The 69800-nt window shown below is 40.2% G+C and overlaps 6 protein-coding genes across 11 annotated transcripts in view; 3 read left to right on the forward strand and 3 right to left on the reverse strand.

The window, feature by feature from the left end:
• Window positions 1–1336: 1336 nt before the first annotated feature.
• LOC146317317 (SH3-containing GRB2-like protein 3-interacting protein 1) lies at window positions 1337–27637 on the forward strand. The gene is made up of 23 exons (XM_084732940.1): window positions 1337–1645; window positions 9815–9878; window positions 10308–10353; window positions 10869–10925; window positions 12260–12317; window positions 14263–14438; window positions 15688–15699; window positions 16257–16268; window positions 16681–16705; window positions 18396–18459; window positions 18566–18636; window positions 18731–18805; window positions 19024–19092; window positions 19175–19921; window positions 21997–22118; window positions 22314–22464; window positions 23672–23783; window positions 23959–24114; window positions 24365–24497; window positions 24593–24795; window positions 25779–25843; window positions 26796–26960; window positions 27079–27637. The coding sequence occupies exons 1-23, from the start codon at window positions 1636–1638 to the stop codon at window positions 27099–27101; spliced, it is 2616 nt and encodes an 871-aa protein (XP_084589066.1). The 5' UTR covers window positions 1337–1635; the 3' UTR covers window positions 27102–27637.
• A 4867-nt stretch (window positions 27638–32504) lies between these two features.
• Window positions 32505–34875, forward strand: dynlt5 (dynein light chain Tctex-type family member 5). Its single transcript, XM_084732440.1, has 5 exons — window positions 32505–32570; window positions 33621–33776; window positions 34009–34100; window positions 34451–34575; window positions 34661–34875. Exons 2-5 carry the CDS (start codon window positions 33664–33666, stop codon window positions 34862–34864), a joined length of 534 nt encoding a protein of 177 aa, XP_084588566.1. The 5' UTR covers window positions 32505–32570; window positions 33621–33663; the 3' UTR covers window positions 34865–34875.
• A 90-nt stretch (window positions 34876–34965) lies between these two features.
• On the reverse strand, window positions 34966–36297 carry LOC146317319 (relaxin-like). Its single transcript, XM_084732441.1, has 2 exons — window positions 35683–36297; window positions 34966–35233 (listed from the first exon to the last, which is right to left on the reverse strand). The coding sequence occupies exons 1-2, from the start codon at window positions 35870–35872 to the stop codon at window positions 35100–35102; spliced, it is 324 nt and encodes a 107-aa protein (XP_084588567.1). The 5' UTR covers window positions 35873–36297; the 3' UTR covers window positions 34966–35099.
• Window positions 36298–37844: 1547 nt separating this feature from the next.
• On the forward strand, window positions 37845–48232 carry mier1b (mesoderm induction early response 1b, transcriptional regulator). Of its 3 annotated transcripts, none has more exons than XM_084731463.1 (13): window positions 37845–37955; window positions 38742–38766; window positions 40635–40783; window positions 41009–41194; window positions 41306–41435; window positions 41535–41602; window positions 42188–42260; window positions 42396–42547; window positions 43516–43597; window positions 44801–44895; window positions 45218–45345; window positions 47086–47213; window positions 47359–48232. In XM_084731463.1, exons 1-13 carry the CDS (start codon window positions 37947–37949, stop codon window positions 47694–47696), a joined length of 1563 nt encoding a protein of 520 aa, XP_084587589.1. In that variant the 5' UTR covers window positions 37845–37946; the 3' UTR covers window positions 47697–48232. The 3 variants fall into 3 exon arrangements, with proteins under 3 accessions (XP_084587589.1, XP_084587592.1, XP_084587591.1); XM_084731466.1 differs by having other exon boundaries at window positions 45299–45345; XM_084731465.1 differs by lacking the exon at window positions 37845–37955 and adding an exon at window positions 37985–38641.
• Window positions 48233–50388: 2156 nt separating this feature from the next.
• LOC146317321 (nucleotide sugar transporter SLC35D2-like) lies at window positions 50389–59023 on the reverse strand. 2 transcript variants are annotated; one of them, XM_084731468.1, is made up of 13 exons: window positions 58884–59023; window positions 55549–55582; window positions 55371–55457; window positions 55216–55283; window positions 55053–55124; window positions 54209–54277; window positions 54018–54120; window positions 52305–52397; window positions 52152–52219; window positions 51987–52065; window positions 51815–51897; window positions 50806–50858; window positions 50389–50692 (listed from the first exon to the last, which is right to left on the reverse strand). In XM_084731468.1, exons 3-13 carry the CDS (start codon window positions 55455–55457, stop codon window positions 50682–50684), a joined length of 786 nt encoding a protein of 261 aa, XP_084587594.1. In that variant the 5' UTR covers window positions 55549–55582; window positions 58884–59023; the 3' UTR covers window positions 50389–50681. The 2 variants fall into 2 exon arrangements, with proteins under 2 accessions (XP_084587594.1, XP_084587593.1); XM_084731467.1 differs by lacking the exon at window positions 58884–59023 and adding an exon at window positions 56465–56694.
• Window positions 59024–60806: 1783 nt separating this feature from the next.
• Window positions 60807–69800, reverse strand: part of serbp1b (SERPINE1 mRNA binding protein 1b) — a 12307-nt gene continuing 3313 nt past the window's right edge. The window contains exons 2-9 of one of the 3 annotated variants that reach the window (XM_084731363.1): window positions 69704–69800; window positions 68515–68655; window positions 66601–66672; window positions 65379–65454; window positions 64919–65104; window positions 63343–63408; window positions 62902–63087; window positions 60807–61795 (exon numbers count right to left, since the gene is read on the reverse strand). The exon at window positions 69704–69800 is cut by the window's right edge and continues 84 nt beyond it. In XM_084731363.1, coding sequence (XP_084587489.1) covers window positions 61736–61795; window positions 62902–63087; window positions 63343–63408; window positions 64919–65104; window positions 65379–65454; window positions 66601–66672; window positions 68515–68655; window positions 69704–69800 — 884 coding nt within the window. In that variant the 3' untranslated portion in view covers window positions 60807–61735. Of the gene's footprint in view, window positions 61796–62901; window positions 63091–63342; window positions 63409–64918; window positions 65105–65378; window positions 65455–66600; window positions 66673–68514; window positions 68656–69703 lie in introns of all 3 variants that reach the window. The other 2 variants (XM_084731362.1, XM_084731364.1) reach the window with 2 other exon arrangements.

Genomic DNA, 69800 nt, shown 5'->3' on the forward strand with positions numbered 1-69800 from the left:
TCACTGTTTAACACATGAAAGTTACCAAACACACATTATTTCATGTGTAATGTAATATATAAAAAAAACATTCTCCGGCCATCATGCCGGAGTCACATCTTAAGTTAGCTCATGTTAGCAAAACGCAAAACATTAGCTAACCAGCTAGCTAGTCTAGCGTTTTACTAACATTAGATAACAACGTGACTCTGTGCGTCACTTTTACTGGAAAAGGAGAAAGTTGACTGATGTAACACGCTTGTTCAGCTATTATTGGAGCATGTAGCAAAAAAAGGCGGGATGTAGGATGTCAATTAAAGGTCAATCATGGCTTTCTGCTAATTTTTAAATGTCAGACCATCACTATGAAGAATAAGTTGTTGGGACACTCTAGATGAGCAATAAAATAATTCTTAAAGTATGAAAATAATTTTTTAAATCAATGTTTTTTTGGGGGGTGGGGGGGTGGGGGGGTGAGTAATAAGCAGGATAATGTACAGTCAGCAGGTCATTATCGTGAAATAAACTGTCATGCATCACCTTGTCAAGGTTTATTTCACAATAATGACCTGCTGACTGCACTTAATTGATAACCTTCTCACTCTGTATGTTTTCTGTTTTGTTTTTTTTCTTTTTCCTTATTTTCTTGTATTTGTCATGTAATAACCAATAACAAGTGACTGGTTCGCTCATCTTGAATTGCAAATTGACGATCACGTCACATACCAAAAAGCTGATACAGAATAAAAACTTGAATCACAAAAATAATGACCTGCACACTGTGCATTGTCCCTCACTTGAAACAGTTCCCTAATTTATTTCTGTCATATTTATTAACTCTTATGTTCTGTACATTATTTTATATTGGATTAAAGGCAAATTTTCATTATGCCACTTGTTAAATTCCATCAATTACAGTTCCTTCAAAACGAACATTTGGATGTTCTTAAATAAAATTTATAATATTACATTTACATTTGTGAGAGCTTGTATGCAGTTGGCTGTAGTGTGTCTGCTGGAGGCGAGCCGAGAGGTGCTAAGGCATCAGGGGACAGCAGCCATGTGACCATGGTTGCAGGGATTGGTTTAGTGCAGATGTGACATCAGCGAGCCTCCCACTCCCTCCCTCCTCCCTCCTCCTCCTCTCTCTCTCTCTCTCCCCGACTGTTTCTCTGCCTCTCTCTGCCTCTCTCTCTCCCTCTGTACCGCTCTGATTTTTTTTCTCCTTTGCCTTTCCTCAGCATCCCCCCTCTCAGAGATGGCGTGTGTCGGTGCTGCTCAGGCGTCCGGGGCCTAACGTGCACACAGAGAGGAAGACACCCCCCCCCCTCCCCGACCACCCCCTCTCTCTCTCTCTCTCTCTCTCCACGGCCCCTCTCCATCCCCGTGATTTGCTGCATATTCCTCGGGTGTCTCCTCTCACCGTGTCCTCCACCGCTGCCGCTGCCTCTCTCTCAGCTCTGCCCCCACCCCAGCTCCCTGTGCGGGTGTCTGGGAGTTGGGCCCTTGGGGGTGGAGGGGAATCAACATCGTGCTTCGCTGGGGGAGCTGTGCAGAATTAGCTATGCCCTGCCCAGGCATCCTTTGACCGGCTGGATCTCTCCGTTTCTGTCCGCCTGCGCACCAAAGGACAACATAGGATGAAAATCTGCAATCATGATGCAAGGTGAATTATCTGTGCACTTCTTCTCCTCCTTCATTTTCCGTGTTTTTCTCCTCCTGCGTCCTCCTCCTGCCCTCTTGTGTCCTGCTGGGCCATTAAAGCCAGTGAATCCAGTGATGTGATCTGTCATTTTGTGAGGACCTCTGAGCTGAACTGAGCTAAATGCATGACCAGGGTGACAATGTAGCTGCCGCCTGTGTGTGTGTGTGTGTGTGTGTGTGTGTGTGTGTGTGATGCTGTTTGTCACAGATTGAGATGTATGTGAGGTGAAAGCGAAGGTGTGGATTTGTAGTTCTGTGCTTGCTGACGTGTGTGTTTACACATGTGTTAACATGTGCAGATTATAGTCGAGTCCTCAGTGGTACACACGGTCTGTGTCAGGTGAAGGTGTGTTTGAGGAGATCTGAGCTGTCCAGGAAGCTGCACTCATTCATAGTAACATGATATCATAATGTCATGCCAACAGGGCGAGAAATGCTTAAAGGGACAGTTCACCCAAAAATAATAATTCAGTCATTATCTGCTCACCCTCATGTCGATTGAGGGTCAAGTTTATTTTGTTAGTCTGCAAAACATTTCTGGAGTTTCACAGGAAAACAATGGAGGGATTTTGCTAATATTAGCTAGCTAGTTAGCTAATGTTTTACTGACATTAGATAACTAGGTAACACACTTGTTCAGCTGTTATTGGAGCACGTAGCAAAAAGAGGCGGGACTTAGGATGTCAGTTGTGGCTTTCTGTTACTTCTGAATATCAGGCCATAGTTATGAAGAACAGACTGTTGAGACACTGGATGAGCAATAAAATAATTCTTAAAGGGATAGTTCACCCAGGAATGAAAATTCAGTTGTTATCTGCTCACCCTCATGCCGTTTGAGGGTCGGGTTTGTTTTGTTAATCCTCAAAACTCTGCTGGAGTTTCACAGGAAATCAGTGCTGCAGAATCTCCCAAACAATGGAGGTGAATGGTGACCAGTTTTCAAATGTAAAAACACAACAGAATAAAATCATAAAATGTCTCCATACTGCTCGTCTGGTGTAATCCAAGTCTCCTGAATTCCCAACATGCACAGTTGACTAAAGAAATGTTATTTACACCATGTTTGTAGTCTGAATCGTCACTGTAGATCCTTAGCTTAGCCACATTCACATGCACACTGTCTGAACTGGGTATTTGTTGTGACGGTGTGCAAATGGCATGTTGAGTGATAGGAGGGTGAGTAGATAATGACAGAATTTTCATTTTTGGGTGAACTGTCCCTTTAAAGCAAATAAGCAACATTTCTACATTAAAATGTCTAAAATGCTTGGCTTATATTATTTATTTTATTGAGCACTTATGGTGCATTCAATTTGAAATGGGGAGTTGGAATTTCCAAATTCCCAGTTTGAAATTTCAACCGGAAGTCGGCCCCCCGAAGTCGGATTTCAGAACCTCACCCTTAAAATCCAATATGGCTGCTCCATGCATCAACAGTAGAGAAAGATGTTTATTATCACTTCTGTCTCATTAAATCAGTGGTGCACACACTCAAATCGAGCACTAAAAAGTTTCTGTCTGACTTGTTGTACTGGAACGGAATAAACTCAGGTGTGATGTCACTCTGTGCTCCCACTTTCAGCCTCTGAGGTAAATAAAATTCCCCGTTATATCAACCTAACATGGTCCGACCCAGAATAATACATCATTTTTTTACTCAACTGTGTGTTTCCTGCTGGCTGCTAGTTGCCATAACAAGATACGTGAGAGTAAGGAAGGAAGTCAGTGAACGTGACTTAAATTAACATAAATAAAAATTAACACATTACCTTATCCACGAACATGATTTCTGCTGACAGCTGCAGGAAGCTCTTCCAGTTCCCTCGAGATTTACATGTTTTGTCCTACAACATTAAACGCATCAGTTATTACTTTTGAAGCTTTGATTGCTAACAAGTGGTTAGATGAGTCTACAGTGGATGTGAGGGACATTAAAAGCCATCATGCTGAACTCTGGTCTCTCGGCGGTGGTGATGTTAAGTCCTGTGATTGTGTTGTAGATCGCTTATAACCTGTCAGTCAAAAATCAACCTGAACAAAACATGTAAGTATCATAAACTTTTGTTTGCCACAGAGCTTATTTTCTGCACTAATCCAAAATCCAGTGGAAAAAAATCCCGTTGTGTTTTTGTGGAGGGAACCAGAGTGATGCTAACTTTCAGGCTGGCCTGCAAAAACATATCATCTGCAGCATCTGTGACAGAGACCTCAAGCAGCACAAATTACATCTTGTTGGTTTAAGTGAAGTAAATGATGTTGTACCAAAGTTAACAGTGGTGGAATGAGGTGAGGTACATAAACTCAATCACAGTTCTGACTCTGCATGGCAGTCACTGAGTCTTTACTGTCCATTAATGCCAATGTAGTAATGGAAAGTGGCTATTATTAGCAAAAGGCCTGCAGTCAGCCTGCCATGATATTGTACTCAGCTACACAACAACACAGATGTCACATGCTTAGCATAGCCTTTGTTAGCTACACGTGCATTGCTAATTACACAGTATAGTCTGTCAGGTGCAGTTAGTGACGTTCGTTTGGACTCAAACATGGCTGCACTACATGTGCTCCAATAAAAGCCTCCTTGTTTAGGCAGAATGTGGGTTTATCATTTCTATAACTAAATTAAATATCTCAGGAACATGGATTATAATCTCTCTCAGGGTGAAATGAGTATCTTAGTCTTTGATCTGTCTGATTTATCAGCTGTGGCTCAACATTTACAGTTAATGATTCAGCCCAGTAACTACAGATAATACAGACTTGACAGGGAAAGATGTTAATATTTTTATTAAGCGCTCGACACACGGGCCTCTAAGCCCCTAAATTTGGTGGCCAAAGTAAATGTAAATGGTCCAAATATGAACTTTTATATAAAAAACAAGCAAGACACAAAAGGGAAGTTAACTCAACTTAAAGGGATAGTTCACTAAAAAATAAAAATTCAGTCATTATCTACTCACCCTCTTGCCAACTGAAGGTCAGGTTTAGTTTTTTGAGGTTCACAGGAAAACAGCGCTGCAGAATCTCCCAAACGATGGAAGTGAATCAACAGAATAAAAACATAAAATGCCTCAATGCTGCTTGTCTGGTGTAATCCAAGTCTCCTAAAGCCCCAACATGCCAAACTGACTGAAAAAATGTCATTAACACCATGTTTTTATTCTGAATCTTCACTGTAGATCTTTAGCTTGGAGCCATGTTCATATACACACTGTCTGAACTGTGTGTGTGGTGTGACGGTGTGCAAACGGTGTGTCGGGACTTTAGGAGACTTGGATTACACCAGACCATATCACCCACCAACCACAGTACAATATTAATTGTAAGTATGAATTAATGGGTGGTGGTCATGTGCCGTTTCTTTGTCTGCTGACTTTTGGCAGATGCTTATGGTGAACTAACACAATGCTCATATCAGATTAAAACCAGTGGTGAACAAAGTACTCAACCCCAGTACTTGGGTCAAAGTATAGATACTCCTCAACTACAAGTGAAAAAGTCAGAAAAAAAATCAAAAGTCAAAATTTTATGAGTTAAAGTACTAGAGTACTTGCTTTTAAAAATGTGAAGCAACTTACATGTGAGAAAATGAGCCTTTCCCTTTAACAGCTTGAGGACTGATTCTGATGTAAAGGACCTCCTTTTTTTGTGATGTTTTGCTTTGACGCTCTTCAGCTCTACTGCGGCACCAACAGTGAGCAACACAAGCTAACTTTAGCTTTCAAATTGAGTTTGCTAGCATCAACAAACACCAGCCGGTCAATCACGTTCAGTCTTGTGTATGTTAACGTCGCCGTTTTGGCTGGATCATTAATGAGCATAATAATAAACGTGGAGTTCCATGCAGTGTGTATCAGCGCTGAGCAAATCTGTTCTGGACATTGTTCACAATCAGTCTGCCTCAACCTTGGTTGCATTGCTCCTTTCTTTCCTCTTTGTTTCAAACCACCTCTGTGTTTCTGGAAGCTGAGACTTGGTGTTAATAAGCAACCAGTGTTGCTGGCATGAGTGGATTTTTCACACCTATGCACAGCTGACAACCAGCGTGGATAAATGACAGTTTGTCTTCTCACTGGTTTGTTGAAAGCTACATTATCAGAGATTTCAGAGTCAGCTGGTGGAAGCAGTGACCTCAGTGAGCTACATTTTCAGAAAACTAAACCCAGAGGACAAACAGTCAGGCAGCCAAACTTCATTCTTGACCTTTGAAATAATAGTTTGACAAAATGATTCTACGTCACTTTCAGCGTTTCTTCTGGAGTTATTTGCTGCATCCGGTAGCCTTCATCTGCAGATCCAGTGTGTTCAGTAGAAAAGGCCATCAACTGATGAAGGCCATGAGATGCAGCTGATAGAAATCTAGTGGATCTAGTGGACCTTGAGTTAAGAAGTTTTCTTGAAGTTAGAAACTTGAATGAATGTCATGAAAAGAATTTCAGGGTTTTTTTTGCACAATTATACACACATTACAGGTTTGTGCAAGGCTATTGAGAAACCAGTGTGTGGTTTGGAGTCAGTGTGCAGGCATAACCTTTAGATATTTGTATTTTAAATGTTGCTGTTTCATGACCAGAATCCTTGATCTGCGAAACTCTTTTTGCATGTTGTTCCTTCATTGCAACGTTGCACAAACTTTACAAACTCTTCTGCTTGTGTCACTTCCAAACATCTGTGGTCTCCTCTGCCTGCATCATCACATACAGATGTTATTTCATTGGTTGCACTTTGAAAGATCAGTGGCAACTGAGGTCAAAGTTCAAATAATTTGAACCTTGAGCGCAGCAGTCAGCGGCAGATCCAAGCGGGGCGCCATGCTAAGGGTAGTGGTGCCACTTAGTGGGGGGGCCCTGCTCTCTCCATTGAAAAACAATGGGACAGCCAGCGCAAAGTATTTTTGCTGCTGATCATGTGTTGGGGCCTTTAGTCCTGCAACTTTATCCTACAGACATCATGTCTCTCAGCTCAGCTTTGTCCTCCTGTAGAGAGGCTGACCTCTGGTGGCGTGTGCTGGGCTCTACAATACAGAATCTTCATATCAGTTTAACAAAAACATGAGCGTCTGCACTGAAAATCAGGATTTCTTTGTACCCTGGGATACTTAAATACCTTTATACCACCGAAGCGTAGAAATGACCACTCTGATCTTTGCAAAAAATTGATCATGAATGTGTCCAAACATCTGATTTCAGAGAATTAGAATGAATAAAAAGACCCAAACGTAACTATATTTACAGCTAATGTCATTAATTACAATGGTTCCTCTGTTGAATCAGTGTCGCAGGGCTCTCCTCAGGCAAACTTTGTAAATGGGTTATAAAAGCAACAGTCCTCCTCTGATGCACAGTGTGAACAATGAATCTGACCAGGCTGCTCGTGTTCCCTCAGCGTGCATCACTGTTCAGCAGGTTTGTTACACTTTAAAGTCAGGATATTTCTACTCCTTATCACACAAGACACAGGCAGGTTAGGAGTGGACAGAGGGCTGGCTGTTCAGAGCTGTCTCCACTGATGAAGAGCCACGATGCAGGAATAATCTGTGCTATTGAGCAGCCCGGCTCGCTACTAATACATCACAGGCCCTGACATGTCCTTCAGTACCCAGAGAGCTTCCTGCCGAGTGAATGGAGCTGAGCACCAGTCCAGTGCAGCGCCTGCCTTCACATTTATAGTATTCATCAGTCTTATTATCAGCATTTCAATGTGAGTGGGATGATTCACCAAATCAATGACTCAATGTTTATTTTGATTTTAAAGTCAGACGTTTGATTTTCAAAACAAGAATTTCAAAATAGAATACCGAAAAAAAAAATTTTGCTGTAAAATAAATAAGATGTCAACAATGCAAAAATGTCAGTTTCGGGCGTACAGTATGTTCCTGTTTGAAAACGCAGCTTTCAAATGACAAAAAGAGCTGATGAACAAAGGAGCGCACAAAGTGAGCCGCCTCTGAATAGCACAAAATGTTCATCCACCCAACTGTCCATCACATGATGTGTCCCTGTCGCTCTTATATGGATGTGAGAATCTACTGTGCTCTCTTTTAAAACCCTGTTATGCAAACCTGTCAGTTGTCTATTTTGGGAAAAAAAAAAAAAACACAGCTACAGTGAATATATGAAAAACAGGAAAAATGCTCCGTCTGTTGTGATTTTTGCCATCAGCTGATTTATCTGTTGAAAACTTACTTGCGGTGTCTTTATTTTATCAGAGGTGTCATGCAGGCTTATGTTAAATAAACTCTAGTTATCTTTCTACCTTTAACCTGAGGGAAGCAGGATTGTCAATGTCAGTCCACTCATTAAGTCTCAGTTTGTTGTCCTCTGGTTTGTCCTTGCCTCTGTTGTTTTTGGTGCATGTGCAGAGCAGAACAAACCAGCACTGAGCAGCCATTCGCCTCATGTCCATCTGTCTGTGGTCAGGTCAGCTCAGGTCAACCCAAAACTTTGGTCCAGACTAGAATATTTCAACAATTATCTGGAAGGATTGCCACACACTTTTGTTGATGATGAATCCTACCGACTAAAAGTTTTATCCAGTGAAATTTCTCCTAGCTTAGCTCAGTGCTAATTAGTGCTTGATACAGAGCCGAAGTTCCTGTGTCATGTCCGGGTTAGCCTAATGCAAACTTTAATCAGTCTTTCTGAAAAATGAAGCGTCTTCCTGAGGTTTGCTGTCCATATTCTTAGACAAATCAGCATCCACCACAGCACTTTGTATTAGAAATGAAAATTTAAGTGTGTCATTGTAACTTAGTTTCATACATATCCCTCAAACTCATCATTTATCTAGTCTGAAGTTATTCTGTCTGAATCTGTCTACAGTGTTCACATCGCTCTGTCCTGCTGTTATTACAGACACTGCATCTCAACCATGGACTTGTCTCATTTGTACTAGTGGACATATGAACACGATGTATGACGCATACTTTACATTTATTTATTAACTTGTGAAAAACTTGCTCCTCAGCCGCTTCATGCCTCCTGTTTGAGCCTGAACCTGAACTCTGTGTCTGAACCCGTGTCCCCATCATCCCTCAGAGAGTCTGAGTCCTGTACGTCAACTCGGTAATGTAGTCCCATTTGTCAAAACCTGGCATCCATCAGTCTCGCAGGTCGTGTCCCGGTCTGATAGGACGGCTAACTGAGCTAATGGCTGCTACAGTACAGTTAGCTGCAGTGCACCAGTGACTTCAGTTGGTTTCTGAGACTAAAGGATAAATGAAAACTGATTTAACGGTTTACTTGACTATTAGGGGGCAGCACTAAGCAAAAAGTGTCTTAAAGGGATAGTTCACCTAAAAATGAAAATGCAGTGATTATGTACTCACCCTCATGCAGATTAAGGTGTCAGGTTTATTTTGTTTGTCTGTGAAACACAGTTGCCTGAGGGGGGGGGGGGGGGGGGGGCACGACGCAGGAGCAAGAGACCCAGATGGGTTTCTCTCATTCATGGTCGACATCTTAACGTTTAAAACTTGGGGAAACATCTGTCCGTCAACTTTGTATTTGAGCACTGAGAATCATTAATGTAAACGCAGAGCCCTCCTTCCCTCGCTCTGCCGAAGTCAATACTTACTTATGCAGAAACCTTTAGGCGTTGCACACATTGCGTTGTGTCTTTTTGTTGGTTTTCCCAGCTGTCCTGATTTGAGCGTTGCATGGTGCCAACCGTCAGTGCTGCAGGGGTCTTGGCACGCAGTCTGGCTGACGGGTTCCTGTAGTAGATCTCTCTCTCTGCTCTCCCTCAAATCTCGCTAATGATGTGGACACATTGATCAACCTCCGCTCGTGTTTTCTCTCCATTTTATGCAGCCAGATAGGGGACACTTAAGGGGATTGCGTCTGCGCCGCTCTGTTTTATGTGCAGGCTTTCTCCAGATGGCAGGATGTTTGTGTCCCAAATCGATACGTTCATTTATATCAACTTATCGGGGGTTTACTGTATTTCCTGTGTCCACGAGCGCAGGTTCATCCCGGAGTTACTGTACACCAGCCTGTTACTCTTCTATGTTATTTGCTTTAAAGTGCATTTTAATGACAAGACATTTAACTTTATATTAGCCTCTAAAACTTGAGATTAATTCTTCATGATGTTGCCCCCCATCCTCTCTCTCTCCCTCTTTCTGCACTAGGACTGAAAAATCGAACAAGGAAAGCCCTGGGCTTACGAAGGAAAGACAAGGATACAGACACAACGTGAGTCAGCTCAGTCACACCACAGTATTTTGTACTGTGTTTATTTACTGTTTTTATTATGTTTGGTATGTGCATTTACTGTCTGTTGCACTTTAAAGGGATAGTTCTCCCAGAAATCATTATCTACTCACCCTCATGCCTGTTGTGCCCATTGTTTGGGAGATTCTGCAACACTGTTTTCCTGTGAAACTCCAGCAGTGTTTTGTGGACTAACAAAATAAATCCTACTCTCAGTCAGCATGAGGGGGAGTAGATAATGACTGAATTTTCATTTCTGGGTGAACTATCCCTTTACAGTCAGTTCTGAAGTCTGGTTTTAGGACCAGGCTTAGTTAAGACCAGTTGGTGCAACCGATCCCAGATGGAATGATATTTACTGCATCTGGTGATGTGACTCTTCTTCTTCTTCTTCTTTGTTGCTTCAAACAGGAGTTCACCTGACAAAGACGGAAGTGGAAGCGGAAAGAAAAGAAGCGTATGTACATTTTAGATTTTGAGTGAAGAATTTGTGAAGCAGTTTATGCCTTTAAAGGATAATTCCTAATTATTACAAAGTTGGCTTTGTACTCACCACAGAAAGTGCTGAGATTTGGAAATGTGGTACAGTCAGTAAAATAACATATGACGGGGCAAGAAACCTTTGAAATACATTTTTATCCTGACCTTGTAACCCACAAGCACTGATAAAAGTCCCCTTTATCAGTCAGATCATATTGATCTTATAGCCATATATAGGAGTAAAACATTCCTTCTACAAATAAATAATCAATTGACCAGTCTAAACCCCGCCCCTTTTGTTGTTGTTGTTGGAATAATGACTAAAACAAAAAAGTTAAAAGATTGTGATATAATAGACGAGTTCAAGAAAATTCTGATATTTGTCATTTTTTTATACAAATTAATTATTCTACATTTTTATACAGAATATACTCATTGTAGGCTTTATGATGTTCACTTTTTATTCCATTTTTTTCTCCATTTTGTTGCTAGAAAAAGGCCAATGGAGCACCAAATGGTTTCTGTGGGGAGATTGACTGGGACAGATATGTGAGTATGCCCCTGTTTTGCTTGTTCTGCTTCCTGAACTGGGGCTGTCACGGTATCAGACAAAAGAATTTACAATAATGATATTATAGCGTTATACAGAACATTTGGGTAAAAAAATGCCCTTTAAAATTCATGTTTAAATTTATTTATTGTGTGTTATTATTATTGTTGTTGTTATTGGTATCAGTGAGATTACATGAGACTGAACTTCGGTATAGTGTTGAAAAGTTCTGTACAAGTTGATGTTGATGGATTGTTTGGGTTGACATCCAGACAGAGTTTTTACCATCTGGAAAGCTTGTTTAGTTTGTGTAATGAACAAGAATGAAGGCTAGATCAGAAAAAATACAGATGCCCTCAGTTAGCGGTGGCTCTGTGCCTCCTTGGTGCATAAAGGCCATTGAAGAGTAATTTGTTTTTTGATAGCGTTGTTCATCCTTACACACATTGGCTCAGCACACCTTACCGTCTGAGGAAATGGCAACATAAATTATTGATTTTTATTACTTTTGATACTTTTCATGAGCAAGACTTGGCTCCCATCCCTCAACTATGAGTGAAGGGGGGTGGAGAGAGAGTTGGTAAACATAACCGTGGACGGTAAACACAAAAAAGTTGAGGAAACAAGCATTATCATTAATATTAATATTATCCTTATCATACCTGTTGTTGTTGTTGTTCTTATGATGGATTGTTTGGGTTGACATCCAGTCAGACTTTTCACAATCTGGAAAGATTGCTTAGTTTGTGTACTGTAACATTTCCAATAATGCATTGCTGGAGGGGTTTTAAGTTTACATTCCAAATTGCAAATGTTAGTGTTTGTGATGTGTTCGTTCAGAACATGGTTGGTAATTATCATTTTTGTGCTGATTTATCGTTACACCATGAGTAAGGCAACTAGTAAATTTCTTCACACCAGGAACTAGCAGCATGTTTACTTTGTGTAACATACTAATGTAGAATGAAAGTGAAAAGCCTCACATAACTCTTGATGCATGCTGCATTACGTAGCATTTACAAATAGATACCACATGGCTTTTCAGAACTTAAATCAAACTGTCACATCAATAGTGGCAATCAGTGTCATGTAATACTAGGTTTAAAATTACTGAGTAAACGCCGTGAACAGAGTGATGGCGCCATATTCTGTGAGTCAGCAGGAGCTTCAGCCAGGAAACTGACCGTCTCAGGCAAGCCATCTGTGAAATCTGATCCACATTTATATGCAGAGCCGTTCACAGGGACGATGAAGCTCAGCGATGCCTCTGTTTGCAGCGTGAGCGCGATGGGCTGGGAATGACCGTCGCCTCTCTCCTCTCTCTTTTTTGCAGGCGTCTCCCGACGTGGACGAGGAGGGCTTCAGTCTCCGGCCTGGTGACGAGGCCGATTATATCCTTTCAGTAGCGGAGAGCGGATTTAGTAGCAGCAGTCTTGGGACTCTTTCTCCTGCAAAACTATTGACCTGTTTGGCTGAGTGGCTCATTGGACGAGCGTTCCTTAAGCATGAAATAGGCCAAATCAATAGCCCCTCCCCTTGTTGCCTCATCACATGTGTACATCAGCAGGAGGGGCACGTTACATTCAGACTGGCTTTCCCATTTAGTCACTGAGCCACCATTCTCATTAACAACTGACCCCCAGTTCACTGGCACTTTAAGTTTTTGCTCCTGTCGGTGTCAGCAGCTGTATGTTTGAAATGGATTCATATTGAGCCGGTTCTATGGAGACCTCCCCCCTGAGCAGGATGATTTCGCTGAGACAGAGCAAGAGTGTCAGCTACAGCAGGTGTAATATTGTTAACTGGGACACAGCAGACGGAGACACAGAGCGGACAGACATCTCACTCCTCTGCTGCAGTCTGAGGTGGAAGGACTCAGCTTGTAAAAGTAGCAGTACCACAATGAAGAAATACTCTGTTACCTGTAACGTATTAATAAGTGTATTTTAGCCTCTTGCCACTGCTTTACTTTGCCATCAGACAACCTTTTCTGACAGGAAACTGCCATTAAATAAGCCAGATATCACCCTCTTCACACCAACCAAACTCCATAGGCGAAATAAGTAATTTTACCGTGCAGAAAAGAGGCGCTGCTGATCTGCAAATGCCTCAATCTGTTTGTTCGTTTGTGTAATTGTATTAACAGATTCCTTCAGATTCACTGATGTTGCACAATAACACAAACAAACTAACAGACCAAAGCAGCGGCAGCATGTTCTGTGAGGTAAAATGACTGATTTTGCCTCTGGAGTTTGGTTGGTGTGGAGAGAGTGATATTTGGCTTATATAACCGCAGCTTCTTGTCAGAAAAGACTGCCTGATGGCTCGGTAAAGCAGTGAAAATATTCTAAAGCAAACACTTTTTGAAGTGGCTAAAATACCTTTTGTTGCTGACCCTGTCCACAGCAGCTCATTGCTTACCTTTCGTACTGGTGCTCCTTTCTGCATCTACTGTAGCTGATACACTGACTATACATACAGCCTCACTTTAAATAATGTGAACAAGCCCTTTAAAGTACTTAAAAGTAAAAGTAGTCATTATCTAGAGTGGACCATTTCAGAGTTATATACATTATATTATAGGATTACTGGGTAGAGTTTTAATCTATGCTCAAGTAAAAGTGCAGTTACTCCCATAAAAAAGAAAGAAAAAATTACCATTTGAGAAACCTACTCAAGTAAAAGTAAAAAATGTAACCCCAACCTTGGCATTAATTTACACACACCAATTTAAAAGAACAACACACCATCAGCTACAAGACAAATTATTGTCAATAACATTAAAGATTAATGTTCCGCATGAAAAATCTGCATAGCTAACTTTAGCTAGCTAACTACGTTTCTAGCTGCATTATGTGCAACTTACTTTAATGTTCCTGTGGAGGTCAGAAGAGGAGTTTTAAATGGCAAACAGTGGAGTAAAAAGTAGATAACTGGCTCAAAAATGTACTTGAGTAAAGAGTAAAAGTACAGTTTAAAAAAGGAACATGAAAAGTACTCATTCCTTACTCATGTGCATCACTTGTAACACCCCTGTCGTGGTTTAAAGTTTTATCTAATTCTTTAATATTACCTCAATTGATTATATAATTAATCTGAATAAATATAGTGGAGTAAAAATTACAATATTTGAAGAAGTATAAAGTGGCAGGAAATGTAGATACTCAAGTGAAAGTACCCCATGTACTTAGTTACTTTGCACCACTGGCTGCAGTGTTGTGTATGTGTACAGTGTGTATTTAAGACAAAATGTATTTATCTTTTCATGCTGTAGAAGTCTGAATGAGCCTCCATCGTTCACTGATTCTACTTCCTTTGTCCTTGACGCACGCTCACCGGCTTCCAAAGGAAAGCAGTTTTTCTCCTCCAGCGACTCCGAGGACGATGAGGACAGCAAGAAAAAGTTCAAAATTAAGATCAAGCCGCTGGTGTCGGACAGCGCCAAGTGTGTCCCTCCATCTATGGACGAGCTAAAAGCCTCAGTGGGAGGCCTGGCGCTCTCTCCGTCACTGGTGAGCGCCGCTGATCTGCACTCTCGTTCTGCTGCACAGCACTGAAGAGCACAAATCACACACACACACACACACACACACACACACACACACACACACACACACACACACACAGAGGTGGCAAAATGCACACATTCTTTATTCAAGTAGAAGTACAGACACTTGTGTGAAAGTGATTAAATTGATTTAACTTCTTTACTCAAGTAAAATTGAAAAAGTGCAGGTTCTGAAATGTACTCAAACTATAAAAGTAAAAAGTTTCCCTCTAGGGGACGTTTGAGGACATTGAACCTAAAATATTAATATAATTCACTGACTATTAAACTTAAACCATTCTAACTAACAAATGTAATAATAAAAAAACAGTATAATGAAAATAATGAACATTAACTTTGTTCAAATGTGCAAATCAGTTTCCAGTGTCAGTATCAGGAAGCGAGCATCTGCTCGTGGACAAGAGGCTCATGCCTGTGCGTTCCTCCTCGGCTGAGCTGCAACGTTCACACCCAGAACAAAATGACTGGGGTTACATCTGAAATTAGTGGTAGCTCCTGCAGTGTTCCTGCAGCCTGCCTGAGTTTCCTCCAGTCTGGGGAGGAGGAGGCGAGGGGAACAACTCACTTCGACTATAGATCATAGATTAAATAGCATTTCAAACTATTTAATATACCGTCTATGGTTCCAACTTGATATTTGGACTGCAGTACCCATTTTCTTCACTTTTGGATGTGCAATTGTTTTATTGCTCCTTTAAAATGTAGAGAGTAAAAGTAAAAAAGTACCTGAAAAATCGACTTAAACCTACTACAAGGGGTGGTAAATTGGTTATGAACAGTTTCAGTTTAATACTGGTGCCTCTACATGACCTACACAAGGAAATTAAACCATGACAAGAAAATTGGCTGTTTCTATGTCGTTATTTTTAATGCCTGCCACTGGATCTCTGTGAAATCAGATGAAACAAGCCTGTGTTTACATTTTCCCTGGCAAAGTTACAGCGAGAGGTACATTATCCAGTTAAAAAAGAAGCATGAGTGGATATTTATTTAGATAATTTAATATATTTTATAGGTCCAGTGGTGGAAACACTGCAGCTTTTGTCCACAGGGGCCTCCAAAACCAACATCCTTCTAGTAGCTTTAAGTACAGTAACAAAGTATTTGTATTTGGTTTACCTCTCTGTCTGTCTCTCTCTCACACCCTCCCTGTGTTTGTCTTTTCTTCTCACTTTTCTGCCGTCACCTCGTAGAGGAGAAGTCCGGTAAGCCTTCACATCTGCATCACCACCAGCAGGGACTGCATGGCATGAGTTCACCTGGAAATGCTGACCGCTTCCTGTGATAGTTCACTTATAAATTACTTAATGGCTTCACCCTGTATGTCTGCATGTAATCTCTGTCTCACCCTCAGTGTTCGCGTCCTCTCTCGGCCTTGAAAGACCTCGCTTCTTGTTTTTTTTCTTTTTGTTCAGCTACAGCTTTACTTGAACCTGTCTGGCAAAGCGTCTGTGTTACATAATGCACACTAAACATAACACACACACACACACACACACAGCTGCCAGCGTATTGATTTGGTCTCAGTGGAGCTTAGATGCTGAGTGACCTGCTGCGTTCAGTGGGCGGCTCTGTGCGTGTCGGTCGTAGGTGATGCTGGCATTGTCCTCATAATCTGTCATGGCTCACGTTGCATTATTAAGGCTTTGCGGTGCAAGTAAAGAGGTGCGGTGTGTGCAGTTTTTAGTTGGTGTCCATTTGACTGATTTGTCACTCACTCTCTGACCCAGGTCTGTTCTCTCTTCCTTTTTGCTGGTCTCAGAGACGCAGCCCGGTGAGTTTCTCACACCATCTGCTGGCTGTTTCAGAGCCGACAGCCTGAAAAACACGGCGCTCTAATCTCTGCTGCCTGACCTGCTTTTTAAGAAGTGCAGTGCAGAAAGAATCATGTTAAGTTTTCAGTCTCAAAATTTTAATTTTCTTAAAACAAGTGAGTAATATGACAAAAAGTGTTTTTGATGCAAATCTATTTGTTTAGATAAATACAATGAATGTCTTGATCTAACTGAAGTAATTGCCCTTATGTAAGAAATTATAAAACATCTGCTACTTTGTTTCTTGTTTTAAGAAAAGAAAAACATCTTTAACCCGAATAGAACAATAAAATGTTTTGTTTGTGTTCTACACTTCCACAATATATTGTCTATACATTCAATATCTGTTTGTTTGGATTCTGTCTTTTACAGGGGCAGATAAAAAGGAATTTGTCCTGTAAGTACTCCTAGATTTTTAAAAAATCTGTCTTCTATTCTTACACACAGTAGTGCTTTGGGCTAAACGCTAGCATGCTAATGTTTAGCACGTATAATGTTTACCATGTTCACCAATCTTGAGTAACATGTTAGCATGCTAACAGTTGCTAATTAGCTTGAAACACAAAGTACAGCTGAGGCTGATGGGGTTGTTATTGGTTTTGCACATATTGTTTTGGCCTGTTGGTGGCTCTTGATGAAAACTTTAAGAGACAGTTCAGCTTTTCTATCAGATCTAATGAAACTAAATGGAACTTGGCTTGTGGTGCTCAAAGTGCCAATATCTCTTTCCTGAAGTAATGATCTTGTTGATAATCTGTGAGAAGCAACAGAGCGCAGTGTCATTGTGGTGCCCGCTCACCGGAAAACAACACCAGGCTGCGACAGTATAACCATCGTAGTTATGCCCTTTTATGAGAAAGAAACACATTGCAGTTGTGCAAATGATGTTGTATTGTTATTTACTAAACTATGTGACCATGCATATGGTGAGATACATTTGAATTATTGCCAAAATAGCGTCAGCTGGATTTCATCATCACCAGAAGTATGCTTTTCCACCCTTGTAGAACCAGGCCTGGTTAGAACCACTGAGCCAGCACAGTGATTCGTTTCTCTGGTGTAGTTTGGTATGAAGAAAATAGTTTATGCATAAAACTGCTTTCAATAAGGTCTGTGGATTATCTTGAGTGACTGGGCTGTGATTTCTGGAGAGAGACGTTGCTGATGCTTTATATTCAAGACAGCCAATGTCTCAAGAACTCCGCAACTCACACCAAAATAATCTACATGGATAAATAGCAGTACAGATAAGAGGAAAAAATATGTATTGACTTTGGGGTGAACTGTCCCTTTAATCATCAAAGTTATTAAAGGGGTAGTTCACCCAGAAATGAAAAGTCAGTCATTATCTACTCGCCTTCATGCTGATTGAAGGTCAGGTTTATTTTGTATGTTCAAAACACTGCTGGAGTTTCACAGGAAACCGTGTTGCAGAATCGCCGTGCAAAATGCCTCCATACTGCTCGTCTGGTGTAATCCAAGTCTCCCGAAGCCCCAACATTTATTTACACCGTGTTTTCAGCCTGAATCTTCACTGTAGATCTTTAGCTTGGAGCCACGTTCACGTGCACACTGTGTGAACTGAGTGTGTGTGGTGTGACGGTGTGCAAACACCATGTCTGGACTTGGAGGCTCAGATTACACCAGACGAGCAGTATGGAGGCATTTTATGTTTTTATTCTGTTGTTTTTTTTTACATTTGAAAACTGGTCACCGTTCACTTCCATTGTTTTGGAGATTCTGCAACACTGTTTTCCTGTGAAACTCCAGCAGAGTTTTGCAGACTAACGAAATAAACCCGACCCTCAATCAGCATGATAATGACTGAATTTTCATGTTTGGTTGAACTATCCCTTAAAGGTTCATCCTGATAGGAACGTAAATGTCTGTAAAAACTGTGGAAATCCATTTAACAGTTGTTTAGATGTTTCAGTCTGGAACAAAGTTTTGGACAAACCAACAGACGGACATTACCATCCCTTGAGTCACATGACTAGAGACGGCAAAAATCAGCATTCTGTGACAGGAATTTACTCAAATACAAGTGGAACAGAACAACAGCTGTGTTTTTGTTATGTTTCTCACAGGTGAAGAGATCGCTAGACCCAGACGCTCCACCCCTACGCCAACACCTGCCCCCGAGACGCCGAGGTCTGTCACTCTTTTAGCAATTGCCGCAGACGTGCGCTGAATTACGGCCGAGCAGGGATTTAAAAGGTAGAATTTGTTTTTGATTGCCGTGTGTCTCCTCTTGCAGTGACAGGCTGTCGCAGAACGTCCCTGCCTTTTTCGGGCTGCCTTCAGAGACCAAATATGCCAGATATGACGGTCTGTCCCCCGTCGATAGGACGTCACATGAATTGATAGTGCAGCTGGTGCAGTTTACGGAGGTGACATTCGTTGTTGTCTTTGTCTATCACAGTGGTCCCGACTGACGTGTGGGGAGACTCGAGACCACGCTCAGACTCACCGCTGAGCAGAAGTTTCCCAACAGGAGGTGAGCTGGCATGAATGAACCTCACTTTGTTGTGGGAGTAACATCGGTGCATATCGAGGCGTGAGAAATGAGACATTTTTAGCTCAAATTGAGACCAAGTGTTAGCACCCAGCTGTTTTGTCTCTCCTGTAAAGTCGGTCAAACGTCTCTTACGTCCTCTGTTTGAAGTGTTGCTGTCTGTAGTTCTGAGCTGGCCTCTCCTGTCGTCCTCGTTGCAGCTCCTCCTCCGCTTCCTCCAAAAAACATTCCATCAAGAAGTCATTACGGCTATTCTTCGGACTCTGCTGGTAAAAACAGCATCTTTATACTTCAGTCACAGTTAAATCTCAGGAGAGCTCTGATCTAAATGCATCCTCACTTTCTTCGCAGCCGATCTACCCAATGGAAGGGCAGCTCGCAGCTCGGCCCCCATCTACCTGAACGTCCTGTCCCCCGCCGCTTACCGAGGCTCCCCCGCCCCTGACCTGGACGACGTCTTCGGCCCCATGGACAGCCCCCGCACCAGCGAGGACACGGTGTCTCCCAGATGGGTGACCTTCACCGAGGACAGGCCCCCGCCGCCCGACGAACCCGCTCCCCCTCCTCCGCCGGACTCTCCTCCCCCAGACACGCCCTCGTCCACCCCCTCCACCCCCTGCCTCTCTCCGGGACCGCCGCCGAACGAGCCGCCGCCTTCGCCTCCGCCGTTTTCCCCCGGGTCGCCTCCCCCTTTCACGCCGCCGGACTCGCCCCCCTCCATCCTGCTCGGACCTCCTCCTCCGGATGAACCGGCCCCTCCCCTGCCCCCCGACTTCTCCCCCTCTAATTCGCCTCCTATCTGCCTCGATGACGACGCCATCGACGAGGAGGTGCTGCAGTTTGCGGAGTACTCTTCGTCCCCGGCCCCCATCAGCCCCGTGCCGCCTCTGCCAGCAGAGCGGAGGTCTCCCAGGACAGGGGTCACATCTCCCCTGGTCCTGGGGGGCATGGGCGGAAAGAGGACTCCAGAGGGAACGTACCTGAGAGATGATATCCCAGACTTTGTGGGTTCGCCGAGCTTCAGGGGCACGCCGCCTCCTCTCCCTCCGACCACCTACAGGTCTATCATGTCTTCCCCAGGACCCTACTCAGGCAGCAGTGAGTACTCATCCTCTCTCTACATGTTTACAGTGGAGCTAAAGTTACTGCAGCTCGTAAGGTAGCATTAGTTAGCCAGACATGCTAACGTTTGCAGCTTCTGTTAGAGCTGATGAAGACAGACTCAAAAAACGCTGAGTGTCGCTCTTCTCAGAACCTCCTGCACACCGTCAACACGCAGAGGAATGAAAAGCTTGACAGCTCTAGTTACGGTTGCTAAGCTATGATTGGACAGTTGCTGTTTAGAGGCGGGGCTTAGCGAAGGGTCAATAGAGAGTATGAGCAGTGCATTTTACGTGAGCCACAGAAGAATATAAACATTATTTATTTATTTTTTGTAGATGCAGAAGTATGATTTTGACTAACTTATTCATTCACACTCACAAAAAATATAAATGCCATACTTTTGTTTTGAGTTGAAGTAAAAAAAAAAATCCAACAGTTTTCCATCCATACAAAAAGTTTATTTCTCTTAAACCAAAACATCCATCCACCTGACTGATGTGGCACAGAGAGATGCTGATTAAACAGCACGATTGTTGCAGAGGTGTCCCTTGAACTGGTCACAATAAGATGCCACTCTAAAATGTGATGTTTGATTTTTTAAGAAAACAAGACCCTAACCCTTTCCCAGGAGGGCAAACTCATGACCTGCCCTACTCTGCCTCTGATTGGCTGGTACTCATTATGTTTTGTTGGTTGGGTTGGTTTGGTTTAGGCCTGAGGAATGATTGGTTGTACAGCAGAGCATCATGACTTTGTCTGCCTGTGGATGTTTCTCTCCTTTATATGACAACATAGAAAACAAAACAAATAGTACAAAACAAACATTGTCTTCCTTGTAAAGGGAAACTTTCATTATTACTTTGTTAGTTGGAGCCACACAGACTCACAAAGGTACTTTTGTTCGCTTCTTCTAGAACGAGTTCAACTACAGTCACTCTGCCCTAAAAGAAATATACATAAATGCAAACACTTTATTTTTAATGTTTTATAAGAACCACATAATGTCAAAAAACACTGCTCATGATGCTAATAAAAGTTGCACATTTATTTAAAATCAAATCTAAGGAATGATAAATGTAATGTAATACATTTGCAGAGAAAAAAGTGTAGAGGTTTTGACTGTTAAAGTCTGTTAAAATAAATAATCATTTCAGTATCATGTGATAATTTGAAGTAAATGGGATTCTTACTGACATCTAGTGGTGTGATTGTAAACTAACAACCTGATTCTGTAAGACTGCAGAACTTCTTTAAGTAAGTAACTAATAAGTAACTAATTACAAATACTCAAATTACTGTAATGCATTATACCATGTAATCTACTTAATTACTTTTAAAGTCATAGTCGGGTACTGAGTACAATTTGATTTAAAATCCAAACTTTTTATCTGCATTTTTGTAGCCAATCAGGTGATCTGATCACAAACGGGCCAATAAATATCATGACATATGGACGAAAAACGAAACACTGCAGCTGCACAGATTTGGAGTAAGGATGTTAATGGTTAAAGGGATAGTGCACCTAAAAATCATGTCTTTTTCCACTCGCCCTCACGCTGATTGAAGGTCAGGTTTAAATTTTTAGTCCATGAAACACTGCTGGAGTTTCACAGGAAAAAGGTGGTTAAATGACAGTAACAATTAACAAATATGTGATCAAGCGGACAGGTTTAAATGCTGCTGACGTAGAAAAAGGCCTAACAGTACCGATAAATGTTGCCCTTTTATCTAATATGCTTTAACAGCTTATGAATCATTTCTAAAGTGCTTGCAACCTAATTAATAATAATTATAAATAATTTATAAAGGTAGTCTTATTGTGAAGTGGCACCAAGTTTTTAAATTAGTTGTAAGTAAAATGTCACAAAATATCACAGTTAATCAGACAGACAAAAAAAAAAACTGGAACTGAATACAAATTAAATTTTGGTCACAGCTTCCCGTCTAAAGCGTGTCGACACACAGTCCTCGCTCTGTGAAAGTGACACGAGCAGAAATGCTGACTGAAAAATCTCTCTCGCTGTGATCTGAAGGCAGCTCTAACCACAGACACTGGTTATGTGCCGCAGGCCCCTCGTCTCCGGCTCGTCCCGCCACGCCTCAGTCTCGAGGCAGCCCGGTCCCTCCGCCTCCCCCTCCCCGACCCTCCTCGCGACCGAAGCTGCCCCCGGGGAAACCGATCACAGATCTGGTACATGTGAAGTGTCCTTTTCATTTCTCTCTGATGTTCCAAGTACAAAAAAGTTGTGTAAAACATGAATAAAGACCGACTGCATCTGTCATTATTCTGTATGTTTAGTGATAAAAGAAAGTATTTTGTCATTTTCACTCTTGTGTTGTCGTTTCACTGTGATCAAAGTGTGTGTTTTTTGTGTCCTGTCTCCAGTCTCGGCCCTTCAGTCCACCGGTTTCAGGCAGCCCACCGCCTTTAGCTCCCCTGGCCCGGGCGGAGAGCTCCTCCTCCATCTCCTCCATCACCATGCAGAGCGCGGCGTCCACCCCAACTTTAGGGAGGGACCTCAACATGTCCACTGCAGGTACACGACCGGCGCCACCGCTGTTCTTTAGCCTCACATGTCGGTCTGTGTCCGTGCTGTCTGTCGCTCATCATCGTGTCCTTGCCTCACTGTCTTGTCCCTGTCCGTGGTTCTCTCCTCCTCATGTCTCTGCTCACTCAGAGGCCTCTCAGCCTCTGGTGTGGTTTGACCACGGCAGGTTTTATTTAGCTTTTGAAGGTGAGTTGAGCCAGAGCGCCGCTGTAGTCCCACTTTTGCATGGACTGAAAGCACTTGCCCTCCTTTCACCTGCAGTCCTGTCCGCTCTCATGTCCACTGAGCCAGAATCTCACCTCCCATCCCAAACCCATGTCCTGCTCGCTCACCTAGAATTCCTAGATAGACTGCTGAGTTTTAATTTTGTATGTTTTGTATGCTTTGTTTTTGTTTGTACTCCCTTATTCTTTGAGTATAACGCTAAGATGAACATTTGAACATACAGGAATCAAAAGGCTGGGCTGCACCAACGAACATTAATTTTTAAACCCAATTAAATCATGGTTTAACTTGAAATTATGTTGCACCAAACTTTTAAACTATCTTCGAATTAAGAAATGTTAGATTTAAACCTCTGTTTAACCTCAGGTTATCTCTAAACCCAGATTAAATTTATTTCTGTTTCACCAAAGCTTTGAACTCAAATTTAAAATGTGATCCAGTATCAACTTTGAACTTACACTTTATAAAATGGCTGCATTTTTTATAATTTTTTTTGCATTTTTTTTTATAATAATAACTTTCTTTTAAAAACCTTTTACCTAGCAAACAGTAGTTAGCTAGAAAACAATGTAATGTCTCGTTAACTTAGCTAGCAATGTAATGTTTTGTGAAGGAATACAGAGCAGCCAAAAGTTAAAATGTTTTCCATGAGTTATACTTTGAAGGTCTCAACAGCACGTGAATTTATTTTTATGTCTTTATTTTAATTTGGGTTAGCAAGTATTTCCATATTGATTGAACTATTGATTGAATTTAGGTTTACATCTCTACACTTGGTTTAACTTAATTGAGATTAGTTTGTAACTGTGCATCAGAGCTCTGCTTAAGTTTAAATCTAGATTTTTTCGTTTGCAGTTTAGTTTTCCTAAACTCTGATTAGAGCTAATCTTCTATTAAATTAATGTTTGTTGATACATTCCAGTGTGTGAGTACATTTTAAAGGTGTTTTTTTTCTGTGTGTGTTTTCAAGGATGCTCCAGAGGACCCAGTCCGCTCACCATGGGACCCCAGGACACTTTGCCAGTGGCAGCTGCCTTCACAGAAACCATTAACGCCTACTTCAAGGGCGCAGACCCCAGCAAGTAGGCCCACATTTTTATTATATTTTTTTTTTTACGGTGCAGTGATCGCAGTCGTTTTCATTACTGAGGCACTGACAGAATTTAAGTTTTAAGGAGTAACAAGATGAAGAACTTGAGAGTCTCTCTTTTTTTAACTGACGTACTTAAAGGGATCTCTCCTCTCACTCTGTCACAGATGTGTTGTGAAGATCACAGGGGAGATGGTGCTGTCCTTCCCTGCGGGGATAACCAGGCATTTTTCCAGCCACCCAACTCAACCTGTCCTCACCTTTAGCATCAGCAACTACAACCGGCTGGAGCAGGTTCTCCCCAACCCACAGCTGCTGTGCTGGTAAGAGCAACATCAGACGAACACACGGTAACACTTTCTAATAACCATCATTTATAAATAGTAAATTGATAATTAATTAAAATTTTGTTCTTAGGTGTTTTTACAGTAACCATCCAGATAATGATTTCAGACAACATGTTGCGTGTTTTGCAATCTTGTGGCGCTGCCCTTGCTGCAGAGCGGTTGCTGGATTCGTCTGTGTCTTTGTAGGTTTGTCTGAACTAAATGTGTACCTCTCATCATCCCTCAGTGATCTCACAACAGACAGTGTCGACACCAAGGAGTTCTGGGTGAACATGCCAAACCTGATGAGCCATCTGAAAAAAGTGGCTGAACAGAAGCCTCAGGCGACGTACTACAACGTGGACATGATCAAATATCAGGTATCAAACATCTATTTTGTATCTAGCTTGTGTTGATCCAACTATAGTCGTCGTCTGCGTATAATCTCACCGTCTTGTGTTTCCGTGTGTCTCAGGTGTCAGCAGCGGGCATCCAGTCCACTCCTCTGAACCTGGCGGTGAGTTGGCGAGGCGATGCCACCAACACGGACCTTAGAATAGACTACAAATACAACACGGAGGCCATGGCCGCACCCATGCCGCTGCACGACATCCACTTCCTGGTTCCTGTGGATGGAGGCATGGCCAAAGTCCAGGCCATGATCCCCCCTGCCACCTGGTAAGGACTCCCTACATTCAGGACCAGCTGTAGGGGCTCAGGTAGAGGGGCAAAGGCGTGGGTCCCACACATTTAGAAACTGCCACATGCTAACTTGTTTATGTTTGGCAATTAGCACGATTGCTTGGCTGATGGAGTTACTGATACTGAATCCATTCTCAAAATCCAAAATAGCCGTTTAAAGGTCCACCTAGGCGACCCAGACGGGGTTGATCACGTCCTGGCTTGTGTCTAAGCAGCTTGTGTGGTCCACAGATCACCCTTCTTGATGCCTTCTCTGTGGCATCAGTGATCTTCTCCTGCTGTGCAGTCCTTTAATCCCCAGCCAGTTGAGTGTCCTGATGAGCGAACCTGGTCTTCCATCCCCTACTTCAGCATTCTCCTGCCAGCCCCTCGTACTTGTCCCTCTCCTCAATCTCTGGTCAGCAGTCCTCCTTGCTTTTAGCTTCCAGCACTTGGTCCACATCCTCATCAAACTGGCACCACACTCTCCCCTGGTTGGCAGAAGGCCACTTAACTCTGCAGTGTTCTGATTGTCTTTCTGGTGGTGGTCCTGGTGGAGCGTGGAGGGTCTGGACACTGTGGGGTGGCTCTGGGCCACTTGCTTCCCAGTCATGCATTTCATTTTGTGCCGGTGGATCTTCAGCCCATGCAGGTTTTTGCAGATGTTATCTTGGGCCAATGCCTGTAGGTCTGTCTGGCTCAACCCCTGCTTCCCATCCTGGGCACCCCTGGAGGTTTGACTCACTGGGGCTTTCTGTAGCTTAGTGCTAATTATGCTAACTGACCAACATGCACATTAACATCCACCAGTTTTTGAATGCCAGATATCAATGCATTACATTTCTAACATTATACGGTATATAGAAATGCTGAGATATAGGCCCCTAGTGACCCCGAGTAGGGGTCAGGACCACAGGTTAGGAACCAGTGCTGTAATGCTTACAAGACAAAAATAATGTGAAATAATTTTTTTCCTTAAGGAATCCAGAGCAGCAGACGATACTGTGGAAGATCCCCAGCCTCTCTCATCGATCTGAAAACGGAGGTAAAAGTTCTTCTTTGTAAAGAAACATCGTCATTATAGACTCTGTTGTATCCATGGACTTTAAAGGAATAGTTCGGATTATTTGAAGTGAGGTTCTTTTCGATAATCGGTGTTATTACCCACAGCAGATGGAGTTTGGCGCGCCCCAGTTTGGAGAAGCAGAAAGTTAAGCAATATCTTACTCTAAACAGGGTCAGCAACAAAAGGTGTTTCAGACACTTTAAAATGATCCACCAAAAAATATCAATATCAGTTCAAGTATACGCTATATTTAGAATAATGTCACAGTTTTACTTTGCTGTCAGAAAGCCTTTTCTGCAGGAAACGAATATCACTCTCCACACTAACCAAACTCCATAGGCAAAATTGGTAATTTTACTGTGCAGAACATGGGAGTTGCTGGGCTACTGCTGCCTCAATCTGGTAGTTTGCTTGTGTTTTTGTGTGACTTTGTGTTTCAAAAGGGTAGTTTGGATTCACAGAGGTCACACAGTAACACAGTAAAAGATCGAGGCAGTGGCAGACCAGCAATGCCAGTGACCTGCGTAAAAAGACTGATTTTACTCATGGAGTTTGGTTGGTTTGAAGAAAGCGATATTTGGCTCTTATAACAGAGGTTTCCTGTTGGAAAAGGCTGTTTTTTAGGGGGACCTTGTGGCTGAAATACCTTTAATCACTGACCCTGTCTACTGCAGGTTATTGCTTAGCTTCCATGCTGGTGTTCCTCTCTGCGTCTCCAGACTGGGGTTACCTCATACAATCGCATTTAAAATAATGTGAAATATGCCTTTAAAACTGAAATCTCAGAAACATTATGCAACTTTTTGCCTTGAGGCTTTTTATTCTTTTCAATCAAAACATATCATTTCACCACACAAAGTAACGTACCACAACAGAAACACACACAGAAACACACTAAAGACACTATTAATACTGTATCTGTGTCCCGCAGGAGTAGGGGCTCTTCTGGGTCGGTTCCAGATGACAGAGGGTCCCTGTAGACCCTCCCAGCTGGCGGTCCAGTTCACCAGTGAGGGCAGCACTTTGTCAGGGTGTGACATCCAGCTGGTCGGGACCGGCTACCGGCTATCGCTCATCAAGAAGAGATTTGCTGCAGGTCAGTTTGAGGATCAGGAATGTGTGCGACCTCATTATTTTAGTTCAGTCATCTGAACTGTCACACATACTCAAGATCTGAACCAAGTTCTCTGACATGTTTTGTTTTTCCTTTGCAGGGAAATATTTGGCGGATAATTAGTGGACCTGTTTGTGAACGGAACCAAAAGAATCAATGGCTTTTTGACTGTGAAGACTATGGATCCATCCCATGTTTAGTGCATTTGAAACTTTATCTTTAGTAGCCATTAGGAATAATGGTTGAGATTTAAAGGGATAGTTCTGAGTATTTGAAGTGTGGTTGTGTGAGGTACTTATTGATAATCAGTGAGACCACCGTTACACAAACCAGATATCGCTTTCTCCAAACCAACCAAACTCCACACGTTAAATCAGTCGTTTTACTTCACAGAAAACAGGAGCTGCTGCTCCACCGCTGCCTCGATCTATTAGTTAGTTTGTGTTATTGTGTGACTTCTGTGAATCTGATCAATGCTGAAGTCACACAACAACACAAAATAAACTAACAAATCAAGGCAAAAAAAACTTCTGAGCAAAGTTTTTTCTAGGCAAAAAAAAATGAGCCACAGACATCAGCTATGATGCACATTTTAGTTGATGAAATATTAGAACTTTTTTAAATTCAGAGTATCGGCTGCATATTTTTACAGTTGAAGAATGTAAGAAACACTTTACACTGTAAAAACAAATAGTTGCAACAACTCAAAACTTCAATTGATTTTTGAGTTTTTAGCCCCGACTCAAACTCTTACGTTTTGAAATAAATGTAAAGTTTTCCCGACCCATAAAATCAAGTTGAGATAACTGAAGTTTCCTTTTTGTTTTTCTAACCAACACTCACTTTGACTTAAATTAATTTACACTATAATCTTTTTTTTAAATACATTTACAGGGTTTCAAAACCTCGAGGATTTAAGATTATCTAAGGAGAAAAGTCAATAAGTACCTCACATAACACTACTTTAAATAATCCGAACTGTCCCTTTAACAGAATAACAGAACACGCACACACACAGACACACACACAGAAATGATATTTGACTTCATAACATCATATTCAGTAGACTGACTGCTGCTGAGTTTATGCAAGTAAATACAAATCATTAGTTTTGTGCACTTGAAACACTTATGGGCTTACATGGAGTAAAATATAGAAAAAAAAAAACCCTGATTCTTTGTTCTTGTTAACATAATTGTGGATTCATACGGTGATCCAGCCTTATTCATTGCCATTTCTTTTGTCTAACTGGTTGTCATTGCAAATGCACTGTAAAAGATAATGTGAATAGATTATATAATATTAAAACAATCTTAAACAAGGTGGAAAAGAATGGAAAATATAAAACAACAAGTGTAGTATAGGTTTGCTTTTTCAGTTTTGTTCCAGTGAGTTATAGGTTACATGGTAACATCTGATTTACACTGCCACCTCAGATCAGACTTTTTTCCCACCGCGTGTGACCGATCTTTACCGTTGTCCGAGCAGAATTTGTGTTTCTGTGTAGGCGGCCTTTGAAATGTCACAGCCCATCCTGTCAGTCTTTGTGATTGAAGGTGACCGGTCAGTTCACAGTTCAAAACGACCCGCGGCGCCGGATTAAACATCAGCACTCTTAATCTGAAGGTGCTTTTTGTATAGAATTATATTTGCGCCTCAGTCCGGATTGCAGGATGGGGAATTTGAAGCGCAGCAAAACTTAGTTTGCAAGCACATAAATTATATTTTGTGGAGAATTATCGTTATGCAAAGAATGCTTTTAATTTGAGCAGAAGGAAATCTTTTTTTTATGCTCAGTTATCTCAATAATAACGTCAGTTGCTCAATTTTACTCATTTGCCTTATCTCAAATTTAAATTCAAGTTTTTAATTTAAGTGGATATAATCAGCATTTTTATACTAACAATGGATCACATAATTACTCTTATATGAAAGAGGTTACTCATAGTGACAAAGCCACAGAGAATTGTTTCGCTCATTGTTTTTGTTTTTCCAGCCTACAGCTTTACTGTTGTGATTCACTGCTCGTCAGTGTTGTTTTTGGATGCAGCAGGAAGCTGTTAGCAGCAAAAAAATAAAAATAAAATAGCTCTGATAAACCCACTGTAGACTGTCTGCTCAGCTCCAAGCAGCATGATTACATTCATCATGTGGCCTGAAACTCGACTCCAAACGAATGTTGATGTTACTGTTTGTCTGCTGGATGTGTTGATCCATGACACTGACGTACAGTTCCCCAAACGAGAAGCCAGAACATCTCAGTAGAGGTCATAAACCTCGACCCCTCCATGTTAGCTAATGGGATATGGGCCAAAATAAAAAATCTCTGATAAGTTTGGTTTTAATCACTTGTTTGATGCTACAAAAAGGGGCTTTTGTGTCATAATTGACAGCTGTGCTCGCGATGACTCTAACTCCGATAAATACTGCAAAGACTCTTGGTCCAAATGACATCACCAGTGCAAGATGGCAGCATCCATTCAGTCCATTTTAATTTAGTTAGCTAATAGTTAGCTACTGCATTATTGGCAGACGTTAGCTACGGACCAGTCCAGTACAGATTAACTGGTTCATAAAACCAGGTGTATGTTGTACAAAACAGCCATTCTCAACCACTGGGTCGTGGCCAACTAGTGGGCCTCAGAGCGCCACCTAGTGGGCCCTGGAGGCAGCACGGCCAAATGGTTAATAGGTTAAAAAAAAGTTTAAAAGGTGGGTAATTTAAAAAACTAACACTACCAACTGAGCTTCCAGGCCACCAAGAACTAGTTATTTTAATATCCAGATGTGCCAAAGAATTCACAGAGAATAATGTAAAAAAAAAAAAAAGTCCAAAAAACATCCAATCAGAATGCATAATTTAACTGACTAGGTAGGTTGCGTTACCAACATTTCCTTGGATGCAGTGACACAAAATGGATCAGTTTTTGGAAAGTGATCCTCAGCAGTTTGGGCCTTAAAGGGACAGTTCACCCAGAAATGAAAATTCAGTCATTGTCTGCTCACCCTCATACCGACTGAGGGTCGGGTTTATTGTTTGAGTCCACAAAACTCTGATGGAGTTTCACAGGAAAACAATGTTTCAGATTCTCCCAAACAATGGAAGTGAATGGTGACCAGTTTTCAAACATAAAAAAACAGCAAAAAAAACCCCCCAAAAAACATAAGTTGCCTCCATACTGCTCGTCTGGTGTAATCCAAGTCTCCTTAAGTCCCAACATACTGTTTGCAGACTCTCTCTCTTCAAAATATAATTGATGTGCTTTAAAAAACATATTTTTTGGTCCTCAAAATGTCCCGTCCTGCGATCAGGATTAAGGCACATGTATGTAATGCTATATTTTTACATGTGCAGCCTTTACAACTACTACGATGGGTCACGAGAACCGAGAGTTGAAACTGTCAGTGAATCATCACATCACCACTTTGGGCATGTGCAATGCTGAGATACATCGAGTTTCCCACATCCCACGACTTTAGTGACTTTAGTGACTTTTGTGACTTTCGTGAGCGGTCAACTTTTATAAAAATGAGGCGATACTTGTGTGACTAACAGAAGCTGCTACTTTCACTGCAACAGTTTGGTTAATTTGTTCGAGAAATTATGTTTGAAAGGGCCTTAAGATGTTGAGACGCGTACGGAGCCAGACGTGAGTGCCATACGGTGGTGAAAAGGAGCTTTAAGTTTCAGGAGAAATGTTGAAAAAGGGGGGACCTGGGTTGAAGATTGTAGGAGTTGCCTTTGATGCTGCTTAAAAACTCGGCCAATTCCTCTGACCACGATCTTCGACAAGTATTATCGGGGACATCACAGAGTAATGAAAAGGAGACAGCACTATTCCCTGTGTCCTGTTTTATTTTCTGCCTTTTCCACCATGTTAAATAAATGTTTTATCATTTTCTAATAGCAATATTTAAAAACTTAAGTGTAAAAAGTGTACATAAAAAAAAGCTATGTTTCAAATATTTCTCTGGGCATATGGATGTGTCTGTGGTTGTCTCCTGGTTTATTGATGTCAGCACTCATAATGCATTAGGTCCTATGTAACGACACCGACACTCCTCATCTATTGTTTTACATGTGGGTTTCTTGTACAAAAAAAAACAAAAAAAGAAGTGTTACTGTTGATGAATAACTCCAAACGGTGCCGCATGAAATCTGCATTTGTCCATCACCAGTCTTATCAACGCAATACCAATTTATCCATTTCAATAAGGTCATGATTCGTGTGTTATTGTATAATCGTGCTATGAGAGGAGACTTTTTGCCTTCACTTAAACCTCCGATCTCTGTTTTTTGCTGTTGTTGCACCTTCAGAAACCCATTAATTGTCAATAAATTTGGCATGTATCCATTGATATTCCCATCCCATGCATCTGATATAGGTGTTTGACATTCTTCCTGTGTTTGACTTGCACACAAAACACACCTTCGAGTTCATCAACAAACCGATTCATGGCTTCATGTCACATGTACACATGCTAATATGTGTTTGAACATCACATTTTATAGAATGTTTTAATGTGTTGACTCACAGTTTGGGCCTGGGTGTAATATTTCATTTAGTGAAGAAAAAAGATGTTTTTTTTTTTTCTCAGTTAATTAAGAAGAACAGTTCACAGTGTTTCTGTTAATAATGCTTTTATTCTGTTTTTCTTTGCCTTATTTTTGAGCATACACTATAAGTCCTCCAGTATCGGAGGGGTTTTCTGTAAGTTTATTTTTTCTACAACTTTTTGGCTGTATTCCTTTCACTGCATTAGACACAGAATATGCAAACATTTCATGTAAATTTCCCATCCAAAGATTTTGAAAGTAAATATATGAAAAAATCAATATAATGTAATACCTGTTTTACTTGGTAATAAAGAGGAAATATGAGACATTTATCCTTCTTCTCATTTTGTTCAAAGATAGAAAGTTTGGGGATATTGGCCAGACTGCAAAAAGATATTCTATTATTCACCATGATTCACTGTAAAAGATCAGACAGATATTTATTGAAATCAACTTTTCTTTTCTCAGTAACTTAACATAAATATACAAGTTTTATTTCTTTAAATTAAATTTAAATTTAGATCAATTAAGGTTAATACTGAATTCATTATCTACCCCCTTACACTTAAATTTTTAATAAACTCACTGGGAACAGTTTCACATATTGTCTTTCTTATGGTGGAATTAAGTTCAGAAGAGACAGAGTTTGTGCAAAAATCGGGTCCTCAGGGGGAAAAAAGTTCTGGAATCGCTGCAGTAGTTCACACATAGTCGTGTCTCAAAGGTACCCCAAGATTTGTGAAAGTTGCGAGATTAAGTCAGGTTGTTTTTTTCATTGTGCACAAACTAATCACAGTGTGTTTATTACGTGACGATGCTGCGGTTATGGTCAGTTAGGGGACAGAAAAACAGCTTCTTATGATTAGAGATTTTATGATTTGGGTTGAAATGGTCACTCTCGCGAGATTTGTCGCGGGTTTGGGGTTCCCTTCTAGAAACGACCCTCTACTGAACGAGAGCTCATGGTTGCCATGACAACACCAAGCTCCACAGGGCTACATTGGTTCTGCTCGATCCAAGAGGTCCTAAAACAGGTAAAAACCGTGTTAAATTCTCTTCAGTAATGTTTCTTTATGACCTGTCTCATACGACGTAATCTGTAAAATGTATATTGTTGTCAAAAGTCAACCAGAACAACCATTTGTTTACATACGAGCCAACTCATAATTACCAGCTTAGTTAGCATAACTACCTGCATGTTGACTCAGCTTGACTGTAAAGTTTGTCCTCTCCGTATTCATGAATTATCATTTCAAACGTTTTCCCTGTTAGTTTAAAATATTTAGCTCTAACAGTATATGTTTTGAATAACATTCACTTTTCATTGCTGATTAATCTGTTGACTGTTTTCTCAATTTAACCAATTATTTGTTAGGTCCGTAAAATGGTGAAAAATGTTGATCAGTGTTTTCCAAAGTCCAAGATGACGTTCTCAAATATCTTTTTTTTTTTTTGGTCTACAATCCCAACATATTCAGTTTACTTTCATAGTGGAGTAAAGAAACTAGAAAATATTCACATTTAAGAAGCTGGCATTGGAGAATCTGGATATTTTTTTCTTAAAACAATAAAGCGATTAATTAATCCTGTCACCATCTCATTCTGTTATTCAAGTCTTTTCTGTAATGATCATTTTCATCATTGATTTATCTGTTGATAATTTTCTCAATTAATTGCTTAGTTGTTTGGTCCATAAAATGTCAAATCATTGTGAATATATTGATTTGTTTTGTTCACATCTCAAAAGTTTTCTGTTTGCTGTCATAGAGGAGCAAAGAAACCAGAGAGTATTCACATTTAAGAAGCGGAAATCAGAGGAATTTGACTCTCTTAAAAAAAAAAAAAAAAAACTCAAACTGATTGATTGATTATCAGAAAAGGTGGTGATTAATTTAATTCAGAATTGATTAATTGTTGTTGCTTTAGTGAAGATAATATAAGGTGATGTGGAAATGGCAGAAAAATGTTTTTTCATTTTTAAAAAGTGGGTCCCCAGAAAAAAAAAAAAAAAATGGAAACCAGTGCACTAAATCATCTGTTCAAGTAACTGGCTTAATTATTATTAAGCTGACATCAATACTTAGGTCGTCATCCTGTCAAGTCAAGCTAAAGGAAGAGGAAGCCGTCATGTCTGATCAGCTCAAAGACAAATCCCAGAGAAGAGAGAAGAGGACAGGCAAAGCGCCCTCAGAGGCGAGTCATGGAGTCAGAGGCAAAGACACAACTGGCAGGATGAAGGAGTGAGTATATGCACCTTTAATCACTCCGTTATTGTTTCCATCTTTATCAATCATAGCTAACTGGCAGGCCTGTAATATGACCAGGGGTGTAGAGGTACAGTATGTTTGGTTAAAAAGTTCTAATCAGCTCTTCTTAAATTATTACTGATGTCGAGGTCAGTCAACCACAGTGTGTAACACATGATGGACCTTTTCCTGGCAGTTTCTTTATATATACGATCGTGTCTTTCAGCTCTATAAGTACTGTGTCGTACATAGATGAACTTGGGCACCATGATGACAACGCTCGGATGGCCGTTACCATGGAGAACTCGTACCAGATGGGTGAGAAACATTCACCTGTGAGGCAAACCTGCTGCTCCACAACACCATCACCTACTACATTTTTATTCGTTTCAGAACTTCAACCAAGGCCCTGATTTAAATAATGACAATTTTTAGGTAAAATTTAGCCTCAACCTACAAAAGCTAAGGGATGGAAGCTGAATATGTCAAGGCAGCAGACATTTCGATACAATATAAATTTATTTTGATCCATCATAGCTTTTCGATTGATGTGCTTTGCTTTCCAAGTTCAAATCAACAGTTATAATATTTTGTTACTTACCAAAACAGTTACATAAGAAGTAAAAACTATTTTCCATGGTGTTGTCTTTGTTTTTTTTGGACCACAGGACCAAACAAACGCTTCCCTGTTTCTGCTGTCACTGACATACTGAAGGATGTGCTCACCAGTTACCTCCAAGAGGAGAAATACGAAGCGGAGTGGTCTCAAAAAATGACAAAAACAATATGTGAGGTAGAAATTCTCAGTTGTGCAACACCTTTTCAGTACCTTGGAACTTCTCTTCCATCATTTTCATTCTTTGCGTTGCTCCTCCCAGGTGATAAGAGCCCGTGTGAAGGACCTCATGATTCCCAGATACAAGACTGTTGTCCTGGTCCACATCGGCCAGCTAACGGGGCAGAGCATGCAAATCAGCAGCCGCTGTCTGTGGGACGCCTCGAATGACACCTTCACCTCCTATTCCTTCAAGAACAGCTCTCTGTTTGGTGTGGCGACTGTCTACGCTGTTTACTTTGAGTAAATCACGTGAACGTTAAATGGGAAAGACTCACTTCAGTTTACCGTTAGGAAGAGATAGAGTTCTGCTGTATATTTTGTTATGTACAAATGATAAAACAATGATTTGTAACCAAAGTTCATGGTGTTTTTTTTTATTTTTGTAAGCATGGAAGATGAAATCACATGATCTTAACAATGTTCTGAAGATACATATATTTTAACAGAATGGCTGTGACAGATTGATGGGATGTTCCCCTCTAGCAGAGCATGGAGAGGTCAGTCCTTCGACAGCCCACTTCACAGCACGCTGATATTAGTGCCTGGTTTTGGTCTCGCCAGTGACGGTCCATCGCTGCCACGCTTGTCGACCTCAGCCTGGGCTCTCTGCTACCTGCCAAGAGATATCAGCCACTGTTCACCATGAGTTAAGGCTGGTACCCTGGTAGAAATCAAAACTTGTTTGGGTAGGAGTGCTTCCTGGTTTAAAGTGCTCTTTGGATAGAGATATATGTACTCAAAAATATTTAAAAAAAAACCTCCAAGGCCCTCTTTTTAAACGGTTAAGATGTCTTTACTGTCACGGCGTGGCCATGTTGGGCCTTAAAACTGATGAAGGCTTTTGCTGAAATGTGTTGAAGTGACTCCATGATGAAGGCTTGTTTGCCAAAATGCATCAGTTTGTTTTGAGGTCCAGCCGTGACAATAAAGGCATTTTAATTGTTTAAAAAGATAGTGCCTTGCCCTGTTTTGTGATTTCTTTTATTTTGTAATCCGGTCGATAATGTTGTGAAATGAATCCCAAAGCTACAAAGATGCATTCAAGTGGCTCTGTACACTCACCGTCTTGCCAAGTCTCCTCTTCTCCCATCAGTCTTTTCCACCTGGATCCTCCACAGGTGTACACGACCGCCCGCACAAACGCCCGGCCGCACAGCTTCAGCGTGTTCGTGTTGTCGTGCGTCTGAACATGTGCCACACACAACGCGCACAGCAGCACCGCAACCAGCAGCAGGGATCTCATGTTGTTCATTCTCAGAGAACGTCTGTCCCGATCAGACCCTTTTTATGCGGAGTCTCCGGTGATGCCAAAGTCTTCCTCAGATGATTCATGCGTAAACTGTGTGTGTTATCTTTGGCGATCAACATGTGCTTTTAACGGCGGATGTCAATCTGGCCATTTGGGATATGTGTGGGAATCTAGACCATTGTTATCACCACCGACTGACTATATTTTCTAAATGTTAAAGAGAAGGAATTGCTTTTTTTATGTCCGAACTGCCGGGTTTTTATTGCCGTGGATTAAGTAAAGTGTTGCCTAATGGATCTCTTGAGATATCTGTCCTGCAACAAACTGAGGTGATGGCTCTCTACATAGCAACGTAGTGGAGTGTGGGCCGACTATCATGAACATAAATCAGTGTTTCCAAGAAGAGACAGTTGCATTAGCCGGCTGAACTGTGTCATGGAGTAGAGTTGAGCTGGAAATAGTCATTATCAGCTCGGTGGGGCTGAGCATAATAAAAAATAAACAATGTAGTTTGTGATGTAAATGTATATTTTGCCAATAACAAATGATATTTTGAACTTGAGGCAGGTCTTTTGGCCTGTGTCAGTATGAACGGTTGATACTTTGTAAAATGAACTCACATTTCTGTCTTACCTGTTTTACATCATACAGTCTTTTATCCAGTCCCTCCAGGATTTCGTGGGATTTTTGGGGGAATGTTGCGGCCTAAAGATTCCTGATTTCACAGCAGCTGTTCTAAAAAAAATAATGATGCATGTTGCAGTGTTTTTAGGTGTTTTTTTTGCAAAGAAACTGTGGGAACAGATGAAAATTACAAAAAAAGTTGTGATTTTTAAATTCTTTTATTTGTTTTGTGTAGTACATTAAAAATAAAAGGAAACCACACTTTGTTCTGAGTGTTCTATCTAACCTCACCGAAAAGGCTCAAGATTATGAGATTTCTAACAAAATATGCTTCAAATGTAAATGATGACGTTCACAAAGAGGGAAAGTCATTTTGGAGCTCAAGTTGAAAACCAGCACAAAATCATATAAAAACAAAATGCACAGAAATGCAAAGTGCACAGAGCATTGATAAATGTCAATAACGATGAGACACTGTACCCGTGACAAAATGAAAAAAAAAAAAAAAAAAAATGCAACAAAATAGTAAATAAAAACATTGAGTCAGTTCATTGAAATGTACACGTATGATTTTAGCGTGGGCTGCTATGATCGCTGGAACTCACAGGAAACTACAGTGATTGGTCAAATTTGAAGAAAAGTTGTTTTGATTGGAAAAAATCCCAAGGTTGTGCAGAATTCACAGCGATCGGCTGAATTTGCGTTAACTGTTGCGATCGCAGCTTCCTGGAGGGACTGTCAATCTCTCAAATTCCTGTCAGTTACATACTTAGTCTTCTTACTTTTTTGATATTCATTCCTGTTCTTAAGGATCCACCCTTGAATTCAGTTCTTCAGTGCAAATCTGTACCCAAGAACAAGTACTGTTACGTGTCTAAAATATTACTCAATTACCAATAGAAGAACTGGCGTTAGAAATGCAAACAAACAAACAAAAAAAACCCAACAACATTTGATCCAGATTATGGGTAGGATTTAATAACCGAATCTGTTTTCTGTATGATCAGGATCACATCCTGGTTTTGAAATACCCAATTTTGAGATTTAATCCAATCTGGGTCATCCTGATCTGGATTAAAAGTTTTGAAATACTGCCAAAACAAGACAAAATCCTCATCAGTATATTCAGCAATAAAAATCACACAGATTTTGCAAAAAAATTCTTCACAACTGTGTGATTTCCAGACAAACTCCGAACAGATTTTGGACATCCATAACAGAAACTACCATTCACATCAGTGTTTCTCTTAATTTTATTATTCATTTCAACAAGTTTCTGAATGAGTTTAAAAGAAATTTCCTTAACTTTGTGCGCACAATAACACATGAACGTCTCACGGCAACACATCCATGCCCTCCTTTGCAGCGTTATGTTCTCGTTACTGCAGGTGGGCGGGGCTCTACATCCGGGCACTTCGGCTGACCCCTGACGTGACCCTGCAGGATTGCAAACATGGCGGAGGTAAGAAAGTGAAATAAATATTAGGAAAAAATAATTTTGTACCGCAGGATAGTTAGCTCAGTCGAATGTGAACACCGTGTGTGCGTTGAAGCTTTAATACACGAAATGAAGAATCCGCTGTTTGCGTCGCTTGATAGCAGCCGTTTCTTGACACCAGAATGTTTAGTAAACTTCGGATTTAGCTAACGTTAGTTAGCAGCGTTAGCCCTGACGGAGGGTAGCTGCGGCGTTAGCGATGTTACTTGGCGGTTTTGTTTAAGAACACTTAACTATACACATTAGCGTTTTTAATTAGATGTGTAGCGGTAGTTTCGTGGCCAGAGATATTTTGTGTGTTGTTTTGTAGCGTTTGTTGCAGGCGGTTGATACCAAGCTTAACTTGGACGCGTTAGCTAAATCTATAAAGGAGAATTAGCTTGTAATCTGTAATGTAAGTTAGCCAGTTGAAGTTAATTAACCCAGTAAGCGCTCGTCTGCTGTAGCTAACTGGTTGAAAGCAGGCGGTGAATCTCGCTGTTCCTCTGGTGTTCAGATGCGGTGTAAATGTTCACACAGGAAGTCCTGACTGTCTTCTTTGTTTCTTTTCTTGTTAAACTGCTCTCAGTTTTAGGGCTCAGGGTCGAGCGCGCTTTTTTTTTTTTTTCCTCAGCTCACATTTATGTTTTCCCGCAGATCAACTTCTACATGTCAGCGTACATACAGTGTGACTGTACATGTACCGTTAATGAGATATTTTTCCTCTGAAGCTGTTAACTTTTATTTATGTCCCTCTTTTCCGTTTTCCAGCCCTCCCTCGGGAATTCGAGCCCAGGTACAAAAAGTTTGAGCTTGTTTGTTTGTTGTTGTCACAGATTGGCACAGATAACATCCAAAAGTATATTATTACTAATTACAAATACTTGCTCATCAAATATATGAAAACACACATGCAGAATTCTTATATTAGAAAATATCTTTAATTAAAAAACAAGTTATTTGAATACACAAAAGTACATTCTTTAGAAACATATGATCAGATTTTAGGCATTTAGTAGCTTCAGTAGGGGTCTGACCTTAAAGGAACAATATGTAAGAATTTAATACATGAAACTAAAATTAGCAATATGTGAAAAAAATAACCTTTTGATGTGATTTTATAAATGTTCAACTGGCCTCTGTTGCTCCCTAAAGCTATGTTCAGTTTTAGAATAAACTCACACATTAAATAATGTTGTTTTTAAGTTGTTCAAATATAAGCTCTATATGTATCTTGCAAACTGCATTTTTTCCCGCTTATTACTTATATACTCATAAGTAATTAAGTACACATTTTAAATACATTGAGTTGAATTACAATACTGTAATACAATACTGTTTATTATTCCAATAACTAAATTATAGCAGATGTATATCTATGATGATGTATTTTACCAGAAGAGAAAAAAAAAAACATTTGAAGAGTCTTAACTGCTGTTAATTTATATTTTAATTGGGATGTCAGTCAGATTTTGTTCAGTCAGAGCTTTTAAATATGAAATAATCTGTCTTTGCTCACTACATCATAGCCTTTCTTACCCGTAGGTGTCCAGAAAACTCCTGCAGGCCTGTTCAGTTGCAAATCGTGCCAGATTTGAAAAAAGTATAGTTCCAGGGATGTTTACATTTTGTATGTCTGACCTATAAAGCTAGAAATTAAATAATAAATTATTTTTCGCGATTGAAAGAAACTACGACAGGGAAAAAAATGCAGTCCTATTCCAGTGTTGGATTTCATTCTTTTAAATTCAGTTTGACTCACTAAATTCCTTTTGCTTAAACAGCCTCTGTTAAAACTTTTTAATAAAATAAGTTTCTCTGTGCTTCACAACAGATGTAATCTATGAATAAGCTAATTAGCCTACTAGTAAACAAGTATTAATAAACAATGTAAACACCCATAAACATAGAATCTTAACAGGTTATTTAGATAAAATCACAATAACATATTTTTGACGTATTTATACATGATAAAAGATAATGAACAATGTGATATTATTGGCTCTCTTATCAGTATCGGCCATGAGAAGCTGGTAATTATTATTTATCAGTATTGGCTGAAAAAAATTAATTTCATGCATCCCCACCAGATCCTGAAATCATGTCTGACTTGATTGACAGTCTTATACTTAAAGACATCTATAAATAAGACAAATATAATTATTTAATAGTTATTGTTATTAACAATATCAACAATAATAAACAATACTACAGTAACACTTAATTAAAGTAAATATTTTCTGATGGTTTGTTGACACTTAATTTTTGTAAGCAGGTAATTTATTTATTCAGACTAGGAAAGGGTGATAAGATTAGGCTGTAATATATTGTGGGACAACATGATGTTGGCTTTAATTAGAGATTTTTTCCATAGTGTCTTTAGCCTCGTAGCAGTCCCTTTAATATTTTTGGCTGTATTAGGTCAGTGTAGGAAACATTACTTTATGTTATTGTTAGATTTAAAGGATTTTTGGATGATTTTAGCCTTATCACCCACCCCAATACCTGAATATATCTGTAAACTATGTAGATATCCAAACAAAAAATACTGATTAGACTGTTGCTGGATTTTGTTCATAATTTCCTTGAGTAAATGTTTTGATTCAGTGATACTTTCACTCTAAATTTGCACCATTGTTTTAATTTTTGTGGTTACTTTTCTAGGAGGTTCAGCAGGTTCCGATGACCATGATTTCGACCCATCAGCAGACATGCTTGTCCATGACTTTGATGATGAACGCACCCTGGAGGAAGAGGAAATGTTGGAGGCAGCAGATGAGACCAACGCCAACGAGATTGAAGATCTTGCACGGGTCAGTTTCAGGCTTTGGGGTTTGTCTGCCCGGTCTGGTCATAAGCTTTGCATCATTTTAACACTCTAATCAATCAATTTGCAAATAAATGGCAGGTTCAAGTCCTGAATTTTTAATTTTGTTCTTTAGATGTAGACCAAAATTATTCATAAAGACATCAGACTGTTTGGTGTAAGTTTGTTTAATTTCACGGTTTAGAAAACAATGTCACTTTTCTTTCAACAGGAGGGAGAGATGCCCATTCATGAGCTGCTGAATCTGTACGGTTATGGCAGCGGTTCACCAGCAGATGAGGATGAAGAGGAGGAGGAAGAAGCAGAGGAAGAAGAGGATGATGATGATGAGGATGAGGAAGAGGACTTAGACAATGATGAAAGCAGCAGAAGCACTGGCGAGTTGAAAAGAAATGAGGTATGTCTGTGTTTCTGCGGTCTCTTCACAGTGATGCGGTTTGTGTAGTCGTGATATATTTTGTTGTCTTGACTGTTTTGTGTAACTTCACCATCGTTCGTGTTTTCTCAGGGTGAGGGTGTCAAGAACTCATCAGGGCGGGGGGACGAGGCCCAGGCGACCCCCGAGGGTCGCACACGCTCAGTCCGCTCCCTTGGAACCGCAGAACTCATTCGACCCCAGAAACTCAAGTACTTTGAAAGTATGTGTCGTCTTTCCTCGTTTTCTTTACGTTCATGTCTGAAGTAGAAAACACTGCAGATTCTCTCGTGAGATTTATTGTTCATTCCTTGTGTCTCAGGTAATAATGACGTGGAGGAGGAGTCAGATGAAGATGAGGACTATGTTCCATCTGAAGACTGGAAAAAGGTACTTCATTTATCAGACACTTGTACTGTCAGAGTACAGCTGGATTTATACTTTGCTACTTAAACACAGTATAATATAATGTAATGTAATGTAATGTCAGGATTTTTTGATTTGAACTTTTTGTGTGTTCATGTTTGTTGAATTCTTTTGACTTTTAGAAATGTACAGCTATCAAAGTTGGCTGTCACTGATGGATTTGTGGCTTTTAAAAAATACACTGCTGGGGCTGCAGCTATTAGTTATTTTAGTAATTGAGTATTCTAATGATTATTCAGATAATACATACTTTTGTTTTATTAAAGAACAATAATAAATGTACAAGAGACAATTATACAAGTCTCCTAAACAAATGAACGGCTGTCCTTTGCAGATATAATATACCCTATTATAGTATACTATAATAAATATTGATATTTCTACACTATACATAGACAATCTACAGGCTTTGTGTGTAAGTGAAGGCAGCACATATCACCAAAGTTTGTTTGGTTCAAGCAGGTTTTTAATTTTTAATTTTTTTATGACTATAATTAAGACATAATTGCCAGCCAGTCTAACCTGTTCTGCTTCTGTTACTCTCAACAGGAAATCATGGTGGGTTCCATGTATCAGGCAGAAACACCTGTTGGTTTGTGTAAATATAAAGACAATGAAAAAGGTAAGTTTGCTGTTTGTTGTCTCGCTGCCAGCATTCACATATTTCAGCTGTGTGTGTGTGTGTGTGTGTCACAGGCGGTACAGTAGACAAAGGGCTGACCTCCTGTTTCCTGTTTTCTTTGAATTTGTCGTGCAGTTTATGAAAATGATGACCAGTTGTTGTGGAACCCTGAGTGTCTTCCTGAAGGCAAAGTGGTGGAGTTCTTGACGGAGGCATCGAGGCGGACGGGAGAGGAGAAGGGAGTGGATGCAATCCCAGAGGGATCTCATATCAAAGATAATGAACAGGTGACAACAACATGTCTGTAGCTTATATTCGAGGATAAGACCAAAGTCTATATTTTTCTCAGTGTAAACAAATCCAAGGAAAAGACCAAAACCAACAGTAAACTGATTCTTTTATTGTCTGTGTAGCCAAAGCCTGAAATATCTTATTCATCTGTACCATAGATCTTACAGTGAGAGATGCTCTGATCCCATTTCTTCCTTACTGATACCAAATCTGTTACCTTTTTTAAAAATATATATATTTATTGGGCCTTTAGCCTTTATTTAGATAGGACAGCTGAAGTTAGGACAGGAAAGGAGGAGAGAGAGTCGGCTGGTGTAGTTTATTGCAAGCAATTCTCGTTTGGATGTGAGGAAGAGAATAATTACTTGTATGATACATATATATTTACATTTTCATAACCACTCGTTAGCTTGAGAAAACAGAGTTGTTACAATCGTGGCAATGTTACATTTGTACCAGTTCTCCGATGAAACTACCGTCCCCGAGCGCTCCATAACTAATTTCTCTGTATGAATCTTGTGCAGCTACATGTGTAGGCTTCCCCAGAGGATCACCGGTACCTGTGAATGTTGTTTTGGACATGGAGTCATTGTATTGCTACATTTGGCAAAATATATTTATATAAATAATAATATAAATATATTTTGTCACTGTTGAACTTTAGTACCATCTGCAGGATTTTAAGATGTATGACATTTATTCTACCAAGACCAAATGCCCCATCTCTCTGTTCATGAAGTGAAAAATAATTGTATTTGTGCCATGATTCATGTCCGCCAAGTTTGGTGAAAATCAGGCCAGTAGTTTTTTCATAATCCTGTCGATAAACTAAAAACGTAACCTCCTTGGCGGAGTTAGTAATGCCAGCTTGATGCTTAAAATGAAATGTAATCATGCCATATTAGATATTCATAGCTGTTCATCTGGTTGATGTAAACCTTTTTGATCATTTGTTTCCCTGCAGGCTTTGTATGAGCTGGTGAAATGTGACTTTGACACAGAGGAAGCTTTAAGAAGACTTAGGTTTAATGTAAAAGCAGCCAGAGGTAAGTGGACCATCAAGTCCTTCAGGACTCCCTAAAAACTTGGTATTTCACCTGGATGGACGTGGTTTTCTAGGACGTAGCATTGCACGCTACAGCTAACTCTGTGACGGCCTGTCAGCCCGTGCTCTGAACGAACATACACAATATGAGATCATTTTCTTTAATGCATGTCAAGTGTGAAGGCATGCAGAAAACACTATTCATGTTTTGTTTGGTCTCATGCTTACATACATGGAAATTGATCATGTGTCTTTAAGCCTGTTTGGGCTGGAAGATACTAACTTATATTTATGTCAGAATACATGTGGACAAAATTTAGTCCATCTAGATCTCAATGTATTTTAGCACTATGTCGTTGTACTTATTTGTAGTATCTGTACAGAAAAGGAAAAAATCCACACACCAGTTAAGCGCATTTACTGGTGTGACGTTTTGAGTTCTTGGCCTCAGACTGCATCTGTGTAGTCTGAGGAGGAGCCAATAGCTCTTCGCATTCACAACACATTTATTGGCGTGACTTTTCGAGCTCAGACATCCTGAGGAAGAGCCGACAGCTCAAAACGTCGCGCCAGTAAATGTGTTGAACGGGAGCTCTTTTGGTTTGTGGATTTTTTTTCCCTTTTCTGTTCAGATATTTTTGTGATCCAGCACCAAACCATTGAGCTCAGGGATGTGTGTCTTTGTCACATTGTTTTACACATTTGTAGAATAACATGATGTCACATTGAGAGTTTATTAACAGTCAGGTAAAAGACACTTGAAAGTCTGCAGAGAAGTCTAGTCACAGTTGCAGCTGCATGAGTAGTTCAAGGAATAAAAAAAGATCTTAGGTGTATCTATGTAAAATTGATGATCATAATAAAAAAAAAAAATCAGCTCTGTTTGAGGTTACAGTCAGGTCTGTATGTTTAATCTTTACGTTAAAGCAAAAATCAAGTTCATAAACAACCTTTAAGGTTCCGATTTTGCTGACTTGCCCAAAAAGTGACAAGCCGACCTGAAGTGAGGCAACCCTCTGTGCGACTCGACATAAGGCCCTGTCTTTGGGTGAAATACCAAGTTTTCTGGGAATCCCAAAGTCCTTCTCATGTTTACCTTAAGTTGTTTCTGATGTATCATGTTTTGGTGCAGTATGTAACTTGGATCATCTGATTTAAGAAGGTCTTTCAGATGTGACATTAACACGTCTTCTCTCTGTGACAGAGGAGCTTTCTGTCTGGACTGAAGAGGAATGTAGAAATTTTGAACAAGGACTAAAAGCTTATGGCAAAGACTTTCATTTAATACAGGCCAACAAGGTAAGAGAAGTCTTTAAAACTCACGTTAATACACCATTTCTGATCGATAATGTTAAATATGATGATGACATTCATTTTAAATTCATGTTGATGTCTTTGCTGTCATGTGGCTTTTTAATGCTCACGGTTGAAATCGGCTACATTTCAACCTTGTTGCATTTTGAGACAAATCAAATTTCTTCGTTTTTACAGTGTCTGTAGATCACATGACTTTTGTCAAAGCAATAATTTGATTTGTCTCGTATTTGAAACTGTACTGAATCACTGTCTTCAGACGATGGTAATAATGGTTATTTCATGTCTGCTGAATTAAATCTTTCAGGTGAGAACTAGGTCTGTAGGAGAATGTGTGGCCTTTTATTACATGTGGAAGAAGTCTGAGCGTTATGATTTCTTTGCACAGCAAACCAGACTTGGGAAAAGGAAATACAACCTTCACCCTGGTGTCACGTAAGTTTAAAAAAAATACATGTGTACAGCTGTGAAAGACATTTCTAATACAGACATTTAAATTATTAATGGAAGAAACTGTTTCAGGTTGATGTGTTTTATTGTTTGTTTTTTCTAATAATCCAAAAGAAATTTCATGATTCAAAGCCACAATACAAACGTCAAACATTCTGATGTAAACAGATTTTGTTCAGTCACTGGTGGGTCCTTTTTGCAGACACACAGTATACATGAAGCTTTGCTCGAATAGATCTTAAATTAGTGAAATAAGACGCGAGTTTGCCTTTGAGAGAACAAACTGCGATAACAAATTTCAGTGGATTTTAAAGGGATAGTTCAGATTATTTGATATCGGGTAGATAGTCAGTGTATTAGTTACAGTAGATGCCTGTCAGGACGCCCTCAGTTAGGAGAAGCAGAGAGGAGCACAGAGGCTAAGCAATGACCTGCTGTGGACGGGATCAGCAACAAAACATATTTGAACCACTTAATAAAAGTTCCTTCTAAAAAATTCAATGTCAGTTAAAGTGTAGACTTTATTCAGGACATTTTCATCACTTTACCTCCCAGAACATGTGAGTTGCTCGTCTACTGCTTCCTTGATCTGTTAGTTTCTTTGTGTTGTTTTGTGACTTTGGTGAATTGAAAGTGTCCTTGTAAAATGCAGAAGTCACACAACAACACAAACTAACAGATGGAGGCAGCAGTAGACGAGCAGGTCCGGGTTCTGTGAGCTGAAATCAGTTTGTTGCTTTCATGCTTGTACACCTCTGTGCTTCTACAAACAGGATGCATGTCAACTGCCAGCTATACTGTAGGTAATACACTGGCTATTGATAAGTACTTCATACGAACTCACTCACAATAATCTGAACTATCCCTTTATGATGATAGATAATCATCATGTGTTGGAAAGATCATTCAGGAATGACTTCGAAGTGCATGTTGTATATTTTGGAATGGGTACATGTGTTCGTATGCTTTCCCTGCGCGTGGTGTCTTTTGTACAGATGTCATAGATAATGATAAAAACGATTTTTAGCAGCTTTATTTTAATATAAATCCATTCTAATTTAGTTGAAATACTTCAGTAAGTCACTAAAATGTATTTCTACTGTGCATTGATTCTCCAAATCTATGATTTAATTTGAATTTTGATTTAAAGGCCACAATTCGTTTTGATTTATTGATGTAAACATTATTTTTGTTAGAGTCTTGATTTGTAAAGATACACACATCATTGGGTTTATGCTCAAATAACTGTCATTTACATTTTTAAATTCCTCTTTAAAAAGATCATGTGATATAACGGCTGGTAAGGCGCACTCTGTCGTCTTTGAAGTGTATTTTTCTTAGGATGTGTACTGGAGAAAGAAAATTGGGAGAGTGGGTTTTATTGAATATTGAAATTGAAAGCTCATTTTGATGCATTTTTCGATTCAGTATTGAAATTGTGATGTACAATTAGTGTAATGTAAAAATAAAGCTAACTAAAGCGGTTAAAGCTGGGACTAACACCTGACCTCATGGTTCCCACGAGACTCTTAACATGTTGCAACAAGGAGCTTCTCTGAAAACACTCCGGTTCAATGTTCAGTATATTTCAGCCTCACTTGGACCCACCTGTGATCACTGTTAGGAATAAAACAGACCAGACCACATGCACTTGACTTTTGTTTTAAACCTCATCAAGGCTGTGTGTTTGTGTGTAACGGTTTGTGCGCTGCTGTGTGTCATCAGAGACTACATGGACAGATTACTGGACGAGACGGAGAGCGCGACGTCCAGCCGGGCGGCGTCGCCTCCTCCCACCACCTCCAGCAGCAGCGCCAGCCACTCGGAGCGGGAAGACAGCAGCAGTCAGAACGGTGAGCTGATGAATGCTGACTACTGACAGTATATCAGTGCACACACAAAGGGTTATTACGGCTCTGGCTGCAATAGTTTTTATAATTTGGATGGTCCGACATTTTAATCGTGTCACACCAGTCACCTTTCACTCTTCTTTGACAGGTATTGGAAGCCACAATTCAAACCACCCAGTGGACGGCGCTCAGTTGCCTCCAGCTAATCAAGTTAAAGCTGAGCCAGTTCAGTCAAACGGTCCCTCCCATCCTGTAGTGGAAGCTCCGCCTCCTCCTCCTCCGCCTCCTCCTCCCATTCCAGACAACAACTCCAACGGCTGCAGCCAGCCCAGTGCGCCCAGCCACGACCGAAACGGTTCTCTGGAGCCTCCGCTGGACCACAGAGACACGGCGACGGCACACGAACGGCCGGCCAAGAGATGCAGGACGGAGGCCGAACCGTTGGGCCAAAGTGAGGTGGAACCATCCAGAACGCAGGAGAACTAAAGGATCCAGCGCTCAGTGATGTTGACTAATAGACGCTGAATTAGGGTGAAAAATAGTCCCTACTTCCCCTCTCGTGGGCAGAGGTGAGGGATGATGAGGAAGATGAACCCCTCTTGACCTGTGAGCGCAGAATCTCCTGAAGAGCAAAGACTCACTCTTTGATAAGGTCAAAGGTCACTGAAAGTCACACCTTGAAGAACACAGCCAACCAAACTGCAGCTGATCCTCCAGGAGGGGCAGTGCCCCCCCACCCGTCCCTCCAACCCATCCATGTACTGACTGCCTGCAAAGCTCATCCCAAAGTACCACAACTCCATCATGTCCTACTAAACATCTACCCATCGTCTTTAATCCCTTTTCTGGAGACTGACTGACAAAATTTTGCCAAGAATTTCCTTTTTCTATTTGTACTCAAAGAAAATAAATCACCCGTGATATTTTTTTACACAAGAGATATTTATATTTTTTAACAAAAGAAAACTATGATGGGTAATTGCTGTTCAAGCTATTTGATGAAACGGGGGACATGTTTTAAACGATTATGTGCTTAAGTTGTCAAAAAAAAAAAAGAGGCAAAGTAGGCAAACATGAGACGAGCGAGGCTGGCGCTGTCGCTGGCTCGCTCTTTAGTTGCACTTTGATTGTACGTTTCTCATCTTTATTGATAAGGAGTGGCATCGAAACCCAGCAGAATCACATTTTCACTCCTTCACTTCTGAACCCACTCCGGCCGCTGACATAAATGAAGATGGTCGCCGCGTCTCCACTTACTCCCACTGTACGAAAATGGAGCCAAAGCATCCAAGATACGAGGGGTTACCATCTACACCTCTTTGCCCGTGTTATTTCGTTATTTAATATCTTTTATTTTGAAGCTGCTAAATCAGTAAACGTTGGGTTTTCATTAGTGGTAACTACAGTGCTACAAAAGTACCGAGAGCTGAACATGGACACTTTTAGAAACGCCTTTCTCTCTGCTCTGATGCAAACCTGAGTTCTGTCTCACAACATGCTTATTGGTGGGGGGAAGATAGGGGGTTTTGGCCCCACGGTCCGTGTCAGGCACGACTCGGCGCGTTTAAAGAGGTAGAGTCAGAGTCTGCGCAGTAGTGAGCAACATTAGAGCTGAACAGCTGCGAATTATGACATGGGACCCATTTTTTATAGCATCAGATAACTTATTAAAGACAAACTTGCCATTAAAAACGAATACTTGAACGTACACCGTCATGAGAACTACCTAAAGTTACAGAAACCACCTTTGGGCAAAGTTTATTAGGCGTTTACTTTAATGTTTTAGTTTGGCCCACGTCTCATCTGCTAACATGGGAGGGGGGTGAGGTTTATGACCTATACTGCAGCCAGCCACCAGGGGGCGATCGAGATGTTTTGGCTTCATTTTCTGGGAGCACGGCGTCCATCTTTACGTACGTCAGTGGCTCCGGCGTCTTATTATCATGGCTGTTTGTTTGATTATGATAAATAAACCGATGGGTTAGTCCCCCTGCAGGTTTGTTTGTGTAAAGCAGCTGACATCAGTGATGTCCTGTATTATAACTCATCATGTAGAAGATGGCTGTATTTTTGGATTTTCATGGTCAGTGCTTTGCTCAACGCTTTGGTTTTTACTAGACAGAATGTCCGTGATTTTTAATGTAAAGTTTGTATAGATTTCTTACCTTGAGCAGTTGGTACATTTTTTATAACTGTCTGTTCATCTCTGTATTTTCCGGTCTTCCTCGTAGGCTGTGCTTTTTTTTTCGTTGGGAAATATTTTCGCCTGTGTTGCTCTGAGATGGATGTAATTTAAAAAAAAAAAGAAGAAAGTAGCCATTCCTCTTTCCTTCTCTGTTTGGCAGCACTTCCCTGCTCAGTCTGAAATGTTTGTTGCAGAGCGCCTCATCTTTTGTGCGTTTAAAAGAAAAAGAAAAAAAAAAGCCCCACATTGTGGTTGAGTGTGCTGCTCGCCTTCGGTTTAAAAACCGCTGCTGACTCAAAGTGCTTAGTCCTGACCAACATTCACCGTCTGTCCTCAGTTCAGTGGCTCCAGAGCAGAGCAAGTGGACGTCCAGCAGTTTAAACAGACCAGGTTGACGGACGGGTGTGTGTGTGTGTGTGTGTGTGTGTGTGTGTGTGCGCGCGAGTGTGTGAGCTGGAAGACCTTCATTTGTTTTGGTACAGTAGCTGTTCTGCTTAACGCTTAAGTGTTTTACTTTTTACTCCAGCTTTTGAACTTAACATTCACAAATTTAAGATAAGTTTGTCTCAGATAATGTTGATCCATGTAGTCTTTTCTTTCCCTTTGTTGACAATGATGTTTTTTTGTTTTGTTTTTTTTTTCTCTGTAAATGACGACATGAATAAAAATGAAGTGTATTCCAAGACTGGCTATGAATGGAATAACATTGGCTATATTTAATAAATGTATTAATGAGTCTGAGCTGTTGTATTGTGGATTTTCAAACTCGGCAGACTTGAAAACAACAAAAACGCAACACTAAATTATTAATGAATTAATTTCTAGTTTTTCAGACGGAGGAGAGGCTGGATTTTGTCTCTTTCTCTAACGAGTATTTTGGTCAGGAAAGGATCGAATAAAAGTCAGTGGAGAAAAGTAAATGGTCACAAATACAAAAAAAATTATTACAAATACTTGTTCGATCGAATAATTGTCTTAAAACTGAACAAAAAATGCAAATCTATCCTTTAATTGATTGATTTGTAAAATATAAAAATGTTCATGATTTTGCATTAAATCAGTAAAATATAATTATAAAACTTAAAGTACCTTAATTATGTCTATAAAATTAAAAAAAGTGTCTCAGAAAACTTTTTAAGCATAAGCAGCATAAATGTGAGCTGAAAAATTACAAAACATTTTAAAAGCATTATTTAAAAAATGGAAGTATCCACATACAGTAAACAGACGACCTGGGATGTGATGTGGACGTACGAAGTTCTTCAGTGTCGGTCGGGACTCTGAGTTTACGCCTTTTCTGTTAAATTTAATGCAAAACATTTCAGTTTATAGTTTGTTTGTTCTGTTCTAATAAAAAAAAACCTGCAAAACCTGATGAAACGAGTTAAAGAGGTTTTGAACTTTTCTTACTTGTTTGTTCTTGTGTGAAGGTGATGTAGGAGTAAACCAGGCTGCCGGCAATACTGTGAGAAACAAACATGACACAATCTGTTACCGGGCAGAAAATTACTGAGGAGTATCAGAATGGGCATGAAGGAAAAACAAGAGGAGGAAGGAAATTTAAGAATTATGTGAGAATCAAGTCAAGTTTTTGGTGTTTAGAGTCAGGCATAGAAAAAAAATGTTGAGAGGAGAAAGATTTATTTTACATTTTTATAATAAAGTCAAAATGTTTAAAATACCAACTTTATTCTCAATATTTCAACATTATTCTCAGCATTTTGATTTTATTCTCAACTTTGGAACTTTCTTGACATTTCAGCTTTATTTGCAACATATCTACTATTCTCATGATGTCTACTTTATTCTCAGCATTTCAACTTTATTCCCAACATTTTGATTTTATTCAACATTCCTACTTTAGTCTCTGAATTTTGACTTTATTCTTTACATTTCAACATTCTCAAATTTGCAGCTTTTTTGACATTTCGATATTATTCTCAATATTTCAACTGTATTCCAAACATTTTGACTTAAGTCTTGACATTTTTCTTGACATGTTAACTTTGTTACTTTACTTTTGACATTTTCACTTTATTCTCAATATTAAATAAATAATAGACTGTTCTCAACATTTCAACTTTATTCTTAGAACTTTTAACTTTATTCTTGACATTTCAACTTTATTCCCAACATTTTGACTTAAGTCTTGACATTGTGACTTTTTTCTTGAGATTTTAACTCTATTATTAAAATTCAAAATTTTTTGATTCATGTTTTTCTTATGCCTGACGCTAAGACTAAATGTTTGACTTAAGTCTCAACATTTCAATATACATTTATTCTTGATATTTCTCCAAATTTTAAAAAAATCATTAATATCACCCTAATACTCTGTGGGGGAAAACAGCAGATCCACATCTGGTGTGTGTGTGTGTGTGTGTGTGTGTTTGTGTGTGTGTGTGTGTGTGTGTCTCACCTGATGTTCAGACCGATGAAGTTAGTCCAGGTGAAGATGTAGTCTCCACCAAACACCATCCCGATGTAGGTCACGAGGATATTCTGCAGGAACCACAGACAGAGTCACCGCACACGTTCATGAATGTTATCAGGCTGGTCACGGAGGGCGGCGCCGGCGTGATGTCACTCACCTTAATGCAGCCGATGATGGAGGTGGTGAGCGCCGAGTTGTGCTGCGTGCACAGCATGATGGAGTACATTAAGACGAAGCTGTACGACACAGTGAAGGAGAAGTAAGAGGAGAGCAGCCATGTGAGGGGTGACATCTACTAACGAGTGATGGATCTGGAGTTTACCCCATGACACTGGAGAGAAGAAACTGCACAACAAACAGCTGATCGGACCATCCGTCATACTCCAACGCCTGCACACACACACAGAGCACATTCTCAACACTAGAACACGACTTGTCAAACACTAAATTATACATTTGCATTAAAAAATCTTACCATTTGCAAGTCCCCGGAGTAATAAGCGTATGCTGAAGTGGGGAAAATCATGATTAAAGCGTTGTAGTAGAGGAGCCCATATTTTCCCAGCTCCTATAAGAACAGAAACACACAGCGTTAACCTTTGACAAATGATGCAGGGAAGAAGCAACACACAACGATTCATTTTTACCGATATCGGTCACAGGTGTAGTGCCGCCGGACGCTCCGCCACTTTTTTTTCACACTGGTTTTGGGTTTTTTTTGAAGGGCTTGAAGATCAAATCATAAAGACTCCGATCAGACAGAGCAAAGTTTTTGCAGTTGTTTTCTTTTTGATGAGAAAAGTGTGATGCAGACTCACAGCTGAAGAGAGAGAGAGAGAGAGAGAGCGCAAGAGAGAGAGAGAGAGAGAGAGAGAGAGAGAGAGAGAGCGAGAGAGAGCGAGAGAGAGCGAGAGAGAGAGAGAGAGAGAGAGAGAGAGAGAGAGAGAGAGAGAGAGAGAGCTCTGATGTGGCCTGACTGCAGAAACTTTTCATAAATTCAGTCTCACATTTGATCCCGTGGTCAATTATCGTTGACTAATGCATGTCGGAAAATAACGAAACTCGATTAATGAACCCCGTCACAATCCTGTCGATTGAAAAGCAAACGTGAAAACAAACTCTAGAGCTGCTGATTCATAGATAAGAGCTCTAGAAGAACGATGTAGAGAGGAAATGAAACGTCAGCGACAGGATGACGACTCAAGCAGCGTTTCCCAAACTTTTTTCTTGGAGACCATCACAACCCAACAATGCATAAATAACCGTTTTTACTTCCATTTAATCGATTATTATTTTGATGATCAATTCATCAGTTTGAGTCATTTTTAAAGAAAAAACACAAATTTCTCTGATTCCAGCTTCTTAAATGTGAATATTTTCTTCTTTCTTTACTCCTCTCTGACAGTAAACTGAATATCTTTGAGTTGTGGACAAAACACTGATCAACATTTTCTAACATTTTATGAACGAAACAAGTAATTGATTAGTGGAAAAATTATTGCCATATTGATCACTTGTTGAAAAACAGATCCAAACATGTGAAAACAGGTTCCACCTTTTTTCATATGTTTGGATCCATTTTTCAACTGACATGATTGTGACATGATTAAGTAATCAATTTTAATTATTTTCTGACACTTTATGGACCAAACCACTAGTCGATTAGTGGAAAAATGATTGCCAGATCGATATTTTTCACCATTTTTCACTAACAGCTGATCGATCAGTCATGAATATAATGAACAGATTAATTGATGCATGTTATTTGCAAACATATAAACATGTTTAATACTTTATAAATGAGAAATAAATGGCTGAGTTTGTCTCATCTGGAAAACAATATAGAACATTTTAGACTGCTGAATTATCAGAATATCATAACTACATGTATTCCATTGCCTTTTTATTTAATTAGAGACCCAAATAAAATCTCGTGTGACCCACCTATGGGTCCTGAACCAGTGTTTGGGAATGACTGGACCAAACCACTGAATGGGTCACAAGAACAAACAGGTTTGTAGACATTTTTTTTCTATTCAACCCGTGTTTGTTGCATCTATATAATGTTATTATTGATAGTTTTTTAAAGGAATCAATACCAAATGCGTAGCTTGTTAGGATCAATTAATCAACCCGCCCACATCTACATCACACACAGTGACGCAGCGCGATCAGCATCTCTGCTCACCTTGGAGTCGAGTTTCTTCTTCACGTACGCCCCGCTGGCCGCCGTCAGGACGTTGTTCAGCATGATGAACACGTATCCTTCAAGGTCAAAGGCTAAATCAGCGCTACGAAAAAAAACCCGCCACAAAACAGGTCAGAGGTGAGATACACGCTCACGGGGTGTCTGGGAACATCTGAGTGTGGCCGTCTCACCTGGCTGCAACAAAAGCCCCAAAGATCATGGTAAACACTGTGGCTTTAACCGACGTGGAGAAAGTCTTTCTGTGAGGAGAAGAAATGCATTATGGTTATTAAAATCATGCATGTGCAGGTGCAAGAACATTGTCTTAAAGCTACTGCAAGGAACTTTGATATTTTGTTGATTTTGGAGCCTCCTGTGGACAAAACCGGAAGTGTTCCCACTGTAATAACAACAAAATAGACATGTTCCGTGTTTGCAAACGTTACAGGGGGCAAAACATCTTTGCTAGCTGGTCAGCTATCACAGCTGTTGACTTAAATTTTGCATAGTTTTGTGACACAATCATAAAATGCCACGTCAGAGTTGGATCTGTGTAAAATGTTAGTGAACAACAGTTGAAATGAAATCGTTCCACCAAGTTTTCTTCTCGAATAAATGTTTCGATAAAAGGAGCCGAATCAAAAAAACCTTTGTGTTGCTGACGTGTCCTGTTCATTTTGCTCAACTAACCTTATTTTTGTTGGTTATTGAGGCTTTTTATTCTCCTTTATCGACGATATGAGGAACGAGGAATCGAATACATCAATAAATTAATTCTCAATACTGGTGATAAATTACAGGATTATTATATTCTGTATAGGAACACAATGAGCCTGAAATCCAGACAAAAAAATTGTCATTCGTGCTCATACTGCAGGGAGACGCCACCGCAGCAATGGCGGCTTGTTAACTTCTGATAATTCGCCGGATTCGTCCACAGAGGCGTCAGTATTAAATAGAGACTGTTTCATAAGCAGTTAAAAGCTCCTTGTAGTCGCTTTAAATAGTGCTGATGAAAGATGAAGCTTAACTTACTTCAACAAGAGTCCCTCAAACACCATGGTGAGAAAAATACTGAACCTCCTCAAGACTGTAAACATGGGCAAACTAGGAGAAAAGAAAATTATTGTTTCATGTGAAGCAGATTATCTTTGATGTCATATAATCACACACAAATTAATAAATATCGAGCTCTTACTTGAGTCGTTGTGTCCCAAACAGGCCTGATATTTGATTCCCGACATACAGCAGAGGCAGCGGAAACATCTGGAAACATCCATAGAAGCAGCGGTTTTGATGTTTAATACGAGTTCCTTCTCATTGCCACGTATTTCAGTCCAGTTACAGCCTCACCTTGCGCGGTACGCTCAGATCCAGACCTGGAAACGAGATCACACCCAGCATCTTCCCGGTCCTCAGAACGACGATTGTGGCCAACATCTGCAGGGTTATTGAAGCAGCGAGACGCCGAACATCAGGTTCTGTTCACAGGTGAACAGGAAGTATCTGTGACTTACAAGACAAAACTCACCTGTCCGAGTCCGACACATGTTGACGATGGAAATCTGTAAAACATGGAGACGAAATTAGTCAGTAATGAAAAGAATCAACAGCGTAAAGGCAGGGCTGCACCGAGGGCTGAACGTGCTGACTGGCAATATTTGAGGTAATGATCATTTTTACATCATTACTCTTATCTTGACTGAAAAACATTAAAATGACTATAGTGTGATTTTATTTTTGCAGGAATCTTTACCAAAGGAACATGTTGTTTTAAGTCTGTACGATCTGATTTGTAGAACAGGGCTTCTCTAATTAAAAGTTTTTTGACAGTAATTTTTGCCTTTAACAAATATTGCACCTCGAGTGATTTAAAAATTGCAGATAACCATATTGCACCAGTGAGTTCTGTTGCACCAAACTTTAAAACATTAAACCTCCATTTAGTTTTTATTCTAAACCTTGATTAAATTAACTTTAGTTTAAAGGAATAGTCAATATCTACTTACTGTCATGCTGACTGAAGGTTCAGTTTTTTTAATTCACAAAACACTGCTGGAGTTTAAAAATCAGTTATAAGATAGAAAAAGTCCAAATTGTGAGATAAAAAGTCAAAATAATTTAGTTTTTATCTCATAATTCTGACTAAACCATGAGGGTATTTTCTGTTTCAGTGGCAGAAATGAGCTTCCACACACATGAGAAGACTTTGTAAAATCCTGTTCTGTTCCTGAAGTGATTTAACTGTTAAAGTGTAAACAAACTCCTGACAGATTCAGAGTGACACACTTCCTGTCTAAATAAAACCAGAATCCAGTTTAAACCAGCTCCACACTCCACGTCCTGCTGGTTACAGCTGCCATCTTTAAACCTGCTGTCACCGTTGATTTTCAGGCGGTCCAGCGTCCTAAACGAAGCTTCGTGTTGTTCGTACTTTGAACTTTTACCTGTAGTTGGTCAGGACGCTTTTGTTCACAACAACGATGAGAAACGAACTGACGCCGTAAAACGCCGCAGCCAGCAGCTTCAGGACGGCGGAGGACGTGTCTCTGCTGTCCGGTCTGGAGGATGTTCCTTCAGGTGACAAGTTTCTGTCTCCGCCGGGCGCCTGTCGACGTTTATGGAGCTCTGCCATCATTTACTACACACACGAACTTCATACGGAAGCCTGCGAGTTCTCAAGCGCATGCGCACATCTCAGATAAGGTGTCGGCGATAACGGAAATGGAAAGAAGTGAAACATTTTGATTCAGCGACATTCTTCGACCATTCAGGAATATTAAGATAGCACTTAGACAGTTTTAGATTAACATTAAGACTACATCAAATCACACGAAGAGACACCGAATACATACAAAATAAAAATAATAAACCTTAATGTCTATTTAAAATTACACATGACATAAAAAACGTTTAATGTAGTTCTACTTTTGAGTTATTTTAATGGAAGCCCATTTCCGCCACTGAAACAAAAAAATATCCTCATGGTAAATCAGAATTATGAGATAAAAAAAAAAAAAAAAAATCTTATCTCATAATTTTGACTTCAATTTTGACAACTGATCAAACTAAGATCACTATCAATTGTATTAAACCAAAACAGAATGAATTGTGACCTAAAACAATTTAATTTGGATAAAAAAAAATAATAAAATAAAATAAAAAATAAACAGATTGGAAAGGTACAAGATACAAGACTGTATTTAATTACTTTAAGAGTGAAAAAACTACCCATCCCACAATCCAATGCAAATGATACCACTTCTTAAATTTAACCTTTGTTGTTTTTGTAGTGTTTATATTGATAATAAAGGTGTTGGAATATGTTGTAGTTTGTGTTGTGTTTCTATATAGATTATATACACTGCAGCACAACGACCCTATTAGTACCATTCACATTAGCTACCTAACTAGCTAACCTGTTAGCATAACTAGCCGTTCACAGGGGTGGTAAACATTTCCATGGTAACAGCGAGCTTATATATAAATGGCTTATACATGTTTTTAAAGTTTTCTCACAACCTTTAAAATCAAGACGACCCCGTGACGCTTCCGAGACCCACAGTGGGGGTCGGGACCCTAAGGTTGGGAACCAGTGATATAATGTCTACAGTCTATTACCTGTATAGATCCTGTACATTCACTCATGTGACACATACTACAGTACATTAATGAAGACTGTATCAACCAACAGACCTGAAGAGAACAGAAAAGTTTTTAATATTTTAGACTGAAGATTTGGAGAAACTGAAACACCTTTGATTGATTGACTGGTATTGATAATGTTTTAAACATCAATGCAAAAAAAAGTAATTAATACACTGAGTAGTTTCTGAGAAGATTACTTTTACCTAAGTAGTCTAATAGCAACAGTACTTGTAATTAAGTAATATTTTAGTAAGAGTACATGTACTTGAGATTTTCAGTACTCTCTCCACCTCTGCTTTTTGATCCCAGTTGTATCGTGAAACAAATGTCAAGTTTGTCAATTTAAAGGGATAGTTCACCCAAAAATGGAAGTTCAGTCATTATCTGCTCACCCTCATGCTGATTGAAGGTTGGGTTTAGTTTTTTTAGTCCACATAACTCTGCTGGAGTTTCACCGGAAAACTGTCGCAGAATCTCACAAACATTTGAAGTTACATGTTTTCATCCTGAATCTTCACTGTAGATCTTTAGCTTGGAGTCACGTTCACGTGGACACACACACTGAGCTGAGTGTGTGTGTGGTGTGACGGTGTGCAAACAGCATGTTGGGGCTTTAGCAGACTTGAATTTCACCAGACGAGCAGCATGGAGGCATTTCATCTTTTTTTTCCCCCAGTTATTTTTTTATGTTTGAAAACTGGTCACCATTCACTTCCATTGCTTATGAGATTCTGCAAAACTGTTTTCCTGTGAAACTCCAGCAGAGTTTTCTGGACTAACATAATAAACCTGACCTTCAATCAGCATGAGGGTGAGGAGATAGAAGTTTTTAAAAAGTCAAAAAAGTCGCAGTTTGTCGTAAAAAAAACTAAAACTGTGAAACATGCAGAATTAGAAAGACTACACACACTCAGGTATCATAGCTTCAGTGGTGAACTAACACAGCTTCTGTGTGTTTTTCATACTGGGACAGGTTTTTCTTCTTCTTTCGCTTCCTGGCTGATAAAAGGACCTGCAGTTGCTGGATTGAACACTTTGGATAAGATGACTGATCAAGGGACGGCCATGTTGGTGTTGATGATGTATATTGTGCAAGACGAGAGATACGACAAACAGCGACTTCGCTACACTTATAAAATCATCTTTTAAATTGACAAACATCATACATGAAACTCAAGGCACAATTCAAACAGGAACAAAAATTAATTTGGCTCTCACCGTTGACTTCCACTTCATATGTTTCTCCTGTAATAAGGTTCCATAGGGCAAACTGGAAGAGGAGGGTCTTCACCTCTATAAACTGTCAACTACATGTAGATCCTGGAAAGATGTCTGTTACAGTGGTGCCCAACCCTGGTCCTCAGAGCTTCACTGTCCTGCATGTTTTAGATGTTTCTGCTCCAACACACCTGATTCAAATCATCAGGTTGTTATCAGGCTTCTGCAGAGGCTTGATGACGAGCTGATCATTTGAATCAGGTGTGTTGGAGCAGAGAAACATCTAAAACATGCAGGACAGGGGATCCTGAGGACCAGGGTTGGGCACCACTGCTGTAAAAGAATCAAAATATTGGAAAGAATTTGCTCGGAAAATTAACATGAGGGTTTTTGCAACAACAAAAATCATATCAAATACAGATTATCAGTTAGCACTGAATACTGGAGGGAATGTGAGGAACAGGAAACTCATTAATTTTTTTTTCTTACTTTTGTCCCTTGTTGAAAAGGTTTTGGGGGTCAATTCAGGAGAAAACCATAAATATTTTTAATTTAAAGAAACCACTACAGCCACCAAACATTACGGTATCATTCCAGCAGAAATAGAAAAGGCAGGAGGTAAATATTTATATACAATAATTCATAAAGCTGCATTAAAGCAAATGAAATGGAACTGGATGAATGTTAAAGTCACCATCTAACGCCTGACGATATTAAACACACTGGAGTAAATGGGTCAAAGACAGATGGAGTGGAACAGTAAAATTTATATAAATTATACTTGAGAGTACAGGAGGACTCCCCCTTTCCCCCTTCTTTCTGTCTCTCTTTTTCTTTTTATTCTATTCCCCTGACACTGTCTGTAAAAACAAAAACTGTATAAATGAGGCAGGATGAATAAAACGAGTGAACTTCATAACTTGTAACGGGGAAACCTGCAAAAACCTGAGCGTAAATCAAAGCCGTCTGAACTGTTAACGTCCCTCCAGAGTTTATATGGGGTAGTTCAGTCAATTAAAGAGTCCACAGCACGTTTCTTTACACCTTTAAAATCACAGTATCGATTTTAAAACAACCCAACAGCCACTGGCAGAATACATGTAACACCTCTAAAGCAATTTATTAGAACAGGGATGTTTGCAGAGAAAAGTTTCACCGTCATGTGGCTCAAACAGTCCTACGAGAAAACTGCTCCAGCCGTCTGTATCAGTGCATCGCCAGCAAGTCTTTGCAGAGCACAGCATGTAAAGCTTTAAAATTTACTCCCATCCTGTTCATTACCCCCCTACACCCCCCCCCTCCCAACCCCTTTTACCCTTTGATCCCGCCCCCTCTGCCCCGGATGTGAAACATACCCGCTTCATTTAAAAGAAAACGCTCACTGGAAACGCTTGACACAGGTGGCTAAAAGCACCGTTAGCTTACATTACATTCTGTAGCTCGTGATTGTTCCACGATGACAGCCGACATTTCTTTCAGACAAATTATGCATTGGTGCTGCTGCACTGATTTAAAAAAAACAAAACAAAAAAAACAGCAAATATGGTTTACAGAAGGGGAAGGAACACAATCTTCAGAGGACTGGTGCTGATAAAACCAAGTGCTTTGAGATCTGAGACATTACAGATACTGTAAGAGCGAGATATGTCCACGTTCTAGCTATCGTTCTCGCCTAGACTTCAACAATCACTTCTCAAAAAGACATGAGAACTTGCCGTCTGTTTGAGAGAACGGCAAGTCCGTAGTAGAGGAATACTTAAATTCTAAGTAACTAGCTGTCAAATTCACACAGTCAAACCTCACACTTTGTAGCACACGCACACGCGCGCACGCACACGCACACGCACACACACACACACACACACACACACACACACACTTAACAAAAAAATACAATATTTGCTTAGTGGTCCTGAAGTTACAAGTAGTACAGTCTGTATGACCTACGAGGACCAGCCTAAAGATATACATTGGGCCCTGGGACACCCTGAAAACACAGGTAGCACATCTGGATCAGGGGATACAAAGCATTACTAACCACTGGTCCACCAAAAAAAAAGAAAAAAAAAAAAAGGCAAGCTATCAAAAGAAAACAAAGAAAAACAAAAAATAAAAGGAAAAGAGGCATTTACTTTCACTGCACAACAAGCAGAAAAATACCAAGCTTTAGTAGGAAGTCACTTCGCCTGGTTACCCATCCTGAATTTGTGCCTCGCAAAAGGGGGATGGGTAGTCAGGATCAGGAATAATTACACTTTAAAATGTTAAGCCATACTTCAGATATCTATGTTTTCTATGTAGTGTAGTGCTACCACATCAGTGTGTATTACTGGGAGGAAAAACTCCAGTAGAAAGTCTTTTCTAAAGATGACCCCATAATACTGAGCTGAAGTCATGAGGAGGAAAAAATAAAAAAAATGAAAAGCACAAAAGCTTCGGGGGGAGAAGAGATACACACACTTCAACCTAATCGCAGAAATGCAGAAATTCAAGCAGCACAAAAAAATATCAATGAAGTATGCATAATCTCTGAAAAAAAAAAAAAAGAAAAAGAAAAAAGAAGTATGAAAACATCCCTGCTTTCATGTTCCTAAATACAAAACTTCAGTGTAACAAGAGGTCCTTTTTCCGCCTTTTTTTTGTCTTTTGTTCTCCTTTAAAACAGGTAAAATTTTAGTCCTCTGGTGGTGTGAGTGGTATGGGATGACAGTCTTTTTTTTTTGTCATTTAAAATCTTTTTTTTTTTCTCTGTTTTCTTATTATACTTGAAGATGTGGTAAGCATGCAAGCCTCGTAGAGGAGGGGCCCCCGGAAGGGCTGATGGGTGGGCTGGTGGTGGAAAAAAGGAGGCTTTAGGCCAGAGCTGGGAAGGCCTCGGGATCGTCCACGTTGGGGACCGACACTCCACTCGCCTGCGGGGACAAAAACACACAAACACACCGGGACAAGGTTCAGAGCGCTTATATTAAAGGACCAATGCGTAGGATTCAGTGGCATGTGCTCCGATCAATACTTTTTTTTAGCTACAGTGGACGAGAATTTAACCGTACCATTTCTTAAAGGTATAGCAGAACTTAAAGGGATAGTTCACCCAAAAATAAGAATTCAGACATTATCTACTCACCCTCATGCTGATTGAGGGTCGGGATGTATTTGGACTTGGATAACAAAAAGTGTTCGTAGCTCTTGATTAAAGTCTTTTACATAAATTAAATATAAAACAATAAGAAACGGCAGTTAATTCAAAACTCAAAAGTTAATTCAAAAGTTTTTTTTACTTTGCCACAAACAAACATAGATGATAAATAAAATAAACATTTTGATTTTGAAATGATATTTATGATAGTTTGTGTAGAGCCCTGCTTCACATCCAGTCTAAAACTGGAGAAATTATTATTCAAATCAATAAACAGCTGATTTAAGTAGAGCAGAAACTACAAGTCAATTAAATGATTGGAAGAAAATTATAGTTTGCAACAATTCTGATTGCTGAACTGTTGTTTTAAGTCGTCTTTCAAAGCATAAAGGTCAGAAATGCATTGGTTCAAAAATCCCAAACACTGTTTTTTCTCTTTTGTCTGAGGACTGAATATTTTTGGAGTTTACACTGTTTGAACTAAACTTTGTGAGGAGCGTCTGACGTATAAACCAAACAAAATAATTACATTAATTGATGAAAATACTTGTTAGTTTCAGTCCTAAATTAAAATAATAAAACAAAAAGTATGAATTTTAAGCCAGCTTTTGATACTTGACATTAAATATTGTTAATTATTACTTGTTGTAAACTCTAAACACAAATCCAGCGCGCCCCTGCTGTGAGGCGGGTGTTTGAGTCCAGCGTCATGTGATCAGTGGTCTGTTATTTCAGGGCCTCGTTGTTCCACAGCTCGTTTTCCAGCTCAGTGGTTTTTACAGCCTGTTCTCAGTCACTGAGCTCAACCTTTTGTCGGGGACACTAAAAAAAAAAAAAAAAACACCTGTGTTGTTGGCAGTGACAACGGCTTTTTATTGTTACCTTTTCGGACCGTCCTCCCCCGCGTGCCGTCCTGCTGCCTCCCCCGCCGCGGCCTCCCCTGCCCCCGCGAGCTCCCCCGCGCCCGCGGCCGGGGCGGCCCAAGTCTCCGAAGTTGATCTCCAGCTGGGATGTGATGTCGTTGGCTGGTTTGCGGAAGTGGTGGTCGCTGGACTCGTCGGGGTTGGCCTGCTGAGAGACAACAGACGGTGAAAACACGTTAGACTCCGACTGTACCTCCATACTGAGTGGTTTGTTTATAAAGCAGACAGGAAGTGAGTGAACGTGTGAGTTCTTTGACTTTCTTCGACTTTCTTAACACCAACAGGGTCTTTAATTCTTCATTTCCTCTGGAGCAAACGAAAATAAAAACAAACAAACCATTTTGTGGTTTTATACAGATTGTTCACACTAGATGTTGGAGTGTGTGTGAGCTGCAGGCACCTTGTGGTACAGAGCGTGTGTGTCTGCTTCCGTCTCTGCCGCGTCAATCAAAGCACCAACTGGCCTCTGAAATGTAAAGACAGCAGAAGGTTTTTCATTAATACAATGTAAGATCAGCTGGTGAGACAACGATGTCCGCGCTACACAGAAGTCTGCTAACAAACGCTAAAAATCTTCTATTTGAAGACATTCGCAAAAAAACAACTAATGTTTGCCAGTTTCCTGTCGTCTCCTCGGTCATCATCAGACTAATTTGCAACTTGTGAATTAGTCTTTCCAGGGAGTTTTATTCTCATGCACAGACCAAATTTGCCCCTGGACACAAATTTCTGCACCCTCATCTTAATGTGAGCAACAGAATCTCCTGAAAACAGATTATTTTATTAGTGTTTTTAAGACTATAAAACAAGGATAGAGGTTTGTTGTACTTCTGTTGCTTGTTTCTTTAATGACACTTAATTGGAATATTCCTCATAAAAGACACACCATGGCAGCTAAACGATACACTAAAATGTATTTCTAAAAACATCTGAGGTGAGAAACAGATGATGTAATGACAGATTATTGATCCACATTTGATCGACACTGCCTAATTTGACAGTTCGATCCTGAGGTGTTACGCTGGACGGATCTGCTGACTGGACGCAGCTGGATCGACCTACAACCAATCAGACTGTTCAAATCTGGACTGGTGACGATCCTCTGCCAATCATCATAGAGTTTGGGGGAGGGGGATCAGACACATCTGCCAGAGTCAATGAAAACATGAGCTCAGCAGGATAGTTACTGGCCCTGTGCTAGAAAATTAAAACAAACACAAATGGATTCATTTTTAACCTGTCAACTCATTATGGTTATAAGTTAAAATATTAACTGGTTAAAATGTTAACTAGAATCACAGCCTCCACCAACCAGTCAAGCTCCACGTCTGTCAAGACTCACAAGTAGTGAAGACTTCAAAGGAATTTAATAAAAAGGTATTCATAGTATTTTCTGGCAAAACCGAATATATCAAAACTTGAAGGCTGTTTTTACAGAGGAGTACAGAGGACTGATAGACAGCTGAACATTATGATGTCACAGTGAAGTTGATCTTTGACCTTTTGGATATAAAATGTCATCACTTTGTCCTCTTAGATATACGTGTTGACATTTGGGACAGATTTAATGAAAATTCCCTCAGGCGTTTTGGAGGTATTGCGTTTGTGAGAATGGGATGGACTAATGGTCACACTGACCTTTGACCTCTGACCACCAAAATCTCATCAGTTCATACTTCAATCTAAGTGGACATTTGTGCAGAGTTTGATGAAATTCTGTCGAAGCATTCTGGACATATCGTGTTCACGAGAATGAGTTGGACGGACAGACGCAAGGTCAACCTGGAAACGTAACACCTTCGGCCACAGCTTTTTTTAATGCCGCCAGGGACGGATAAAAATCTAAGTCTAAAGGTACGTTTACTTAAGGTCGTTTCAGGTCACAGTGGACGTATGGACAGAACTGAAACATGAGCCTGCACAGAGCTGCTGCAGACAGTTGGGTGTTGGTAGAGTGAAAAGTTTTCCACACTCACGTCTTCACTCTTGGATTTGTGCAGCACGTATCCTTTCTTCCACTGGCTGTCGGCTCCTTCATTGGGCTTGCGGATGTTGAACTCCACCTTGGTGCGCTCCTTGTCCTGCATGGCCTTCCACTCGTCCAGGGTCATCTCTTTGGGGCCTTCATTTTTCACTTCTTCCACCTCATTCTCCCTGGAAAGCCAACACACAACAACAACAACAACAACAATGTGGAACCTGAAACCTCCAAACAGCCAATCCTCTTAGCTCTATACATGTTCTCTAATCCTGAGGCCAAAAGGTCGACGACAATGTTCATCCCATTTGCACTGAGGCTTTGTGACGAAAATGCACATGCAGAGATACTATTTGTGACACGGAGCGGCGTGCTGACGTAGAACTCGGATGGTTCAAACGACTTTTTTGGGAGCTGTTAGACAGATTCCTCTAACAAACATCTGATGTGGATACTCACTTGTTCTCGGAGCCGGCGGGTGCATTTTCCTCTCCCTCTGGGACCGTCTCAGGAGCAGCAGTCTGTTCAGCCTCGCTGGAAACAAAGACACACAGCCACCTCGTCAATACCGATATACTGCCTCCAGCTGAAACACTATCTCTTAGTACAGCTAGCCTTTTACAGCTAGCTCACAAATGCACTCTATCCTGCATGTTGCACCCTTTTCATCTACCGTTATTACACACTAACCTCAATAATAAAACGCTAGAATTGATTTGTAAACATTTCACAACACACTTAGGGTCAAACCTGCTTTGTATCTAACCCCAAATGCACAGTATGTTCCAGACAATGTTCAGTAAAAATGTTCCATTAACAGGAATGTTTGGGCTAACTGAAGCGGGGTTGTATGAGCTACTTATCAATAGTCAGTATATTAGCTACAGTAGACGCCGGTCAGCACAGCACTAATCAAACAGCTGATGTGGACAGGCTCAGCAACTACAGGTGTTTTAGTCAAAAGGTCCATGTAAATTAAATAAATAAATAAAAATCAATCAATTTACGTGAACTTTTCTAACACAAACAGCTGTTCCATAACCCAAAAACATCTCTGCAAAAACCAACCTAACTCCATGGGCCAATCACTCTTTTTAACTCGCAGAACAGAGGAGTTGCTGGTCTACTGCTGCCTCGATCTGTTAGCTTATTTGTGTTGCTGTTGTTTTGTGTGATTTTGGTGGTTTAAAACAACAGTTTGGACTCAAACTCATAACAGAGACAATCTAATATCAAGGCAGGACCTCCCGTATTCTGCAAAGTAAAATTACTGATTTCACCTATAGAGTTTGGTTGGTTTGGACAGAGTAAAGTTTATATAATGGCAGTTTCCTGCAAAGTAAAGAGGTGAAAATTATCGAAATTTAGTGCACATTTAAACTGATATCGAACGTTTTTTAAGTGGCTAAAATACCAGTACTTTGCTTAACTTCTGTACTGGTGCTCCTCTCTGCTTCTCCTAACAGTCATCTAACCACAGCTAATGAACTGACTCGATAAGTTCCACATCAAACGATCCGGACTATCTCTTTAAAACTGGTGCCCTTATTTATTCAAGTACAAAAATAGAGCCACTTTATGTAGACCACACAGTAAGCAATAAATTTCAGATGTGCATCATTATCCTGCAGACAGGAGCGCTCAGATAAACGGGCCACGTGTCTGTTCTGTAAAACCCACCTCACTTCATCCTTCACGTTGCCCCAGTTGTTCGAGCCACTGCCGCCGCGCTTCTCCTCACTTTTCTGATTGCTGCAGCACACAAAGGAAAACACACACACACACACACACACACACACACACACACACACACACACACACACACACACACACACACACACACACACACACACACACACACACACACACACACACACACACACACACACACTTTAATGTATGCGGTTTATAAATACTTCCAGCCCACAGTGAACAGTAATTCTGAAACCTGAGATGTCATTAAAAACACTTTCTTAGCACTGTTATTTAATGTAAAGAACAGGCCTGACTGCCAACAGACTTCAGAGTTATCACAAGACCACAATTTTAATGACTTGGATAAAATACTGACCAATATTTAATACATAGAATAGCAAAAAGAAAAAGTCCTAGCACACAAAATAGAATAATTTTTCCACTGTACACAGTGCTGGGACAGACAAAGTCACAAAGTCAACTGTCTGGTTTTGCTGCTGCAGGCCAACTTTCAGACAGGAGAGTAAAGACTGAACTGAGGTCCTGAGTGGGAACTTAAAGCTGCGGTCGGCAGTTTTATTTTTGGTGTCATTGGGAAAAAAATCCATAAATAACCTTTAAGCATGATGTGATTCAAGTGGTCAGAGATAAACCCAGACTTCTGCAGCTCCTCTTGTCAGTTTAAAATGCCTCCATACTGCTCATCTGGTGTAATCCAAGTCTCCTAAACCCTCAACATGCTGAGCTGACTGAAAAAAAAAAAAGGTATTTACACTATGTTTTTAGCCTGAATCTTCACTGTAGATCTTTAGCTTGGAGCCACGTTCATGTACACAAACTGTGTTTAGGAGACCTGAATTATGCAAGATGAGCAATACGGTTGCATTTCATTGGGTTTGGTTGTTTTTTTCCCATTTGAAAACTGAACTAAACCAGACCTTCAACTGTCATGAAGGTGAGTAGATAAAGACTGAATTTTCATTTTTGGGAGAACTATCCCTTTAATACGTACTCTAGTAATCTCGTGTCACCAACAAGGATGGAGGCATTTTCAAACATTATTTTGTGAGATTACAGGAGGAGTCCCATCAACTCACTTACTGCACCTGTAAATATATTTATTTTATAGCTTTGATACTATAATCATAGGAGAAATATATGATGTATTTGTTATAATAAATCATAAAAATGACCATGATATGTCATCTGAGATTAAGGAAATGGCAACAATGGTACAGCCAGTATTTCTACTCCGGCCTGTGACTTATGTTATTGTTTCACACAAATTAAAGTTAAAATTAATTCTAAATGCTCAGTTAGTGTCTGCTTATCAGTCAAGAGAAATCATTAATAATCTTTTAGAAGCAGTAGATGTTTGTAACAGTTAAACTGAACGACATGTTAATGGAGTCACTGAACTCCACAGTGTACTTTCAGAGCAGTGGGCTTTTGTTTTTCAGTATTACAGGCTTAACTTTACACTGACGGGCAGTTAACAGCTGATCACTTGCCGGTTGTCATCGTCAAATTACAATGTTGTGTTCGTCTTGCGTTCCTGCAGAGTTCCTGCAGCATGATCTATTGCTCCACCTCGTTATTTGGACTGCTGTTCTCATTTTTTGACGTGTAGTCGTTATATACTGCTCCTTTAAACACGTGGTATTGAAAAAATATTGATAATTTGATATTCTTGACAACCTTAATAGACTTCTAGACAAATGAACACAAACATAAGCAGTGCCACCTTGTCCTGGCACCCTAAGGCAGTTTAAGAGCTCATGAAGGTTATCTGTTGATAATAAATAACAAAGATTAAAGAATGAGATGCTTTGGTATGTAGTCACGTCTATTTCTGGATTCGCTGGTCTGCTAAGGTCGCAGAGCTCAGCACTGACTCACGATTTGTCACTGCCGCTGTGTCTGTCAAAGTCTCGTTTCCCACGGGAGTCAAAACCGTCTCCTCGGCCCATGCCCCGTCCTCTTCCACCACGCCCACCCCGGCCGCCACCACGCCCTCTCGGGGGCCTGTCTCCAGAGGGCCTGATGGGACACAAACACAAGCACACTTAATTTACAAGTTCATGTGACACACTTGCATATATCTGCTCTTAAAGGGATAGTTCAGATAATTTGATCACCAAACTGCCAACAAAAATCCAGAGGTGAAATCAGTCATTTTGCGTCACAGAACATGGTCTTTTTTTCATAAATCAAAGCTATTGTCATAATTCAGTCATTATCTACTCACCCTCATGTCGACTGAAGGGCACTTTTAGGTGACCAGTTTTCAAATGTCAAGAAAAAAAAAAAAAGACAGAATAAAAATATAAAATGCCTCTATACTGTTTGATTGGTGTAATCCAAGTCTCCTAAAGCCCCAAGATGCCAAGTTGAGTCAAAAAGATGTTATTTCCACCATGTTTTTATCCTGAATCTTCACTGTCGATCTTTAACTTGGAGCCACGTTCACACACACACTGTCTGAACTGTGTGTGTGTGTGTGGTGTGACGGTGTGCAAACAGCATGTTGGGACTTTAGGAGACTTGGATTACACCAGACGAGCAGCATGGAAGCATTTTATATTTCTTCTTTCTGTTAGTTTTTACATTTGAAAACTGGTCACTATTCACTTCCATTGTTTGGGAGATTCTGCAACAGTTTTCCTGTGAAAGTCCAGCAGTTTTCCGCAAACTAACAAAATAAACTCAACACTTAAGTGGCATGAGGGTGAGTAGATAATGACTGAATTTTTATTTTTGGGTGAACTATCCCTTTAATATTTTTTTGGTAGACTTTTTTTAAGTGACTAAAATATTTACATGCTGGCACTCCTCTCTGCTTCTGCTCATACACACACACACACCTACATCAAATAATCTGAACTATCCCTTTAATGTCAGTGACAGCCAAGCTTTAAAAAAAAAGATGGCCGTGCAGTGATGTTGAGGTTAAGTGACTTTTAGAGATTATATCAAACACTGCGTTGCTGCACACACACCCCGACAGTGATCCTATGATAACACCAGACAGCCTTGAGCTAATCAGCATGTTTAAATATGTCCTCCGTCGTTCATCACAGCCACTCACTTGTCTGTGGAGAACTCTCCGGCTCCCTCAGGCTTGTCCTCGGCCGGCTTCTCGAAGCGGCGCTCGCGGGGAGGTCTCCGTTCCGGCCTCTTGTCTC

Source organism: Lutjanus erythropterus, chromosome 12 (assembly GCF_056507025.1).
Source record: "Lutjanus erythropterus isolate fLutEry1 chromosome 12, fLutEry1.hap2, whole genome shotgun sequence".
NCBI classification, from domain to species: domain Eukaryota; kingdom Metazoa; phylum Chordata; class Actinopteri; order Lutjaniformes; family Lutjanidae; genus Lutjanus; species Lutjanus erythropterus.

Excerpts from the sequence above, each read along its gene's own strand:
- LOC146317317 (XM_084732940.1), top strand. Across the intron at positions 10,926-12,259 it reads AGATTGACTGGGACAGATAT|GCGTCTCCCGACGTGGACGA; the intron begins GTGAGTATGCCC and ends TCTTTTTTGCAG. Across the intron at positions 22,119-22,313 it reads GGAAACCGATCACAGATCTG|TCTCGGCCCTTCAGTCCACC; the intron begins GTACATGTGAAG and ends TCCTGTCTCCAG.
- dynlt5 (XM_084732440.1), top strand. The coding sequence starts at position 33,664 with ATGTCTGATCAGCTCAAAGACAAATCCCAGAGAAGAGAGAAGAGGACA. Across the intron at positions 34,101-34,450 it reads GGAGAACTCGTACCAGATGG|GACCAAACAAACGCTTCCCT; the intron begins GTGAGAAACATT and ends TTTGGACCACAG. Across the intron at positions 34,576-34,660 it reads TGACAAAAACAATATGTGAG|GTGATAAGAGCCCGTGTGAA; the intron begins GTAGAAATTCTC and ends TGCTCCTCCCAG.
- LOC146317319 (XM_084732441.1), bottom strand. The coding sequence starts at position 35,872 with ATGAACAACATGAGATCCCTGCTGCTGGTTGCGGTGCTGCTGTGCGCG. Across the intron at positions 35,234-35,682 it reads AGAGGAGACTTGGCAAGACG|GTAGCAGAGAGCCCAGGCTG; the intron begins GTGAGTGTACAG and ends ATCTCTTGGCAG.
- mier1b (XM_084731463.1), top strand. Across the intron at positions 40,784-41,008 it reads AGATTGAAGATCTTGCACGG|GAGGGAGAGATGCCCATTCA; the intron begins GTCAGTTTCAGG and ends TTCTTTCAACAG. Across the intron at positions 41,603-42,187 it reads CATCTGAAGACTGGAAAAAG|GAAATCATGGTGGGTTCCAT; the intron begins GTACTTCATTTA and ends TACTCTCAACAG.
- LOC146317321 (XM_084731467.1), bottom strand. The coding sequence starts at position 56,655 with ATGATGGCAGAGCTCCATAAACGTCGACAGGCGCCCGGCGGAGACAGA. Across the intron at positions 55,284-55,370 it reads ATCTGAGCGTACCGCGCAAG|ATGTTTCCGCTGCCTCTGCT; the intron begins GTGAGGCTGTAA and ends GGATGTTTCCAG. Across the intron at positions 54,121-54,208 it reads GGGGCTTTTGTTGCAGCCAG|CGCTGATTTAGCCTTTGACC; the intron begins GTGAGACGGCCA and ends TTTTTTTCGTAG.